Raw genomic sequence first — 72,089 nt, forward strand, 5'->3', positions numbered from 1 at the left:
TATATAGAATGTGGAAGACTGGCTTGAAGGGGGTGGGGAGGGGTTTGAGGGAGACACAATTTCTGCAGCTATGGGGAAGCTATCTTCCATGTTTAGGTAAAACTTTTTAGTGCTATGGCTATTTGGGTAAGGAAGCCCAATAAACTCATTGGTTTGTCCAACTAGACCTGGGTGAAATCTTTACTTTGGTCTGGAGTTGGCGCCCTATTCTGGGTGAGTAGATTTTTGTTCACATTTCCCCAGGAAAAGTTCCCACTACACTGGTGGGCAGTGGGGGTTTCCAACTCTGATACAGTAAGCACTGTGCCCAAACTCACTAACCCCAGCCAAAGAAGCTGCATGGAGATTCCATTGGAGGACACAGATTAGAAATGATCTTGGAGGGGTGGGGGCTGGAGAGATAGCTCAGTGGTTAAGAGCACTGACTGCTCTTCCAGATGGTCCTGAGTTCAATTCCCAGCAACCACATGGTGGCTCACAACCATCTATAATGTGATCTGATCATACTGTATACATAATAAATAAAATCTTATTTTTTTAAAGAAATGATCTTGGCCTTATATAGCAAATTAATAACTCAAGATTAAGTTCTAGAAAAAATTCACTTTAAAAATTAAATATGTTCTTTGACAGTTTCATACATGTATTTAGGGGTTTTCTGTTTTCTCTTCCTCCTCATCTCCACCTATTGTCTCCCTACCCCTGCTGTTCCACTCCCTCCTCCCCACAGGTCTCTTCACATTCATGCCCTTTTGTTTTATGGCCCATTGGTTTTTAACCAGCACTCTCTGTTTGGCATGGGTTTGGAGCTACACTTTGGGTCTGAATGGGCCACTTGCTTTGTACACAGTTAACTGGAGCAATGACTAACTCTCTCCCAGGATCCGTTGGTTATCAATAGCATGTGAAGGAAGGCTAGTGCCGCATTCCTGTGCTGACCCAGTGTAAGCAACCACAGCTGCTATGAGATCCTGGCTGCAAAGGCTGTGCCATGCCCTGCAGCGCTCTGCAGCTCTTCTCCCCATCTCCTGGCGCTTACAATCTTCCTGCTTCCTCTTCTGCAGTGTCCCCTGCCGAGGGCTGAGCACCCAACCGGAATCTATTCTCAGCCTCCTGAGCAGCTGTGAGTCTCCCCGTTCACTGCAAAGACAAGCTTCTCTGATTGAGGCTGTGAGCGGCGTCTATAAGTATAAACATTGATATTTAGATTGCAGGTTCTTGGGTTATTTTTTTTTTAAAACCATGTCAATTTAGCTAAACAACAAAATGAGTTCCCAGCTAGGGCCTATGACCTCCCCAGCCATGGCTTTTTGACTGGGGTTATAGTCCTAGCTCTGTTGTTTTCTTGAGATGCTTGCCTGGAGGGACTTCGTGTGAAATGCTCTGCAAATTATTTGGTGCTTTCCAAAAAGCCCAAAGAATTATCCGATAGTTTATAATTAATCATGAAGCAGTGGCAGTGCCGTGAGCTCAGTTCATTGCTGAGCTGTGAGCCCGGGGCCTCTCAAGCATATCCTGCAAAGGGGACTTCCCCAGTAGCTACTGCTGATTCAAAGAATTCCACTAGACCTAGTGAGAATTTAAAATCTTCATCTGTTATACAAACCCAGCAGAGTTCAATCCTCAAATTTTAACAGTAAGAAGAAAATAGGGAATGTCTCCAGTGGAAGACTGAGCAACAGCCATTTAGACGTGTGGCATGCAAATCCACAGATGAAGGGCACACGTTCTGTTAAGAGTCTAAACCCAGCTTCACAGAATCTAGAATTCAGGTGGCCGTTACGTCAGACCTCTTACTTTCTGCTGCTGCTGCTAGAAATTGAGTTCAGTGCTAGGAAAGTTCTCTACCTCTGAGTAGCACCCAACAAAGAGCTTAAATGTGTGTGTGTGTGTGTGTGTGTGTGTGTGTGTGTGTGTGTGTGTGTGTGTGTGTGTGTGTGTCTGTCTGTCTGTCTGTCTGTCTGTCTGTCTGTCTGTCTACACACAGCAGTCAGAAGACAACTCTAGGTAGAATTATTCTCTCCTGCCACCTTGTGGGAACTGAGAATTTAACTCCTGTTTGTGTGCTGGGTGCTCCCCTCCCCCTCCCTTTATTTATTCGCCAGCCTGTCTGTCTAGCTTGCCTCCAGGATCCTCCGGTGTTGTGGATGTTTGGGTTTGTGATATGTCAACATGTTTTTGTTTGAGCCCCGGGTGTGGGATATGGGGGCTGCTCCAGTTCGCCCACAGCTGGTAACTGCCTCAGGAGAGGGCACGTGATCTTTTGTCAGTTGGAAACTACCTCGCACAGAGGTGTGGTCTTTGCCAGTGGGAATAAATGTCAGACCCAGAGAGAAAGAGAGAGAGGGAGCAGGAAGTAGCTAAGGAAAACTATGGGCCTTCTCACCTTTAACCTGCTTTCTCTCCTACCTGATGTTGGGGTGTCGGAAGGGATTGGTGTGGAAAAGGGAGAAAGATATAAAGAACCCAAAATAAAAATAGATTAAAAAAAATATGCCAACACTCCTGTCTCCATTTCTCTTACACTAGCATTGCAGGTGTTCCCGCTCACCTCCCAGCATGCACTTGGGGGTTGGGAGTTGAACTCCAGTCCTGTGCTTGTATGGCAAGTACTTCATCCTCTGAGTCAACACCCTGTTCCTGGGATTTTATATTTTAAGTGTGAATATCTAATGAGCCCCCCTCCCCATTCCTAGGGGTCCAAATTTTACATGTGACACTTCAGAAGTGTTTTAAAAGGCCTATGCCAGCCTCCCCCCTCCCCCCCCAACAGGATATAGACACAAGTCTTCCTGAGCAGCTCCAATGAGGTTGCCATAGGATGAACCAAACAGCTTCTTCACAGAAGATGCAGAGCAACCCTGAGGGTCTGTGACAAGTTACTGAGCTTGTTAGAAAATGAATTTTTGGAGGGAGCCAGTGTCATCATGTGCACTGAGCAAGCAACTGGATGGCAGCTCACTGGAAAAACTAGGTCACCCTTGCTCTCACTGTTCTCTATAGAACTGCTTGAAAAGCAGGAAAGAGGGAGCTGGAGATATGGCTCAGTGGTTAAGGGAACTAGCTGCTCTTCCAGAGGTCCTGAGTTCAATTCCCAGCAACCACATGGTGGCTCCCAACCATCTATAATGCTATCTGATGCCCTCTTCTGCAGATAAAAACACTTATATACAATAAATAAATTTTAAAAAAGGAAAAACAGGAAAGAGGGACCAGAGAAAGAGAGATCTTAGATGTTATCTTCTGAATGGTTTTAGAGAGAAAACTCTTTCCTTTTTAAAGTATCAATCCACAAGATATTAAATGATCTGTGGCTTTTACGATGGTGCAAAAGTTTACCCATGCAATTAGACAGTAAACACTTTATTTGGAAAGGCATGTTGGCTGACTATGCGCCACTAGGCCAACGCAGGTGTTCTGAGCAGGGTTAAGGTGGAACAGGCCACCTGTGCTGTTCAGCAGGTTAACAGGTTTACAGAAGAAGATGGCTGCATCATGAATTGAAAGCATCTATGAATAAGGCCATAGGAGGGGAGATGAGACGGTAGGAGGTGAGGTAGGAGTAGAGTAACTACTGTCTAGAATAATCTATGATGCATTACAAAATAACTAGAAGTTCAATGGTCATCAGCACAAGAATAATTGATGTCTGAGGAGAGAAAATGCTTGATGAGGTCATTGCACAGTACACACCTGCTTTGAGTAAGTATCCAATAGACCGCGCTATGTGCAATTATGTATTCTACAATGTGGTCCTTTGAGCAAAGCCGCTGCCATTTCCACCAAATCAGTTGTGCCTGCTTGCAAGAGGCTCTGAAGATCTAGTCTGACGATTGTGCCAGGACAGAGAGGGAGGGTCATTGGTGCCTTCCCAGAGATGCCAGCCACTCTTCCTAACCATTTGTATTCATATTTGCCCTCACTGCCCACGGCCTCAGAGACTAGCACCTGAGGAGATGCTAGAGCATACAGGCTGGGGAAGTGAGAGGCTTCTCTTTCTGTGAGGCTCACACGCTATCATCAATGCTGTGTGAAGACTTACCAGTGCCACTGTTTTGGGGTAACCCACACTCCTTTGTTGGTAAGCCCAACAAACCCACTGATTCCCCAGGGTGAGCTTTGGTGGGTTCACACTTTGCTTTGTTGTTGGGACCTTATTAGAAACAGGCAGACATTGCTCATATCTCCCTAGAGCACAGCAGATGTGGAAACCAACAACACCTGAATAAAACATTGTAGGCATTGAACCTTTTCAAACCTACTTTATTTGGGGTTCTTTAATGCCTATACCTCCCTTCCAACCCACTTGTCTCAGATATGAGAAAACAGAGGTTAATGGGAACAGGAGAAGTAGACCTTTTCAGACTCAGTTCCTTGGAGAGATTCCACTGGCATAGTCGGCAGGATTCCAGCAGACCTGTTAAACACCAAACCAGCAATTCAGCAGAGGTGACTGCAACTGCAGCCACCGAAACCCAGACAGAGCAGCAGCCAGAACCTCTAAGTGTTCGCTGGAATAGGTCTCTCTAGGAGCGTCTTAAAGGGGAGCAATGAACAGCCAAACAATAGGAAATGATGCCAAGACCAAAAAGCTCAGCCTCTTGTTGGCAAAGACCATGCCCCTGCAAGAGGTAGTTCCTCTTCTAGTGGACACACATCACCTGTTCTCTCACAAGTCTGTTTCCAGCGGAAAAACACCACATATTCTCACATTAGTCTGTTTCACATCCCACCCTTGGGATTAAAACAAAAACATATTTACATCCACTACAAACCACTCTCGGAGAACAAAGCCACACACCTCTACGTCCAGCACAAGAGTCGAAGGGCAGTCTGAGCCACACGAAAACTTGTCTCAACAACTGTAACCACAACTGAAAACCAAAACCCCAACAAAAAACCTCAACTATTCCCCACCCCTGCCAGAGGAAAAAAAAAAATCTCAAGTCCCCAGTAAAACTACAACCAGCAAAGCGAGTCCAGGACAGCCAAGGCTACACAGAGAAACCCTGTCTTGAAAAACCAAACAACAACAACAACAACAACAAACAAACAAACAAACAAAACAACAAAAAAAACCCCTACAACCAGCTGGAAACTAGGTGAAGTCTATTAAGAGAGCGAAGTGCTGCAGGGCAGCTGCTCCCCACACCCTCTTTGCTGTCCTTCAATAATGCTGTGCGAGGCACTTCTGAGGTTTTCCCAGGACGCCTCAACATGCAACCTGGGGCCACCATGTCACAGACAAGGAAATGAGGACTCCAGAGTTAATGTGTAAGGCCTCACAGCGAGGTGGAAGATGATGGCAGTGACCAGGGCAGGAAGCAGCTTCCCCTATTGGTCACTCTGCTTTTGTTCCTGCAAGGCAAATGCTGAATGCTGTGGTGACTAGAGCCCTAGATTCAAGTTCTGTCTAAGGCGCTTAGCTCCTGGGAGATGGAGTAAAAGCATGCAGAGAACATGTCCTCCTCTCAGCTGCCCTCAGAACCGGAGGGAAAGGATAACCAGCCACAGGGGAATTTGCCAATCCCATTCCTAAACCCGGAGGATTCCAGAGTAATGCACAGCGCCTGTTGCAATAACCTACAAATTCCAGCAGAGGGCACCCCTCCCTAATAAACTAAACTGCTAAAAGCTGTTGGGAAAGCCACAGCATTTATCTTTTTTTTTTTTTTTTCCTCTTGACCTCAGTATTCTTGCCCCTCTATAAAGATAAAGTACCACCATTATGATTAAGGAAAAGTCATAACTTAGAAAGGTAGATTTTTCATGTTTTCTCTCACTTGGGAATCATAGATTTTATATAGATACATAAACACACACACACAACTTCACATATATAAACATTAAAGTAGATAAATCAAATGGCGTAATGATTATATACATATATATATATATATATATATATATTATATATATATATTATATATATATATACATATATATATATATATATGGGAATAGAAATGAGATTGGGGTAAGGAAAGGCCCCAGTGAGAAGCAAGAAAAGGGAAGGTTGTGAATACAGTCAAAGTATATAAAATACATGTGAAAATGTCTTTATGAAATGTATCACCATGAACAATGACCATGTACCAATACAAGATCAGAACAAAACTTATCAACGACGCAGGTTTATAGTGTAAAAGCATCAGGTGCCCAGTAAGAATTCTCCTTCTGAAGTTTCCCTGCCCCAACTTTTACAAGATTCCTGGAAAAACTGGCTTAAGTAAATAGTTCACAGAAGAAGTTGTAGGTGAGGGGCGGAAGGTGACGGGGATCAAGGAGCCCACTCAGGATGACACCGCTGGTGCCCAGAAACCCAGCAACACACTTTCCTCCCACTCTCACCATTGCCAGGCAACTGGGCCAGCTCTCACTTCCCTTCATGGCGAGATCAGTGTCTATAGTGCTGCTCCTTTGGGCTCCACGGTCCTCTGTAGCTGTCCCGTGATCTGTGTGGTGGAAGGACAGGCAGAGAGACACTGCCCCAGCCAGGAGCCCACTATACCGTCCCTATGGAGGGCATGAGTGGCAGAGCCCCTCCATTTCAGGCCTGTCTAACCTGCTGCCCCTCAACACATCCCAGGATGGCTATGGATGGGACCCAACATATTTATAGATGATGACATCATGTCACAAAGTCAAAAGGGTTAGACGCCTCTGGTAGACCAATAGCTCTCACCTTGGAGCTTCTTTGTCACCACCCCCATGAGGGGATGTTTGATAACGTGTGGAGGCATTTTGGTAGTCGTAAAGTTGTAGGGAATTTGGGACAGTCTGGCAGTTTCTCAGACATACAGTTACCACATGGCCAGCAATGTTACTCCTAGGTACCCATTCAAGAGATTAAAAACACGTATCTACACAAAAACTTGTACACAAATGTTCACAGTCGTAACAACCATAAAGCTGGACAAGATGATGCCCATCAGCTGATGAACAGATTAACACATTAAAATAGGTGGGTTCTACACACACAGTGGGATATTGTCTAGTGGCATGAAGAAATTACACATGTTAGAACACTGATGAGCCTTGAGCACATAAAGGAGACAAGTTCCCAAAGGTCACAAAGTATATGAATCCATTGCCATGAGATATCAAGAATAAGGAAGTCCATAGAAACAGAAAAGTAGGTTAGTGGTTGGTAGCTAGGCGCTGGTGTGAGCTGGGAACTTCCAAAGAGTGAGTATTGAGTGGACACACAGTCGTATTTGAGGATGATGAAATGTCTTGGAACTAGATAGAGTGGTACAACATTATGAATGCCACTGAAGGGAACACCTTAAAATGGTAAATTTTATGTTACACAGGTCTTATCTCAAGGGGAAAACACATGCAGCAAACAAAGCCCACTTCGGTGTTCTGTGGCGCATGCCTTTAATCCCAGCACTCAGGGAGGCAGAGGCAGGTGGATTGCTGAGTTCGAGGCCAGCCAGGTCTACAAAGCAAGTACAGGACAGCCAAGGCTATACAGAGAAAGCCTGTCATAGAAAAAAAAAAAAAAAACTACAAAAATCCAAAACCAAAACCCAAAATAGAAAACAACCAGGGACAATGTAGATCTATTAGTCTGTGAGCTTACTCAGGGGAAAACACCCTGCCGTAGACACCATGCCAGAGCTGTACTTCCGTGGCCTTGAACACTTGGCCAGGACAGGGAATGAGGGACTTCTGGAGTCTGACTGAAGCATAAACGATCAGATCCTGTGATTAAGAGCAAAGATGCAAGTTTTTGCCTGGGAGCTGAAATTTTATTGGTTTGAAAGTTTGTCTTCAGAGTGAGGTTTGTGCTTTTCTGCCATCCAAGGCCTAATGGAGACAAATTTTCTTCAGGTGTGTGGTGGGGACTGAGCTATTTAAAATGAATCTTAAGCGGAAGGATGGCCTCTGGAGAAGGGAGGGGCAGGACACTAAAGGCCACTGACACTTCAGTTACATGTACATATGGAGCCATTTATGTACCTAGTCTTTAAAAGAATGTGTACATGTGTGTTTCTGTGTTTGGGAATATGCACACACGTGTGCATATTCCCTTGGAAGCCCAAAGAGGGCATCAGATCTACCAGAGTTAGAGTTACACAAACCTGTGAGCTCCCAGACATGGGAGCTGGGAATGGATCTTAGGTCCTCTGCAAGAGCACAGTGTCTGTGTTCCTTTCTTACTGCCGTGACAAAATACCATGACCAAGGAAACAGGAAAGAAAGCATTTAATTTGGCTTATGGTTTCAGAGGGCTAGAGTCCGTGGTGATGGCACAAAGGCATGACCACAGGGACAGCTGAGTGCTCACACTTGGGTCCATAAGTAGGAAGTGGAATAGAGCGAACTTGAAACGTTGCCAGTCTTTTGCAACCTCAAAGCCCGCCCCCAGGGACACGCCTTCTCCAACAAGGCCACACCTCCTAATCCTTCCCAAACATTCCACCCCTGGGGGACCAAGTGTTCAAACACAGGAGCCTATGTGGGCCATTCTCAGTCAAACCACCACAAGCAGAATGAGCTCTTAACCTCGTTTTAAAGAAGAAAGGCCATGGGAGGTGTCGTGACCCTAGCCCTCAGTTATCTGCGAATGCACATCTAGGAGAGGGATTCTGGGAAGCAAAATACGAAATAGACTTGCCTCTAACAACTGGGCATGTATGACTTTGTTTTAACATTTGGCCTAGAATCTGTCTTGTCTTTTCTTCTTCTCTCATACATTACATTTGGACTGCAGTTTCTCCTCCCGCCCCAGTACACACCTTCCTTCCAGATTTCGTAAGGGCAGAGACCATGCTTAGTATACTTACTACTATGTATGCAGTTTTTGGGTTTTCAGTCTCTCTTGTTGATGGACAGCCTGAAGGGCAGTTGGGGTTAGTGAATACAGACAAAAGGACTGCCACCCAAGTGGTGGGCACAGGGTAAGGAAGATTCACGCGCCAACCCTGAGAATGCGGTGCTCCAGGTGCCGAGGCTGCGCTTCTCAATCCTGAAGTGGGAACCATAGGAGTCAAAAGGGGCTTCAGTGCTGAGTCGAATCACAAAGGAAAACCACAGCTCCACAAGGCCACAAGGGGCTGAGCAGAGAGAGAGAGAGAGAGAGAGAGAGAGAGAGAGAGAGAGAGAGAGAGAGAGAGAGAGAGAGAGAGAGAGAGAGGCAGGCAGCTGGAGAGGCCAGGCTGCTGAGGGTGGTTGCCTTCATAAATGACAGGCTTGGCCTTGCTGGATTTCACCCGAGGGTGGTAGGCTGCAGCGAAAGGTGAGGACATGGTCAAACACTTGCACCTGTGGAACTCCCATGCAACGGCTATGTGAAGGCTGGTTTAAGTGCAAACAGAAGCGGTTTACTGGAATAATCTTTGAGAAGAAAGGAGGAAAGCGTTGTCTTGATCAAAGGTTCGGAACCTTCCCAACGCTGTGATCCTTTAATACAGTTCCTCATGTGGTGACCCCCAACCATTAAGGTTGTTTTCATTGATGCTTCATAACTGTAATTTTGCTAGTTATGAATCATAAAATAGCTGTGTTTTCTGATAGTCTTAGGTGACCCCTGTGAAAGGCTCATTTGACTCCAAAGGGGTTGTGACCTACAGGTTGAAAGCCACTGGGTCTTGATAAACAAAAAATCATAATGGGTAAGAAGAAGAGGGGATCTGAGTGAGTGGGGAAGGAAGTTGTGTTGGGATTTGGTGACTGCCCACTACTGGGAGTGAAGCAAAAGGAGTGCTAGGTAGTGGGTGGCACCACAGGCCACAGTTTTTGAGCATGTATGTACCTGGCACTGTGCTAAGCACTATAGACCCACTGTCACTAGGGCCTTATTGTGACTCCTGAAATAGAGACCACTTTTTATGTTCATGGTATTTGATGAGGAAACTATGACTCAGAGAAGTACCTCCTTCATCAAAGGCACCTGTTAGACCATGGAGGAGCCAAGGCTTGGCCTTGGACAGTTGGACTCAAAGAGCCATGTCCTTGTCTGAAGTTGATGTTCCTCTAGGTTGTCTGTTTTCACTGGTGCTGATACTTCTTCTCCGACATGGGGAAATATTGGGAGGATGATGGCTGAGTGGCAGAGAAAGTGAAGTGCCATTGAGTTTAGGATAAGCTAAGCTGTGGCTGTTCTGTGACATCCAATGGGTGTTTACTGCCCAAGAGAGCATCTGCGAGGGAGACTTAGAAGGCACTAGCTACTCACAGGAGTCGGTTGTGGAGATTTAGCAACCGGGGAAGAGGAGACAAAGTTCAAGTCAGAACCAAGAGACACCGAAGAACCCAGTATGTCCTTTGGACATGGCCATCAGGAAGTCACTGGAAGCTTGGCGTGAGTTGGGTCTTTAATAGGCTAAAGAAAGAATGGGAGGGAGGGAGGAATGGGAGGATACAAGGGATGGGATAACCATTGAGATGTAATATGAATAAATTAATAAAATAAAATCAAAAGAAAGAACCATGACTGATGAGGGGAAATGCAACAACCCACGGGCCTTGGCTGCAGAAGGAGGGATACCACAAGAAAAGATCTGAGTCCAGAGACGTGGCTTTCTTTCCTATTGAGATGGAAGAGCTTTGTCCCTGTTACAAGGGAACAAAGTGAAGTGAGTCGGGCATGAAGGTGCACACCTGCAATTCCAGCATCTGGGAGGCTGGAGGAGGAGCATCCTAATTCAAGGAAGCCTGGGCTGTGTGAGATGATTTTGTCTTTAAGAAATAAAGCAATTAGTGGAAGGAAGGAATTTGACCCTGAGTGGGACAGAAGAATGCTATGGGTCACTGTCCCTGAAGGGGTTGGGGGTGGCGTGGCAGTCGCTCTGATGACACAGTGGACACAAGCTGGATCTTCTGTAGGTCTAGGCAGATGGGGCCACACAAGAGAGATGCAAATGTGAACACAGTGGCGAGGGTGGACAGATGGATTCCTCTCTCTAGTTATTTGGAATGTGATTTGTGAATGAAGTTTTGGAAGAGCCACCGCAAGAGAAGGGAGAGAAAGGAGCCAGTGTATGACGAGAAGGCAGGACAGCGGGCAAGAGGATGGAGGAGTTCAGAGGGGGAGAAAGATGCTGAGGTCTTTTTGAGCCTTGGGGTGCTTTGGGGTTTTCCATTAGCTGTCCAGGGAAACAGCTGGAGGTGGTTTGAGCTTGGGCTCTATATGATCTAATTTACAATTAGTCAGGATCATTGTGGCTGCTATAGAGTGTAAGACTAGAAACAAAAGATAATTTAGGATGCCAGTGTAGCCATCCAGGAAAGATGAAACTGCTTAGGAGTAGGGTCGGTCTAGTAAATAAGGTTTCCCCCTAGTTTACTCAGTAAACTATGAAAGGCATCAGATGTAAAAGGGAGCTTGGATGGACAGATAGGCGCAAGCTCATTTTACCTCTGTGCTCACTGTTACTGCTTTCAAAAGTTAGCATTCAGCAGGAAACGCAATGGTCTGCAGACTGGGAATACATAGTTCTCAACTTCACATCTGATGGGCTGGTCGCTTGCTGCACTGATAGAGAGGGGCCAGATACATTATGCCAGTTTAAGTGGGGACCTGGGCTCATGAGGGTGAACAAAAGTGAAGGAAGTAAGTTACATTTCAGAAAAGGCTTATTTTTTCATTACATTCTATTTTATGTACTGGTTGAGGCTTACAGTGATTGGATAGCATTGTATTTATGAAACATCACACCATGTATTTTTTAAGATCAACACTCATGCCAATGAACTAACCACTTCATCTCTTTGACCTTTTTATTGCAATATATTTTAGTTTGCAGTGTCTTGTCATCTGTGGACTTCCAGCTCTCCCAAGTTCATAGTGTCTGTGTTTATACATATGAGAAAATCCACCCGAGAAAATCAGACATGTAAAAAACATTGTTATAAATATTTGCCTTTTAAACAAAAGATATGCCATATATTTTTATTAAATCATAGAAAACATTTTCATACAAATTTTTCCATTTTGGGGAAACTAGAATGTTAAACATCTCAATAACAACAACAAAAAAGCTTCAAAGATACATCTCTCCTTAAGCAGAGACAACTTTTAAGTAATCTTTTTTTCTTAAGTTGAAATAATTGCTAATGAGTTGTTGGCTTTTTCTATCTTTAAGCCAGGGAAATAACATCTCTTATAATCATCAATTTCCTTTTAAGGATTTTTAAATTAAGTCAACATGAGTCAAACAGACAGTTAACTTGAACTCTGAATACAAAATCCACTTGTCTTAAAGCTGCATAGCCCTGTAGACTATTGTAAATGATCGATTCCAAGAGGCAGTCTCATTTTACAGGGCTGACTACACATCCTTTCTACAGTGGCAAACGTGTACAACAGTGTGGAACAGACCTTGGAATAAGTTAAATATTAAGACACAGAACATGGCTGTAAGGCCCCTACTTTGCTTTTCTACCAAATAAATTTCAAAGTTCATCCTAACCTTACACATTTGCCAACGGGTGACGACCAAGGGGGCCTGGTGATACTGAAAATGTGCAGCAGCTCTCAGAGCCATGCTCGCTAACTAGCCGGGCAGATATATACAGATGCTGTAGATGGGACCATGCTTGCAGCCATTCCACAGCGGCCAACAGCCTCTGCCGCCACTTGCCACCCGCACACAGGCTGTGGCTCTGAAGCATAACCTGTTGCGTTAAGTTCTGATTCTCCAGAGACTCGGAGGGGACACAGACATGTCCGCACTCAAACAGTCACATGATAGAAACACAAGTTAAATACTATCAACATATCTTTAAATTAAACTGAAGACCACTACTCTTAAGTGCATGAAGTATTTTCCCCTCTACCTTCTTAAATGCATGTTACACATCAAGAAGAATTGGCAAGGAGCATATTAGGGGCCAACCTAATCCTTGAGAACTCCCTGGGATTACATACAAGGCTGCGAGGGAGCAATTATCAAGTCCCCATGGAGGGATGGTCTCTGAATGTCATTTCCTTAAGCTCAAGTCTGGATTTTGGATTCGTCCAAAAGTGTGTGTGTGGGGGAGGGGGCAGACGACCCTGTAAACGACATCTTTGAGACTGGTACCATGCCTACGGTGACCTTGTGACAATCCAGGAGATTTCTTTGCTGATAGCTTTAACACTGCAGGCCTCATGCGTGCCCAGTGTCTGATCCCTACTCCCTCTAGTTAATCTGTAGACCTGAAGGTCTCCTAGGGAACATGTAAACAAATCTGGGGGGCGGGGAATGCCTTGCTGCATTTTCCCTGTGTCAGTGGAAAACCTCGTGGGCTAAGAGGAAGGCTACCAGAAGGGCTACCCCAGTGTCAACTCCTCACGGGCTTGTATTATGCCAGTGTTGCTGAGAAGCCTGGGTAGCCCAGTCGCCTTTGCCTGGCTGTTGAGAAATGCTCCTACATGGTCTGACTACCTTACTCTTTGGATTGTTTTATTCCTGAAATAGGGCAAACACTGATCAGAGTCTTTGGCTTGTTACTGGAGGTGGGTCGGCGGCGAGGCCAGGCTCTTGTGCAGGTTGGGGTTCTGACTGTGTCTGTTCCTACTGCGGACAGATGAAAACATTGTGTTGCAGCCCGGCACTTTGCACTTATGCAGCTGGCGGAGGTGCACGGTCTTGTAGTGGGCCCTAAAGGTCCCTTTGTTGCTGTATATCTTTTGGCAGAGATGGCAGGTTATGGGCAAACCCGAGGGCAGAGTGGCAAGGCTCTGGTCGGCCTTCTCCATCAGGACGCAGATGGGGTACTCGTCCTCCCCAGAGACAAGGCCCTGCCCTTCACAGTGCCCATCACTGTCCTCCATGAGGGTAGTGCCCTCCTCGCTCACCCCATCTGAGTCCCAGGAGGAGTGACTGCTGCTCTCTGACTTCATGCTTGAGGTAGTGCTCAAATCCAGGACGGTGCCCTCGCTAGGGGGGCCGGGGTTGTAGCTCTCCAGGCTGGCACCGTGAACTTGAGATATAGGGTAAACCAGACCACCCATGCCACTTGTTCCCTTGAAGATGACAGATGTCTGTGATGCCTGTGGTGTGAAAGCCACGTCCTGATAGGCCTCCTTGGCCACATCCTGCAGAAGGTAAGCCGCACGAAAATGGTCCTCACTGCTTTCCATTGCTTCCTCAGTCAATACTTTCTGGTGGAGGCTGAGGTTCGAGCTGTGTCTGTAAGAGTGAACAGACGATTAGAGATGAGGTGGTTGGGTTGTTTTAGAGCCATTATTCTGAGTAGAGAGACTCAGCAGATACTAGGAAGAACCTGTGGTGTGCTGGGGGTCCCAGTGAGGGTTAGCATCCTGTGAGCTGTGCTACCTGGCCAGCAGCCACTAGACTGGCTGTGTGGCTACCTGTCAGAAGCCAGCATTCCCCAGAAAAGCCAACAGTCTGGGAACTTCAAATCTATAGCACCAGATTAACATGTAACTGCCTTTCTCTCAGCTGTAGAGGATGTCAAGATTACTTCAATTAGGACAGTTTAATGGGGACACTGGAACCAGGGGAGCCTGGGAAGAGCATTAGTCACACGTGACAAGGAACTAAGCAGAACATTCTATTTCAATGAAATGAGGAAAGAGTACCATCTTGAAACCACATCTAATATGACCATCGAACACCTGACACACTGCCGCTGTCAGGCACAGAAATGATAAGAGTTTGGGGTATGTCAAATTAAATACATTATTAAAACTAACACTCCCCGATTCCCTTTGCCCTGCTGCTGTGGTTAGTAAAACATTAAAGATTCCTAGTGTACGTTCACATCATCTTTGTTGGATAGTACTGGTCTAGAGGAGGTTACATGTTTCACTCTGGCTGGGCACTGTGTGTGTGTGTGTATGTGTGCACGCGCACCGCGCGTGTGTCTAGTGCAGGTTGTATTTGCAGCGTCTCATGATGAACCAGACAGGAGTTTTGCAAATGCAGCAGTGTGAACACACTGCCAATCTTGCACCCAGTGATTAACTCCTAACAGGCAGACGATGAGCATCCATTATGACACATGCTGCTCACCCCCATGTTATCACGGATATAACTTGAATAATCGATGTTGCTCCTGCTTAGGGGTCCTCTCTCCCCGCCCCCCCGTAACTTCTGACAAGGGGAAACATCCCTTATACCAAAGGTATAGTCTTAAAAATAACAGAAGAATGACCCCAAATAAGAAAAACGTCTCCCCCAACATAAATCAGGATTATGCCAGAGTCAAGAAAACACGCTCTCTACATAAATTAAGAATTAAATTTTCCCTTCTAAATCTCTCAAGGTATAGATATGAGGGGGAGTTCATCAATTACAAAAAACGTGTATGTTTTGTTATGCAGCTTTTTTTTTTCTTTTACCCCTCTATACACTTTTTGTGGACATAGTGAGAATTCTACTCCGAGATCACCCACTTTGCAAGCAGCTCTTCTCGGCTACAGCTCTGCCCTGTGATTATGTTAATGTTCCGCACTGAAGGGCTGGTCCGTGTCGGCAGAAAACCAGACAGCAGATGGACATATTAATTCCACTACATTCAAGCGTTTAAAAAAAGTCAGACATTTACCAGAACCAGGACCTGATGGTTCTACTACAATGTAAGTCTCTGGGTCTCATGTTGAGCTCCTGGGTATCCAGTGACGACTAAGAGCCAACTCCTCCCTCCTTCTCAGGCCTCAGAGGGTTAGCCATCCCTCAGGTCATCCCCCATGCCCGGGAAATAGTATGAATTAAAGACTGTCTGTGCCTCAGGCCAGGCTTCCTTCTCCAAGGACTCTGAACTGTGTCCCTGTCTCATCTCATCTTCCCGGCTGCTTCTAGCTCCCACACTGGCTCCTCCCTCTCGCTCCAATTTAGTTGAGATCAGCGGCTCTCAAAGCATGGTCTGAACAAGCCTCGTCCCCAATGGCCTCGCAGTAGCTCCCAAAGGTGAGAGCTCAGAACTAACTATTAATTCAGGGGAATCTTCCAGACTGTATATAATGTGTGATACTGCAACAGACTGAATGCAGAAGCAGATGTGAGAACCCAGCTGTTTTGTTTTGTTTTACTTAAACCAGGTATTTGAGATCTGCAAAAACATAAAATAAAGCCATTTATCTCACTATTTTTGTTTTGGGAAAAAAAGACTTTTCCCATTAAAGTGTTATATTCACATATAGTATGTGTATTCTTGTTTTAAAGAGGCATGTCACATTTTTCCAGTTTTACTTCCCAATGAAGCAAACAATGATTGCTACAACCTAAACAGAGAAAAGCACTTGAAGGTCCTTAGCTGAGTCACATAAAAATGTTATGGGACTAAAACATTTAATATTTGCTGGCACTGATGTATCCGTTCATGAGGGGGCCTTGGTTAACGTATCAAGGAGTCTAGTTACGCACCCCCAATGCATCTCAAACGGGAAGTTAGCTGCCTTAACAACAATGTAATGTTGTTAATGTCAACTTTTGCCTTAGTTGACGTGGTGGGCCTGGGCCTTACCCACAAAGTCCTACTTGAAATGGTGTTTTTTTTTTTTTTTTTTTAACTATAGATTTTCAGATAGATGGGATTCTGTTACAGTTGAGACTTCTAAATACATATAGGTCACAACATAAGAAAACACCGACTGTATGAAAACGAAGCATCATATGGAAAGGACTGTCGACCTGTGTTATGATTTAGTAGACCCTGTGGACTACAGCTGCCTCATAAACAGCACAGATAATCTAACTGATACAACTACCTGTTCGTCGTAACAACAGCTTATTCATAAGCAAACCCTCCTCTTGGAGGACGAAGGAGAAGGACTGGTTCACTAATTAGGGTACCCTAGTGGTTTGATTTAAACATCCTAGCAACAGAAACAGGAATTTTAACTAATATCTCCTGTGCTTTCTTCTCTTTATTAAAGACAATGAGAGTGTTCTTATGAGCCCTAGCCAGGAATGTGTGTGGGAGTCTTTACATTTTCCCCCTCTTAACAAAGTAGGCGTGAACAATTTGGACCAAGTTAGTGGTGGTGCCGACCTGCCTCAAGTCAAGCTTGTTTGAACAAATGTAGCTTTCACGTTCTCTGAGCCACGTATCACACTCCATCGGACAGCTGACCCTCTCACTGAACCTCTTAGATCACCTTTGCTGTACTCGCTCTTCCTTCCAGAGGCCGGGAGCAAGGTGGCCTAAATCGTGATTAGTGGCCCAAGTGCACAGAGAGAAGCACAGCACTGCACTCCAGGGTGGTAAGCCCTGCGAGCGCAGACTCTGAGTCTAGCCTGCGTGGTTTATGAAAACCCAGCACCTTTCAAACACGGATCTCAGCCCTTGAAAGGAGCTGCCAATCACCTACAGTGTGTGATGGGTTAACACTGCAAAACGTCTCTAGTCAAGCAGTTCTTCTTTCTGCAAATGTTGCTGGGTCACCAGAAGCTGGAGAAAAGGTTCCATGTGGAGGAGTCTTCGTTTTAGGAAAAGAAAACCAGGCTAGTTTTGAGGAGTCACGTGAAACTTTACAAGGCCGGTTCCTCCATCCTTGCCAGTTAGCCCTTCCACGGGCTACCGACCTGAGAACCAGCTCACCGCTCTTTATCCCACATACCTGGGGTCAGATGTGTTTTCAATTTGGAATCTCTTAGACTTTAGAAAGGTATAATGATACATGTGCTGAAATATATCAGAGTATCTATTAACAAATTAATATTAACACGTTAATTAGTAAGTCGGTAATACTAAAGCCAAGTAAATACTTCAAAAAGGTAATAGTAGAAATCTACCACAAAGAGCATCTTGTCTTTCCAGGTCATGTTTTGTGGCTAAATGATTCTAGATTTCTGGGACTGAAAATTCAAGAATTTCCACAGAAAAACCACTATATTATCGGGGATCTGGCTAGAAGTGCGAGCCCTCAGCTTCTACCCCTGACCTACAACAGCCAATTCTAGGGTCTGGACCCAGAAGGCTATTTTCCTGACCTCTCAGGTGATCTCGATGCATGCTAAGGTTTACGAGCTGCTCCTTAGAAGGGACAGTTGCCGACAGACCCCTTACCTGTCTCTGCTCCTTCGGGATAGGAAAGCAGCACCGCACCCCTCCACTGTGCACGCGTGTGACTCTTTGGCATGTGTGTTCTTATGGTGTGTCTTCATACTGCAAGCGTTTTTAAAGGTCTTCTTGCAGACGTCACACTGAAAGCGATTGTCTTCCGTCTGCCTCACTAGCGCACGCTCGCCCAGCTGTTCCAGCTCTTTAGACTCTTCCAGAAAGGGAAAAGCCATCCCCCTGGTGGACAAAGCACTGAAGAGTCCCCCAGCCAGTAGGCGCTGCTGCAATTCCATGTAGTCAGGAAAAGGGATTTGGGCCGCCAGTCCAGGCGTGAAATGGCGCTCGTGGCTACCATCCTCCACCTCTCTTGGCATCGCTGAGGTCAATGCTACCTTGTGCTCAGCTTCCCTGTGTGTGTGTGTGGTCTGCTCAAGGGTTCTGCTGATAGCGCCATGAGGCTCCATCACAGATTCAAGATGGCAGGGTCTCTCTCCTTGTAGGGGAGGTTTCTCTAAGCTTAGCTGTGTAAGCTGCTCCTCAGGCACCCTGACTGACTGAGGACTGCTGTCCTCTGGCTCCTCTTCACTGACTACCTGCAGGGGCACGTCATCGTCTGAGCTGAGACTGTGTCTCTTCTCCTCAGCTATTTCCACAGCTTCTTTCTCTATTTTGATAGGCATACTAGACTTCCGGGATTTCTTCTTGGGAAGAGCATCAAATGGCGCTTCCGTGGAAACCAGCTGTTCTGGGATTGAAGAGGATAACAGAGGGAGAGAAGGCAGCATGCCAGGTGTGTTTGCCAGCTCAGCGGGAGTGGCTGGACTGCGGTAGAAAGGAAGGACTGGCTGGACGGTCTTTAGGTTGGGGAAAAGCACACCATTCTGCCCAATGCTTGAGAACGCTGGCTGGCCCTTGGCGTCCTCCGCCGAGCCAGTGTAGCCTGGCAGGGGCCCACAGTCCGGAGACATCACCGAGAACGCTGGGCGCTTGTAGGTCTCGGAGCTCGCCAGGTTCAGGCTGTTCCTGAGATCTCTGTCCCGGTTGTTCCTGTTCATCGGCATGTGCAGGCGAGGGTTGGGGTTGGCGCTGTGTCGGTTCCGGCTCCTCAGGGAGCTGAACACCATGTTACACCCTTCGATGGTACACTTGTGCTTGATCTTCAGGTGCACGGCGTTGTAGTGGATCTTGAGAGTGCCTTTGTCATAGAACGTCTTCTCGCATGCGGTGCAGAACACCCGGCCCTTCTTAGCACTCACGCTGTTCCTCTCTGGCTTCACTTTGGCCTCGGGGGACAGCTGCGTCCTTTCGAGCTTAGCGGCAATGCTGTACGAGCCAGAGTCACTTAAGTGCGCACCGTCTTCCTTTTGGGCGACAGCATCTGGGCAGCTCAGACACTGTTCTTTTTCAGCCTGAAATGGTGTGGAGGTTAAGAAGCTGCCATCAGAGAAGGGCCCATGGAGCTCCTGTTTGGGGTCCTGGCTTTGGTCCTGAGCCTGCTCCAGCATGTACTGTTCAGGCAGGGACCCTATCAGAGCGGGAGGCAGCGGGTTGAAGAACTGGAAAGGCAACATGAAAGTCATATTGCTTATAAGGTTCTCGAAAGGGTGCGTGCCGCTGTGGTTCCCTCTGTCCACCTGAGTGGGGAGGCTGGCGCTCCTGTGGCTGCAGCTCTCAATGAAGGCCCTGATGTCGACGTTCGCCGTGGAGGGCGGCATGACAGACTGCTCCTCTTTCTCTTGGATAGCCATGAGCTCGACTATGGACTTGGTCTCTCCGAAACGAAGGAACTGCTGCAAGGTCGCCACCTCCTCCTCACTGGTCATGATGCTCCAGTGATCCAACACCTTCCCTGCGGCATCCTAAACACAAAGCAGAATGTGAGAGAGTGCCCAGTTTATGGCTGCTTTTTCTCTTCCCCCGTGCAGGTGCCATTTCGTGGAGCCTCCACCAGACTGTCACAGGGCACCCTCGTGTGCATGTCAGGAAAGTGCTATTGTGGATCAACGCGGGACTTGCAGGACTTAATCCCTGGTCACCCTAGTCCAGAAACTCTGCGCACATCATAGCCTACACAAATGTAGATGGTGGCCCTACCACTTTTGTCATATATGAGGCACAATGATTTTCCTCACTAAAATAAAAATATGTATCATTCGAATGACAGTAGTCTCTTCATCTAAGGAGTACAAATGGGGTAGTGAAGTCTGGATATAGCTCAAGCGTTCATTTCCTGCAAACTTAATCATCTCTTAAACACCTACCATCTAAACCCAAATGAGCGCGGATTGATCTACTGCCCGTGTTCGTAAAGCAGAGCTGTAATTACGCTGGAGTGTTGGAGATCTTTCAAACTCTAGCAAGGCCTAACTTTTCCCAAAACTACAATAAATATTTTATCACAGAACATGTATTCGATGGCCTACTGAGATTTTTCACAGGGCATGTGAGAGTTTTGAAGATGAGGAGGAATGTAGCATCATAAATATTTCATGCACCTGAGGTTCAAGGTAATTGATTCCATATTTTTAATCCTAACACTAGAAAGCAGGATTATTAGGATCATTAAATATTGAGCTATGTCATAATGCAGGAGCACAGTGCTGCTCTCGGTATGGCCATTTCTAGTCAGCGGAAGGCCCGGCACCAGAGGTGTGCACACGGGATTCCAGGGACAGATGACAGGCTTTAGAGTTAAAGACAAGGGTACTTATTTCTGGGTCTCCTCCACACTGGTGGAGTAACTTCCAGAGAGAGCATAAAGCACTCAGAGCCTTCTGGATTTTCAATTAGAAAACAAGGTACATGGTTGTGGTGCTGCACACCTGTAATCCCAGCACAAAGGAGGCAGAGGAAGGTGGACACGTGTGAGCTTGATGCCAGTCTGCTCTCTCTATAGAGAGAGTTCTAGGCCAGCTGGGGCTATAGTGAGACCCTATCTGAAAGAGAGAAGGTGGGGGTGGAAAGGAAGGGAGGATAGTGTGTCTACATTATCATCACTAGAAATGCATGTCCATTAATAAGTGGGTGCTGTCAGCATTTGTTTTTAATGATACAGTCTACACAAAACTGAAGTTAACATTAGATTCGAAAATACATGCATCTCCCACTTTACTGAAAAAAAAAAATTCACCAAATTTTTCTAGTGTAGTGGCAAGAAACAGTGGTCTGTCATTTCAGGAAACATGGTGTTTTCTCAGACGACACTTTGATGGTCTCTGACTATGAAATGTGAGGCTTTACACCCATGACATGATGCAGGAAAGGAAGTTAAGCTGCACTGAAAACAGACGAGGAATAGAAGGCTGGAACATTGAAGAAAAGAAGAGAATATGTCAGGAAGCTGAGAGAGAATTTTGGCGGTGGTAGCAAGAAGAGGAGACAGTGGGGGAGGAGTCAAGAGCAGGAGGGAGAGGGAGAGGGATGGAGGCAGAGAGGGTGGCTTATCCTGTGAACACAGCACATGTGAGCTGAGCAAATAAACTTAGCAGCGAAGTCGCAGAAGCTTTCCAGCAAACCTGTTTGCTGTGCTGTGCTGACACAAAGGGCCCTTTCTCACCTCGCGTTCTCAGTAAAACCTGACACACAGAGCATCTCGGGTCAGTGGGTACTTCAGGCATGATACATGTCACACGGAGGCAGCACCCAGAATGAAGCAAGTGGGTTTTCTGGGGGAAGTAGCTTAGCCTGGCGTTTCACAGGGACCTTGAGGAAAGTACAGGGCTCCTCCCAGAACACAAATCAGGGCCTAAATCCTTAGGAAATAAAAGTTCAGAGGGAAAGGTGGCCACAGTGACTGGCAGGGCACTGGCTTACCTCAGTTACATGAGCACTCTAGGAGAAGGACGGGGCCAAGCTCACTGTACCTGTAGCACATATCCACGGATGTAATCCTGGAGGGTCCAGTCCAAGGCGTGGAGGATCTGCAGAACCTCATCTTGCTTCAGCACGCTGAAGAGCCGGTCCAGGAGGATTTTCAGGCGAACAGGGATGGCCTGTGTCCCGTAGAGCATGAGGCTGCTAATATCGAACACCACATTGGACTGTACAATCTCCACTTGGCTTGTCGGGTACACAGGGGGAATCCTCAGCTTACTTAGAGCTGAAAATCAAGTGCAAAGGCATTTGGGAACTTTCTAATTTTAGGAGAAACACTGCATAGCAAGCCAGCGGGGGCGCTATTCCTACTTATCTCTTCTGACAAGAATCCATAAAGGACTGCTATGCCCAATAGCTACAGGGCTTCACGTTCTTCACAGAAACTTCTAAATAAAAACTACAGACTTAAGATTTCTCTCTAGCCAGGTGTGGTGGCGCATGCCTTTAATCCCAGCACTCGAGAGGCAGAGGCAGGTGGATCACTGTGAGTTTGAGGCCAGCCTGGTCTACAAAGTGAGTCTAGGACAGCCAAGGCTAACAGAGAAACTTTGTCTCAAAAAAACAAAACAAAACAAAACAACAACAAAAAGATTTTTTTTCCTCTCCCTTTCTTGTGACATGCCTGAGAAGGAAAGTCTTCACAAACTGGGGGAGGGGCAAAGAAACGGGAGACACAAAAGCAGCAAAAACAGAGTCAGGAGAGGAAAGCGGGAGGGAGGGAGGAACGGGAGGATACAAGGGATGGGGTAACCATTGAGTTGTAATCTGAATAAATTAATAAAATTAAAATAAAAAGAATCAGGGTTTGAAGGTGAAGATGGGCTGGGAACTTCAGTGATGCAGGTCAAACGCCTAATCTGCTGCTTAGGGCGGGACTTGCATAGCTAAGCCACCTATGTCCAGTCTGCTGAACACGAGGTCACCAGTCCCTGGGTGGGATGGAGGGCTACTTACACGAAATCATATAAGTTAAGGGAAGCTGGGCACGCCACTCTCCAGCAGTCCTTGCCACACTTCCAGCACTCAGTAGTTACAAGTGGCTCGTGACTGTCAGATTTGGCAAAGGCAAAAGCAGGATGTCCTGTTAGAAATTTCAGCCACGTCATGAATAAGGGGCTTACTCATATCAGGACACACTGCAGCCAAAGACAGAGTAGAGACGAATTATGGCCATGAAACGTGTCTACCACTGTCACAGAACAGCACTTGAAGCAGCAGTTCTGACAGGGTTAGAATAAAGTTAATAAGATATTGTATAAGTTGGTGGGATGTGGTGGCGCACACTTTTAATCCCAGCACTCAGGGAGGCAGAGGCAGGTGAATCGCCGTGAGCTTGAGGCCAGCCTGGTCTACAAAGTGAGTCCAGGATAGGCAAGGCTACACAGAGAAACCCTGTCTTGAAAAACTAAAAATAAATACATGAGTAAATTCTATTGTATAAGTTAAAATGTGATGAGATAACTTAATGTAGCCTGTTACTTGGAACATACTAGAAACTTGCTATTTAGCTTAAGAGTCAGCAGCTGCCACTCTTTGCTATGAAATTAGTCCCTCTATAAATGTAAGTTATTGAGAAAGGCCACTGTGGGACGAGAGGGGAGAAAATAAGTTACCATGAGCCACCCATCCATGCCTGCACTGTTCGCACTGACGGTGATTAATTTTCCCAGGTTTGAAACTTTGGCAACTGCAGTTCAGAGTACAGCCGATAGCCTGCAAGAGAGAACACATGTATGTAGAGAACATCAGTACTATGTGTAGAATATGTCGCATTTATTAAACAAAATGATTCCCCTCATTCATAAGCATTCGCTCAGTAATGGGTGCCTTGTGCCAGGCCAAACGTGCATACTGCACTTAGGAGAGAGGAGGGAGGCCATGAACTCTAACACAGATACTTTGCATGTGATAATAAGTGGAACCTATAAGGATTTCTGAGAAAAGACTGTGGTCTGAAATCTTACTGCTATGAAGAAGAACACAAGACTGTATTTCTACCAAATTTCTAAGCTGAATAGTGCAGCAACTCTGGAAGATGTATAAGGACCAGTTTGGAAAAAGTAAAAGAAGTTTCTGAAGCAAGTGTGATACACACACACACACACACACACACACACGGAATATATATATACATACATGCATATATACACACACACACACATATGTATATGTTCCTTAGACCCTTAGGATATGCTAGAGGCTGAAATATTAACTAGATTTGAGAACACATAATGGCCGATTATGCTATGCGACTGTTAGAGACAGACACAGGTTGGGCAAAGTCTGCACTGATGCCTCAGTTGTATGCTATGGACCACGTCTTGCATGTGTGTATGTATGTAAACGCGTGTATGTATGTAAACGTGTGTATGTGTGCAAACGTGTGTATGTGTGTAAACGCGTGTATGTGTGTAAACGTGTGTGTGTGTGTAAACGTGTGTGTGTAAACGTGTGTGTGTAAATGTGTGTGTAAACGTGTGTGTAAACGTGTGTATGTATGTAAACGTGTGTGTATATGTAAACGTGTGTGTATGTAAACGTGTGTATGTATGTAAACGTGTGTATGTATGTAAACGTGTGTATGTATGTAAACGTGTGATATGCAATGTACAAAAAGTACAGTGGAAACAGAAAATAGAGATGCATGTGTCCAACGAAGTCCTATGTTAAGACTGAGGAGACATATATAAAATGGTGTGTGTGTCCATGTGCACATGTGGTGTTGTGTTGTACATTTGTGTATGCATGCGTGTGCAGGTCTAAATGTGTATGCATGTGTAGACCTAAGAGTGATGCCAGGCCCAGGTGTCTTTCTCAGTTAACCTCCACCTTGTTATTTGAGTCAGGGTCTCCTAGCAAGCCTGAAGTCCACCAACTCATTGGGACTAGATGACCAGTGAGCTCCAGAGATTTCTTCTGTCTCCATCCGCACTCCATCCTGCCCTATTCCTGGGGTTACACCTAAGTGCGGGGCTTTAACATGGGTGCGGTGGCTCTGAACTCAGCTCCTCATGCTTGTGTGGCAAAGACTTTGCCAGCCCAGCTTGTCAGTTTCTCAAAAGATAGAGGCCTAAAGGATGTAATCTGTCACTATAACTAACAAACAAGCCCCTTTAAAGGAGCTCAGCTAGTGAGGTTTCAACTCAGACAGTGTGTGTGTGTGTGTGTATGTGTGTGTATGTGTGTGTATGTATGTGTATGTGTGTGTATGTGTGTGTGTATGTGTGTGTGTGTGTGTATGTGTGTATGTGTGTGTATGTGTGTGTATGTGTGTGTATGTGCGTGTGTGTGTATGTGTGTGTGTATGTGTGTGTGTATGTGTGTATGTGTGTGTATGTGTGTGTATGTGTATATGTGTGTGTATGTGTGTATGTGTGTGTATGTGTGTATGTGTGTGTATGTGCGTGTGTGTGTATGTGTGTGTGTATGTGTATGTGTATATGTGTGTGTATGTGTGTGTATGTGTGTATGTGTGTATGTGTGTGTATGTGTGTGTATGTGTATATGTGTGTGTATGTGTGTATGTGTGTGTATGTGCGTGTGTGTGTATGTGTATGTGTATATGTGTGTGTATGTGTGTGTATGTGTGTATGTGTGTATGTGTGTGTGTGTGTGTGTGTGTGTGTGTGTGTGTGTGTGTGTATTAAACAATAAAGTATGCTTCTGGGTGAAATTTGTGTGGCTCAAGGAGAATGTGGACCTTGAACCTCTAGTCTGCCAGGCAAGGGACTGTGAGACATAGCATGGAGGTCAGGAAAGGGAGAATTTGGCCACAGATCTGGGAAATTCACTTCAAGGAGTGTGTAACCAGTCTCCCTTCAAAAAAAAAAATCAGCTGCTTGTGGTGCTATAAAATGCACAGCTACTTTGGAACAGTCTGTCAGCTTCTTTAAAAGTCAAGCACAGAGTTACTGTATGACCCAGAAATTCCACTCCCAGGTATATAGCCAAGAGAATGAAAAACAAATGTCCATCCCAAAACCATCTCCATGACTGTTCACAGCAGTATCCACAACAGTGAAAGTGGAAACAATCTCAATATCCACCAACAGATGAATAAGCAAGATGCAATCTACCCATACAATGGCGTGTCTGTGTTCTCACAAAGGGACCGAGAATGGATAGATGCTGCAAATGGGTGAAGAAGTCAGGCACAAAAGTCACATGGTCATATGGTTCCATTGATATGAAATGCCAGGAGGAGGCCAATTCATAGAGGCAGAAAGTTGATTAGTGACCATGGGGAATGGAGCAGAGATGAGAAGACACTGTGAAAGGGAAGTTGCAGAGTATTCTTAGGGGTTACATAGAGGAATATCTTGCTTTGCTGTATGTTCATTTATTGAGCTTGTAAATACTGTACTTTTTTTAAAAAAATTAATTAGTTTATTCAGATTATATCTCAATTGTTATCCCTCCACTTGTATCCTCCCATTCCTCCCTCCCTCCTTCTTTAAATATTGCACTTTTTACAAACAACAATCCTGTGTTGTCTATTAGCAGCATTTTTCCAATAGCTCAAAAGTTATGTTTTTTAAGGCAATAAATTACATTTCAATTAAGGTATGTATGCTTTAAGAACATAACTGTTATTTCATGTTTAGAAGATTATAGTATAAATATAACTGTTATATGCACAAAGAAACTAAAAACAATTGTTTGTTTTGCTGTATGTTTGTGGAACTGAGCACCATCTCACTGAGAGGTGCCTGTAGTAGCTGTTTAACTTTTGGAGGAGCTGATGGCTTGGCTCACATTTCCTTGATGATTGATGGCTTAGCATCTTTTCTACGCTTCCTAGCTATTTGTGTATCTTCTCTGGAGACACATCTGTTAGATGCTTTTGACTATTTCTTTTTAAATAAGATTGTCTTTTGGTATTGTGCTGTATGAGTTCTTTTATTTTCCAGACGCAAGTCTGGTGCCAGATAAACTATTTCAAGTATGCTCTCCCATCTTTTCTCATTCTTGCTGGTATCTTCTGACACACAGAAGTTTCAGATTTTGAGCAGGTTTTAAGGTGATAAAGCATCCTAAAAATTACATGGTAATGATGACCGTACAGCTCCGTGCACAGATATACTAAGAGCCAGCAAGCTGTATACTTTAGAAGGATTTATGGTGTATGAAGCACAACACAACAAAATGTTACTTAAAAATGGTGGCCCTGCTTATACACAGATGACGTTTCCCAGGATTTGACTGCCTCCTACTGTTTCTTTGACTAAGATGGACTGAGTAGAGTTGCAAACAGGAGTTTTCAGGTGACTGAAGGGCTGCTCACTGCAGAGGGGTGCCGAAGAGGGCATCACCAGTCTGTTCCAGAGGCTAGCCCCAAATGAGAAACATGAGAAAGAGATTTTTATGGGTTTTTATGTTTTTTCTTTTCTTTTAATGTTTTAAATTTTGGCAAGGTCACACGCTGGGATACAGTGGTTCTCATCCTCCCTCATGCTGCGACTCCTTAATACAGCTCCTCACGTCGTGGTGACCCCAACCATACAATTATGTCCATTGCTACTTCATAACTATGATTTTGCTATTGTTACGCGTCATAATGTAAATATCTGACACACAGGATATTTGATATGCCAGCCCTGTGAAAGGGCCACTCACACCTCAAAGGGGCTGTGACCCACAGATTGAGAACCACCGATTTAATACAAAGCGCCTTAGTGTGGTTACAGCTCCATCCTACTTAATAAAACATTCTAATGATATAAATTAGTTTACTTCTTAAGAGTTTCTGCTTGTATATGTACATGAAAATACATTAAATGGATGGATATACACATCTATACAGCTATCCCTTACTCAGGGTGAGTTGCCTCGAGTGAAAGCTTAGGAATATAGGTAAACAATGATTTGACTTACATTGCATACCATCAAAACAAGGATTTACCAGTGCGCTGTTAGCTAGGCTTGATTTGGGGAACTTAGGCTGTGTTGCCCAGCATCTCACATGTGGCTGCAGCCCAATGAACAGTAGCTTACCAACGAACTAATCATTTGTTTATTGCTAACACAACACTAAGTTATATAAAACAAGTCATTCACAACCTAGATTTAATAAATAGTGCTTAAAAGAAAAATATTTTTGAAGGAAGAACACTTCCTTTACCTATGTTTATTGACACACCATTCACTCTTTTAGAAAAAGTTAAGGCTAGGCGTGGTGACACATGCCTTTAATCCCAGAATTCAGTAGGCAAAGGCAGGCAGGTCTCTGTGAGTTCAAGGCCAGACTACATTAGTGAGTTCAGACTAGCCAAGGTTACACAGGGAGAACTTGTCTTTAAAAAAAAAAAAAAAAGTGGTTATGGAAATCTACACGTGAACTTAACATTTCATTTATTTTGAAAACTAACCCTGTTTTAAGAGAAAGAGATGTCTTTGAGTACACACTTGCTCCAATCCCTAAAGACTGCTCCAAAGACTGATGCAAAGTCCCTGGAAACACCGTGTTTAGTATAATAAAGCCACACAGAACAATTCCAAGCCTGCTTCATGCCTGCGACTGAAGCTTATCTATCCCACCACCCCACTTGTATCTTCTGACTTTGGACAACTGACATTTCTGGTGTATAGATCTCTGTGGCTGTCCTGTATATTTGTCAGTGACAGTGGCCCTGGCCTCTGCCCCACCATATGCCCATTAAACTCCTCTAGGTGTTTCCAAAGGCCCTTAGGACCTATGTCGTCTCAGGTTGAGACCACTGACCCAATCTGGATATTCCAGTACAGCTGCTTCTATGTGAGGACCACAATTTAACAATGGTATCCACAATCCCCATGCATATAAGTGTGATTTATGAGAAACTTTCACATGGCTGCACATGAAGCTATTTGAATAAGGCTTAATAATGCTTGTTACGTGTCTATGAAAATAAATGTAAGAGGAATTATGTATGAACTAGCAGAACCTAATTAGAATATTGGAGAAAACTTTGAATGTAAGACCACTAGATTTTTCTCTCACATCTCAGAATTCCAAAATGTCAAATTATAGCATCTTTAGCTAAGGATAAAAAATTTTAAACTTTCTCAAATAAAATCAAGCTAAAAATTTCTAATTACAAGATGAAAGTCCTCATGTAAATCAAAGTGGAAAACTTGAAATTGACATATTTTCCTTTGGGTCCCTAATACTCACTTCATTCTCCAGAAACAAAGCAGACATTTCCAGTAATCCAAACTCAACAAGACATGATTATCACTTACGAGGCTCTTGTCTTAATTGGATAATATCTACAGTTGTTATTAGGTACTTTGATGAGCTACAAATCAGACTTCAAAATTCTGAATTACTGTCTTATAACCATCATTTGCTCATTCACTCATGTGACACATTTGGTCATTTGTTGTCTTGGGATGGGGGATGGGTGGCCTGGATTTTAGGTAGCTTGGTGGACCTGTTTAATCTCCCAAACACCCCTGTTCTACCTTTAGCTTGCTTTTGCTAGAAGGGCTGAGTACCCATCCCAGGCACAGCCCTGGACAGTAGAGGCCTGTCATGGGATTTGAATTGACCCCAATAATAAGAACCATCCAATGGTAGCGTATTCCTTTAACCCAGCACTTGGGAGGCAGAGGCAGGTAGACAGCTGTGAGTTGAGGCCAGGCTGGTTTACAAAGTGACTCTATGACAGCCAAGGCTACACAGAGAAGCCTTGTCTCGAAAAACCAACCAACCAACCAACCAACCAACCAACCAACCAAACAACAACAACAACAAAAAACCCCCCAAAAACCAAAAACAAAACAAAATAAAAATAACCCCACCACCACCACCACCACAACAAAAACATTCAATGCCATTGTTATCTCTACAATATGTATATATTTTCATATTCTAGTTTTCATAGTTTTAAAGAGGGTAAGTAAGAGAACTTTGGGGTCTCCTTTTTTGTCACATTGACCTTTTGGAAGGTCACATGTCATCCGAGAGAGGCAAGAGTTGCACTTCATCTGGCCGTGCAATTTTGTTGGCTCAAGGCATTAAGTCTGTACTGTCTCATAGTCTAGCTGAATGTGGCTACTAAAACTTAATTAAATAGAATAGCATTTAAATTCAAGTCCTTGGTCACACCAATCATACTTTAGAGCTTGGGAATCTACCTGTGGCTAGTAACAGCAACAACAGCAGCAACGGAGAGTGCAATATAGAGTGTTCCCGTCATTACAGAAAGCAATGGGGCAGTGCTAGCATGTGACACTTTTGGTCATGGGGATTGGGGGGAAGGATGGCCTGGGTTTTAGGAAGACTATTCAGGGAACAGTCTGCCTTAAAATGTCATCATTTGGTACTAACTGCAGTGGCACTTAATCTCACACACTATCTACAAGAACAAGAGGCTAAAGTCCCACACAGGAAAGAAGCTTCGTTCAGCATTTTTTGACTATTGAGGCTAAGGTGTAGGACAAGGCTGCCCAGGCCCGTGTCTTCAAGGAGTTTAAAAGCTCGGAAGAGGTAAACAATGAAAAGATGCAAGTACTGGGCAAGAGCTGAGCAGAGCTCTGCTAACTGTGTATCTGCTGGCCTGCAGGGCACTGAGAAGAGACGTCCCCTTTGTCCAGGGCCCCAGAGGATGTACAAGCCAAGTTCCAGGAGCGTCGAGAGGGTAGAGAGAGCATTTTAGAGAGAGAGCTCAGCATGTGCAAAGACCATAAGATGTAAGAGAGACTGGTGAGTTCAGGGGAGAGAAAGGTGGCCAGTGGGGCTAAACAGAGTGAAGTCAAGATAGAAACTAAGTCCGATGGGAAACGATAGGGCCTCGTGGGGCAGGCCAGGAGTCTGGACTTTGTTCTACCAGTGAGTCTCTTGCTGTCATGAAGAGAACCCTGGCTACACAGCTAAACTTCCCTCTCCCCTCACTGAGTGCCTTCACTAAGTGTAGTAGAATCTAGCATTTTCCCCATCCTATGTCATACTTCTGGCTCAGTCTTCAGCTCGTGTGCTGGCACCTTTGACTATACACTAGGCTGCCAGGCTCTCTGCAATCCTCAGGTCAGGTAGCCATATTAGTGGATACGTAGGTGAGAGTTGGAGAGACCAGTTAGACATAAAGTCTGTCCACACTTCTTGCCACATGTCCACCTAGGTCCTCAGGTCCCCTGTCTCTGGTGGCTTGCCTCTTCATGTTCCTAAAAGCGTCTCCACAGTTAATCATTTCAGAAGACGACGAACAGTTGTAACACCCACAGACTAGCGGCAAGTCTCATGCTTGATAACCCTGCCCCCCTGTATTTCCCGAGAGGAGGGGCAAATGACCGGAAGAATCAGCGAAAGTTTTACTGTGTGCAATGATTATAGATGCCCATCTAGTTTCCTTACATTTCTATTTATCTATTTTTATTGCACACAGGCACACATGCCACAGCACAGACGTGGAGGTCAGAGGACAATCTGTGTGAGTTCCCTCTCTCCTATGAGGGCTGAACTCAGGCCATTAGGCTTAATGGCCAGTACCTTCATGCACTGAGCCATCTTGCTGTCCTATAGTACCAAGTTATACAGGAGACTAAGGCAGGAGGATGACAGGTTCAAGGCTTGCCAGTGCTTCAAAGTGAGTTTGAGGCCAGCCAGGGCAGCTCAGTGAAGGCCTATCTCCAGCTGAAAACTAAACAGAGGGCTGAGGCTCGGTGGCAGAGTGCTTGCTCAATGTGTGGGGGCCTCAGGTTCAACCCCTAGTACTAAAAATAAGGAAAGGAGGAATTGTAATTTCCTTGCTCTCACTGATGGACAGGCAACTATAAGCACTGGCTCATGGTGGGCAGTAGAATTTCCTGGGTAAAGCACTACAGGAAGTCCCTCATACATGGGAAATGGATGAACACTGATTTCCTTTGTCCTTCCTCCATCCTGGAACAAAACCGTGATGGTGAGAACCCAGAGAGAGTTCTGTGACCGTTTAGGCAACCTGGAGGCACATCGAAAGGATGGCTGGGAATAAACAATGGCAGCTGTCATCTTGGTGCCTTTTACCAGTAGCCAAATGCATTTCCCAGTTTGCACACTTACCGATTTTCTCATTGGCTATCCAAAGGGCCACCAAATCAAACCAAAACAAACCCAACCCACCCAGAAAATGGCTCACTAGGAGAGATGGCGGAGACTAAGTTTGGAGTCTGTGGTCCTATGTAAATGGTGGAATCTTAAGGTGCTGCCAGATCTCCAGTGGTAAAAATCATTAAGCTTTCAACCTGAAATCAAAGGACCCCAGGCTGCCAAACCACATCTCACCTACAAGTCACTAGGCTTTGGGACAGAAAGGCTTCAGGCTTTTCCAGCTTGTATTTTTAAACAGTGACTATAGATAACTGCTATTAGTGTGCTCGAGCCCTGGAAATTTTCACTGTACATCAAAAGCTGCCAATCAGAAGAGATTTTAAAGCTGCTAGGATGCCCTGGGCTGTGAGCGGGAGGCTTCATTTCTCTCTGCCTGCGGTGAAATCCTCCTTCTCCTCCTCCTGGGGCTGCACAGCTGGCTCTCCTGGTTCTGAAAACCAAACTATTCAGAGCTGGGAGCTAACACTTTGGTTCTATGATTCTTATTTTTCTGATCAGATTTGGGTTTTGGTTCCTGTTTTCTCCCTCACTTTTCATTGTCTGTCTGTCTGTCTGTCTGTCTGTCTTTCTTTCTTCCTTTCTTTCTATGTTCTCCACCAATGTTCTCATATACGAAACCCCACAGACGCGCAACTAGGATTCTGAAAATACTACTGTCATTTGTCAGCTGGACAGTTAGGAACGGGGAGGAGCCATGGAGGTTATCTTGTGTGAGGTAGCTTACCTGGCTGGCAGCAGTGAGCAGAAGATCACCTGACAAGCACACAGAAGCTCACCTCACCAGCACATTGCACCATCACCTCACACAGCTGCAGCTGGAACCACAGAGAGCCTCCTGGGATGCAAATATGAGCGACTCCCATGGTCAGCTATGGGCAGGGGTACATGGCTTCTCTAGGAAAAGTCACACAGGTAGGGCAGTCAAGACCAGCTGCGATAGGGCTGAAGACATGGCTCAGTGGTTCAGAGTGCTGACTGCTCCTCCAGAGGACCCAGGTTCTATTCCTAGCACCCACATGGCAGCTCACAGCTGTCTCTACCTGCAGCTGACACTCTCACCCAGACATACATGCAGGCAAAACAGCAAGGTACATAAAATAAATTTTTAAAAATGGCAGTGAATATGCTTGCATCATCCACAGGTGAAAGCCCAAGGCTTTGAAATGTACTCAAAACAAATGCAAAAAGTCATTGGCCACCTTTAGAGAATACTGGGAAACCAACAATTTGTTTTGAAAACCAGTAAACAAGAGAAAGAATGAAATGTGTGTTCTTTCCTATATATACAACTTGTGTTTCAGGGAAACCAAGCCATTGATTGGACAGGTTCTCTTAGAATATGAGTCAAATCAATGAAGAACTAATTTCACAGTTCCTAATTAAAAAAAAAAAAAAAAAAAAAAAAAGGACAACAGCATCCCCACAAGGCCCTGAATAGAAAATCCGTCCCACTGCACATTTCGTCCTCTTGCCAAAACATCTAAACCTGTGGCTGACCAACATTCTTCACCAATGCTGAGTTTGGAATATACAGGAGACAGAAGTATATTTAAGTGCCATTGCAAGAAACTCTTTGTCAGAACTAAGCCTAGCACGCGAAAGATGGCTGACTTGGCATTTTCAACAGATAATGGCAAGGTTAAAAAAAAAGACTATGAACCTGGAAATTAAGAGAGACAGACGGTATACACATTTGTATTCTAATTTGAACAAACAAATAGTAATATAAAGTTTATAAGACAGTCTAGGAAGTTTGAACATTGCCTGGAAACTTAATGACATTAAGGAGTTATGATAATTAACTATTATTATTTTTTGGTGTTCAGGCTTGAACCTAAGGCCCTGCACATGCTAAGCATGTGCTCCATCACTAAGCCACACCCCTAAGTTATTTTAAGGTGATTTATGGTATACTGGTTTTATTTCTAAACAAGGGTACTTTTATATTTTACAGCAACATATTAAAATTTTGTAATGAAATTAATTGTATGAAAGCTAGGATTTCCTTTAAGGTAACCTGAGGTTTCTAGTGGTAGAGAATAGGAAATGCAGATGAAGCCAGTTAACTCTTGAAGTCCCAAACACATATTACCTAATTTCATTACACTATTTTTGTTGTTGTTGTTTTGTTTTTCGAGACAGGGTTTCTCTGTGTAGCCCTGGCTGTCCTGGACTCACTTTGTAGACCAGGCTGGCCTTGAACTCACTAAGATCCGCCTGCCTCTGCCTCCCGAGTGTCATTATGTTACTATAATTGTTTATTTAAATTTTTCTATAATAAAAAATGAGAGAGTAAACTACATCAAGACTCCGATTCCCTCCAAATTTCCATTTGTATGAACTAAGAGATGGAGAACCACACTGTGCAGAGAGGCCACATGATTCCTCCTCCGGGAGAAAGCAGACATGTTGTCTATGCACAAGCAACATCCTGGGTTGTTGTGCTGGGTCCAGGAGCCCGGGCCACAAAACACAGGTTTCTGTCTGGCCAGTGAAAGCCAATCTTGAAAAGCAATGTAGGTGGGGTTGAGGTGGGGGCGACCTAATGGACAGTCAGTCTGTCTGTTGGGTTTTATTAGGGTTCTGAACAACGGGAGACACTGTTTTCAGAGGCAGGGTTGAAGATCATGCTTGAAGGAGGGGACCTGGCGGCCCTCGGCCCACAGTGTTCGCGATGTGAAAATAATACCGAAGGAGAGCTGACAGAGTGAGGCACCTCACTGCAAGTTAGGGATTAAGAGAGAAGCCGAGGCACCGAGGACACGGAGATGGTGGGCCTACAGACAGACGACGGGTCAGGGAGCCGGGGCCCCTGCAGGGCACGGATGCTGGGCTCAGTCTACCTGTGAGCAAGAAGCACACAGGACACCTCTGTAATGTGCTCTCGGTGCTTAGTTCAAAGAGGATAATGGGAAAAATACTTGTTCTTTTGATGTTTATAAATCAAAGCCTAAATCCTATGCCAAAACAATTTGACACCTGCACCTTCTTTTCCTTAATATTGTTAGTTTTGAAATCTGAAAATGTGAAAAATAGTAGAAAATATACAAACATCTTAGAAGTCAAACTGAGTATTTCCTTTTAAAAAAAAAAAAAGCTTTAAAATACATGGAAATATAAATGACAAGGGGATTTTTTTTCCCTTATAGTCTACATGTAGAAGAATTCAGACAGCATCTCCACTGACCTTTGATAAGGAAAGCTAAAAAGATATCAGTGACATGTAACACAGAATCAGCTTTGGAAAGTGCGGAATAAAACAAAAACACTTTGAAACTTTAGTTAAGGTAGTTAAGTACTTAACACAGATTTGTTACTAATGATGATGTAAAAGCCAAGTGTGGACATGTCTAGATAAAACCATCTTAGGGATTCAAAGAGAACAAGAAACTGGCTTTTTGACAAGGTAAACTCAATCTCAGTTATTTATGTCATTGTAAACGCCACCTTATGGTTCAGCATAATGCATCATGAGATGCTACAGTTGGAGGTATGAACTGTCATAATTCCAGAAATACTCAGAGAGGGCTATGGAATGGTGACAGTGTTTCTAGAGGCTGGGACAGAGATGAAACATGGTTTTCCATGTTCTAGTCTATGGAAGGACCACATGACCTTCAGGAAGGGACAAACGAATCAGTATAATAAACAGGAAGAAAAGTTAAAAGCCTCAATTAAGAGTTCACCTGAGGTAACCATTTCCCTTCTGCTAGATCTGGTCCAACCTAACCTTCACATTGTATTTCCCTCACCCTCTCTTCCTTTGCATTAGTGGGGAGACATGATGATTCCTGCTAAGCTAAGAGTCCTTTCATGATTGGGTGATTTATAATAAACAGTCCATGTGTGCACAAGGACCGACCGAGACAGCTTTTTTCATCAGTTACTATATGTGTCTGAGGATGCCCCAAACTGGACTCTGGAAAATCAGGGCTGCTTTCTGTCTTTTAGCCTTTGGCTAAAATAAGCATGCCTGTCTATGTGGAGGAGGGGTGTGTGTGCCACACTGCAATCTTGGAAACTCCAGAAAGAGGGAGAAACGACTTCAAAGGATGATGAGATAAGCGAAAAAGTTTTCTGCTAGAAACCAACTAAAAGGGGAGGGGGACCCCAAAACTTCCTAGACGTTTCTCTTGTGCAGCACCTCGTTATCTTTAAAAAGTCTCTCTCTCAAAAAAAAAAAGTTACGAACAGTAAACAAACAAATGAAAGGTCTGTAGTAAAGTGCTCACCATAAGGGAAAGTACAAAAAGAACACACCGACTTCCTAAACCTTGGCCTTACACAGCAAAATCAGAAGGGTCTCGGTTCTGAGAACCTGGGTAGTACCACATTTCTAGTTTCTTTCTAACTAGACTGTTAGAACCAAAAGTAACTACTACGGCACTCTAAGTGACATCTGAAGAGGAGAAAATTCACCCTGGGGTGAAGCACACTCCTTCTGCAAGTAATTTACATTGCAAGCCTTTGGGGCAACTCCTTTTAATGACCACCACCGTCAAACTAACTTCCAAAGCCATATACAGAAGCTCAAAGACATTTCTGGCCCCTCAGCTTGCAGTTTCATTTTACTAACGAAACCCTACTTTCCCTCATTTACACTTACTTATCGGCATCCAGAAGCGACAAGTGTGTGCTCAAGAGACAATTATTTGTTTGACAAAAGACCTAGATGGCTTTTCTCACCACAGGGCCAGGTCTTCTTTCCAAGCTGATGATCTGAGGTCTAAAATGTGCCTATGGGCCTGGGATACAGGCCTAACTTCTTCAAGGGGAATGGTCATAAAAGCCAAACCACCCTCTGCATACTTAAGTTTCTAAAGCAATGACTTTCTGTGGGTTAAGATTTCTCATGCGAACTACAACCCAGACACACAGATCACTGGTACATGTCCTATGAGACATTTGCGGACAGATTATCCAAACTAGTAACCATTTTCTCTCTGGTGGACAGAGCCCCCAGGAAACCCTTACCAGTCAGCATGGGTGGAGACGATAGTACAAATTAAATTATGCAGCTGTCTGAACCCAGTCTGAGGTCTCAAACTATGAGGAGCTCATCTGCTGAGTGCAGATTCCATTGCAGTGTCTGAACACCCAACTACAACAGAGCACGGTCAATAACTGAGCAGAGACAGAACAGTTTCTGTAAAACTGAGGTTTGTGAATTCAATAGATAATAAGCGAAACCATGATTCCCATCATATTTCTAACTGTCGGAAAGTGTGCTAAAAAGAAATTAAAATTCCTCACAGGAAGAAGGGCAACTGTCTCTTACTATTTTAAAGCAAAACTAAAGTCCAGCACAAATTGTAACACTTGTGCAAAATTTCACTTTGATGCATGCAATTTCGATAAAGGCATAATAATATGCAGCAGCAAATTTGGGAAGGGGCAAACGAGAAAGTTGTAGGTTTCACTACTCAGCGAAAGTTATAACACACAAATATCAATTTGTAAACTCAGCCTCTGCTAAATTTGAAAAGGTCTCATAAAATCTAATGGCATATTGAAGACAATAACCAAGGAAGGAAAGGACCCCAACAAAAAAGAAAGAGAGATTTGCCAAAATGTAGTTTTTCAGTTCCCTTACACTGTCACAAAAAAAATCTTGTTGCTTTAATAAGAATCATCTACTTTTTTAAAGTGTTGATACATCTGTTCTGTGTTTCCATGCAGTAACACGTGTACACACATACACACAACACACACACACACACACACACACACACACACACAAGCCCTCTGACAGGGATTCCCAGGACACCAGCGGGGGCCTCTTCCAAGCCCCTTAAGTGTTAACAGCAGAGGCCTGGCTGCGACCAGGCGTCTGGCCCGATTTAAATGCCCTCATCTTCAGAGGTCTGCGGTGAGCCTAGCCATAAAACTAGGGGACATTACCGAAGCCCGGAGTGTCTGATCTTTCCCCTGAAACACACACAACTTCACTCATACAATTAAGACTGCTAGTTGGCATTCCATTTAACTGTCAAACTCAGGCCGGTGGCAGCCCCACAGCCACAAAGAGAAGCCTAAACGAGAAGAACATGTTTCTACACCGCATTTGAGAAAGTTTGGCTCCGAGCTATGCACTGATTGATATCAGATCTCTCTCATTCGCCTCTCCAATCTTGTCACATCTGGCTGACAAATCCCCAGGAGCTTATCCAAAGTCAGGCAGCGGCCGGTAGGGTTAAGGGGGTCCCTGGGGAAGCAGCGCCAGGGGACAGCGGGTGCCCTGAAGCGGATGCTGGGGTACGCTAGGCTGGAACCCTGCTGCCAAGGGGACAGTCGCTGCTCCTGGCAGTCTCCCAGCCGCTAAGCACCCCACCACTGCATTGCCAGGGTCCCTTCCTGTCACCCTTTGGTAGACCATCCCCAAAGAGACTGGACCTTGGCTGTGGCTTCCCCGTCAGCATACGGATGAACTCCTCCAAGTCCCTGTGCCCCAGGAAGCCACGAACACCTCACTGTTTCACTCGCGCGACAAGCCAGCCGGAATGCCGGCAAACCACCTCAGTTTGGTTTATCTACCAGCGTCCTCTTTAGATACGTCTAAGCTGACGATTTGAGGCGCTTTGGTCCTTTGTCTTTTCCCTTAAAAAAAAACAACAAAAACAAAAACAAACAAACAAGTATTTGTCCCGCAGGGAATCGGCGTCCCCTCCACGCCCCTCGGCCTCCTCCGCGACTCTCCTCTCAGAAAGACCAGAGGTCACGGCTTGAAATACCAGACAGATGAACATTCATGTGCCCACAGCGGTTCAGTGGGGGTCCAGAGGTGTAAGGGGAAACAGCGTGCCGCTCACAGGTCACCTCTCTGTGACTTGGGCGCAAGCTGAGGGACCGCAGTTCGGTCTCCCGGGACGCCCACAGCCTGGGCAAGCAGGTGGCCCTCGTCAGGCGGCCCCGCGCCCATCGCCCGCGCCACCGCTCACCTCAGCCATCCTGCGGCCGCTGCAGAGCCGACCTTCCGGGCGCCCGTCCTCTGCCTGGGCCGCTCCGCGTCCGCCCCGGCTCGGCGACCGCTGCATCCACGCTCCAGCCGTCTGGGGGCCCTTGCGCAGGAGAAGTGGGCGGCTCCCCGCTGCGCTTGGTGGCCCCGCCAGCCCTTGCGCCCCTCGTGCGCCCTCGCGTCGCCCCCGCGCCCTGGGGTGGGGGGAGCCGCCCCCTCCGCTCGCCCCGCCCCGCCCCGCGCCCCTGCTCCGGCCGCCGAGGGGCTGCGGGCGACGCTCCGCCAAAGGCAGCACTAAGTTGCCACAGCTGAGGCCAGGCCGCGGCCCCGGCGCACAGCGGAGACCTCGCCGGCCGCGGGCGCGGAGGTGTCTGCCCCCGCCGGGCTTGAAGGCACTTGTTGAGAAAGAGACAGACGTGTCGGTGTTTGCCTCTCCCCGGCGAGGGCGAAACGCTCTCTGAAGTTCCCTGGCTCTGCTCTTTGGGGCTGGTGCTGCCTCCCTCGCCTCCCCCGGAGGCGCCTCGGGTCCCAGTGAGGACCAGGCGGAAGGCTGCACCGCCCCCGCCCCACCGGGAACTTTATTTCCACAGATGTGGGGACTTGTGTCGGGTCGTGGAGGCTTGATTGGGAACTCAAACACCCCGGTCCCTTGTGTGCCTGGTATTAAAGTCCCGGTGTTACCGCTTTCCTGGGACAGGTGACTTTGCTCTCTGAGTCTCGGTTGGAAAGTGGAATTAGACTTTCGCCTCTTACTGGATTCTAATGAGAGAACGAAATGAAGCTTACTGGATAAACCAAACAGGAGCTACTTCGTCCCTATGAGCAGACGGGGAGGGGCCCCGCCAGGAGAACCTACTTTCCGGGGCCTGAGGACAAAGAATCCTTTAGACCTGAAAGCAGGCAGAGATGGTCCACAGCTGGTGTGAGACAGAACTAGGCTTTTCAATAGCTCTTGGGCAGGGCAGACCCAGAACTTGAAGCCTGTTTGGCTTTTTGGGTCTATCCTTTTTAGAGCCTAGACTTGGAGAGGCACATCCTGTATCCTCGCCTCCCAATTTGTTGCACCTGCTTTCCATGCTGGTGGGAGACCTTGAAAAGCGAACACAGCCCTATACACAGTCTGAGATGAAGACAGATGAAAGGGTGCCTGTTGCCTCAGAAGGCACGTGCTGACAACAGGTTTCATGGGGTGGGGGTGGGGGGGCTGGAGAGAACAGGACACCTGAGGGGAAAACCGTGTGGGTATCTGTGCTTCAAGGGCGTCTGGAGACTGGACATCCATCTCGGTATTTTAGCTAGATAGCTGTCCTGGGTCTACATGGTGGTACCCTTCCTTGCAGGCATGATGCTGCCTGGCCTCGCATGATGAGCATTGACCCGTGGGGACAAATTTCATATTGTCACATGGCTAACTTCATTATGAAGCCTTATTTTTATTTATGGCCAAGCTAAACTGGTTGGTTGCCTTCTCTTTCTCTGCTCCTCCCCAAATCACTACAGTCTACCACACCACAACGTTTTAGATCTTTCTTCTTCTTCTTCTCCTCCTCCTCCTCCTTCCTTCCTTCCCTGCTATTGTTTCTAAGAGCTTTCTTCCAAGAGGAGTGTAGCCCAGGTCAGAAGCCCTCCCTGACCCACCAGGCCTCCACATCACATATTTCTGCACCCTTCCTTCTCTTCCTCCTCTCTAAGCACCCGTTTCTGCCTGCCTTATGCCTATTGCAGTCTGAAGCCTAGTATTGTTTCATTGTCTTAATTTCTTGGCGGTTGCACAGCTTAATGGAGTCTGTGCAATGAGTTGCAGTAGCAGACAGGGCCCTTGTTTTGAAGTTGGAGTGACTTGGGCTTGTTCTTAGCAACTGGAAAGTGGTGGAAGAAGCCAGCCAATTTGGTCTCCCTTTCTAATCTATAAAAGCAGATCTGAACCCACATCTAAATTCAGGTTGGCAAGCTAAATAAAACAGTCGCTTCTCTTTTTTTTTTTCTCTTTTTACTACATGTAGAGCTGATTTTTTTTTAATTAATTGAATTAACTAATTTTCTTAGAGCTTTAGGATGTTTATATTTACTTGTTATAAATGTGCCAAAGTGTCTAAAGTCCTAGGAAATGGTCCATTGAAATATTTTCATTAATTTTTTTTCAGTTGATCCTTTGTGTTCAGTGCAAAGGGGGCAAGAGTCGGCTCTTTGGGGACAAGGGACCTGATTGGGTCCCTCTTGTTTCTGAGTGAATCCTTTCCCAGAGTAGATGTCCTATGTATGATTCCCAATTCTAAGAGGGTTGGGCTGACTGGGTCTTGGACAGGGGAAGCAGGGAAGGCAGGAGCTGTAGGAAGAGAGTTGCCTGGAATGAGCGGCTGTCACTCTGCGTGTCATCAGCTGGGAATGCGGGCTCAGGTTTGCCAGATTTTTCTGAGTTTTCAAGAAAAGCTGGGAACATTCTGATATTGAAGAGTTGGCAACCAATTCAAGTTTTTGATAAATATAGTATGAGCCAAACAAAATGTTTGCAAGCTGAACCTGGCCAGTGTACCAGTCACTCCTATCTGCCGTGTGGTGGAGGTCTGGCTTGTAGTGCATAACAGATAAGCAGTGAGCATTGCAGAGCAGGTAATCCTGCTCACAGCTCATAGCCACTTGAGTCCTAACCATGTCTCAAAACCCATACTGAGTTTAGAGTATGGGTTTTGGATTCAGTTTACAAAAGAGCTGGTCAACGTTCCTAATGTTTTCCCTCTGGAAGACCATTTCCAGTGTTCACAAACTCTGTTAAAATGCAAAATTGCTTTTGTTGTTGTTGTTGTTTTAGACAGGATCTCTCTGTGTAGCCTTGGCTGTCCTGGACCCGCTTTGTAGACCAGCCTGGCCTCGAACTCACAGCGCTCCACCTGCCTCCGCCTCCCAAGTGCTGGAATTGAAGGTGTGTGCCACCACACCCGGCCGCAGAATTGCTTCTTAGGGGAGTAATTTTTTGAAGCATTTTTCTCCTGAGGTACAGAGAGGGATGAAAAATGAACTTGAAAAAATTAAAAAAACATTTTTAACCACTTGGATCATTGTATTTAAAAATCTTTTCATACCAGTTAGGAGGGTTGGGCATTTAAGGATGGGAAAATCCATAACAGCGGGGGCAAGAAGGTAAGGAGGCGGCTACTTCTCATCGGAGCCCATCAGCCGCTTGGAGGAGGAGGAGCCAGCCCTGGGGCTTGTTGGCAAGAGGATAGAGTGAGGGCCAAAAGGGTAGGGCAGGTAGAGGCTTTGACCCAGAGCGTGGGCAGAGAGCTGTAGCCCCTGAGGTGGTAGTGGCCTTTCCTGAGTCCTCCGCATTCCTCTGAGGACAGTGTCAGGAAACACCAGGAGGCAAGAGTCACCTCCCGGCCCAGACACAGACACCTGGTGGCTGCAGGTCTGGGCACATCTGAAAGCTCAGCTCGGGTGTTGGAGCCTGACTAAGCAGCACTTGGGCCAACTGGGCCCCCCCACGTGGCTGCCTGCTGCGGGGAGCTTGCCGCAGGTGTTGCAGCCTCCCCCTCTCCAGCTCCAGAGCTGTTTTGCTGCGGAAGAGACAAAGATGAGGCCACTATAAAGGTGGTACCGGTGTTGGGTGTTAGTAACAAAGACCGTTTCCTACCCCTCTACCTCTCACACAGGCTGAAAGCACTAAAGTGCGCTGCAGGTCTTTCAACGCAGACCTGAGTCCAAGCCTCTACAGGAGGTAGAGGGGGGCGGGGAGAGCTCTCAATGGAAGCAGGATAAAGAGAGTAGTAAATTCCTAAGAGAAAACAGACGCAGGCCCAATTGACTTAGTTTGGAAATGTCTGAGGTGTGTGGAGTTGGGTTCTCAATTAGTTGCTCCCCTGTGTCTGCAGCCTTTGTATGTGAACGTGTGTGGGAGTCCGAGGTTGCCACTGAGCATCTTTCTCAGCCGCTCTCCACCATCTTTTTTTTTTTTTTTTTTTTTTTAAATTAGACAAGGTCTCACAGAGCTGGAGGCTATATCTGCTGCCCAGGGAACGTCAGGGGTCTGTCTGTTCCCTCTCAGCCCGCCCCCCCAGCACTGGGGTTATAAATATTTGCTGCCACACAGTTCTCTGTCAGTATTGGGGATCCACGCTCAGGTCTTCCCTGTGTGGTAAGCACTCTGCTGACCCAGCTATCTCTCCAGTCCCTCTGTGCGGGTTAAAGTTACAAGAGCTACAAGAAAGCTGTGTCCCGCCTTCCAAACACTCGCTTCTCTCTCTCATGGAGAAGACCCTGGAAGACACCACCTCCCTGGCTACTTTCTTTGGTGTTACAATTACATCTAAGGGCTCAAGGAATCCCCGTTTCTAGCTGACATGTGGGAGAGCTATCCAGTTGCCGGGAATGTCTTGGGTCGTGTGCAGATGGGCTGATGGATTTGGGGTGAGTTTTATCAGGACAAGGCCAGTACTGCCTTGACATATTTAGGGAAGGGGAAGGCTGGTGATCAGACAACAGGAAAAATTTTAAGTTGTATTATTTAAGACACCCTGAGACATGACATCTTCTGAAAGATTACCGATCTGTTATCCAAGATGAAAGAGAAAATAGTTGAGCTGCCCTAAGTGAGAGTTCCAAGTAAAGCCATCCTGCTTTTAAAAATTGGAGTGATGGAGGTAGGGAAGGCAAGTCACTCAAAGTATAAAAATGTTTCCTTGGGTATCAATGCATAGTATGAGGAGAGAGAATTATGAAAAAAAAAAAAAAAATCCAATGCAATTCCAAGGCCAGGCATGGGCCAGGTGCCTATATTCCTAGCATTCAAGAGGCTGAGGCAGAAGGATAGTGTGAGCTATCCAGTGAATTCCTGGCCAGACTGGGTTACAATAGTGAGACTATCTTAAACAAAGCCAAAATCACTAAGTCATATGTTTTTTTGCTTTTGTTTTTATTTTTTAAGAAGTAAAACCACCCTTCGATGTCTTACTTAGCAAATTTAGCTTGAATAGATGCCTTTTTGCTGGAGGTTATCTCTGACAAGACATAAAAGTCAGTTACCAATGTACAGCAGTCCATACTTGAAAAGGATCAGGGCCTCTTGCCGTGGTGGTCGCCCCACCTTCCATTTTATTCCTCCCAGGTCCTATGGAGACATCATCTTCTCAACTGTTACTCAGTCCTAGTCCTGCAGTTGACTGGCTCAGTAATCTGTATGTCAACCAATCAGCAACAGTGGATTTCTCTCCCAACAGGGATTGGTTCTAGGGTGACCCAATCATTTTAACGCCCAGGACTTTGGTGGGCTTAAGAAGCCAAACTCTTCTTTCCCACAGAAGGGACGCCATGACTCTTGTTGCTCCTGTCATTCACCTTGTAAACAATGAAGATCAGCCTGGCAATCCAGCTGGCCGGTGAAGACCGGACTCAAGAGAGCTGTAGGAAAATCAGGTGAGGCTGATTAAGGCATTCCTGAAGCCTGTGGCCCCTAAAGAAATCAGACCATTAAATAACTCTCATCGTTTAAATGGAGGTGGTTTCTTTTCTATTTTCAATGAAAAGCTGTTCAACCAAAGTGTAGAAAATTATACCCAGTTTTTGCTGCAAGGTTGTTCTGGGCAGATGGAAAAACAGAACCCAGCTTCTCAGGAGCCATCCTTTGCTCAGCCTTTGCACCTTTAAATAGCACTGGCAATAGGAGATTAGGAACCTTTGCCGGGGACCCTCGGTCGGTCCATAAACCTCTCCCAGGTGCACTTTCATTCGGTCTATTATCAATCGTTCTTTTCCTTCAGTTGAAGTAAAAAACAAAAACAAAAACAAAAACAAAAAACCCAAAAAACAACAAATGCATGGAGCAATACTTTAACTGTTAGAAGAGGTGTTTCTTCACTTGATTTTGAGAATGTGATGGGTAAAGACGTCTGATTTTCAATGCCCCTAGCACAGCACAATGCTTTTATGTACACAATAGGTGTTCCGGAATATGGGCTTTTCCTATACCGGAGTATGAGTGAAGAGACTTGAACACACAGTCTTGATTTGTAGTCCCTTACACTTTCATTCTTATCAATGGCATAATGGAAGGACTATCTAGAAATGTAATTGCTAACTGTGCTCGGAAAATCCACTTTGTCAAACTGTGGCTTCTAACACCTTGTCTCCAACAACCGAATCAGTTCTGATACCTCCATTTCCCAGAGGTGTGGCTTTTAATCCTCAAATTACAGCACAAGTTATAACAGGCCAGTTCAGTCTGTCACCAGGAGTTCAGTAATTAACAAAATGCCACAGCACTAATGGTTTATCAAGAGGCTGGTAAGCAAGCAAGAGACATGATACAGGAAACAGATCTGGCTGCTCGCTGAATTCATTTAAGGAGCACCCCGGATTCTCTGTTATGCCTCACTCGGGGCCAGTCAGTGGAAGCCCAAGATTGGCCATAAATCCTGGGTACGAACAAAGCCAGGTTGCTGGAAATACACGCGTTGGGGGTCATTTTCCCAGCTGCAGCTATTTGGCAACAGCCTTTGCTGCAAGTACCTTCTATAAAAGTTAGTGGTTTCCTCGGGAGCCCGAAACAGGGCACATAATAGCCAGTGAGTAACCTGCAAGTAATGCCTGTGGTGACAATTTTGCTTTGTTCCCCAGGAGTGTAAGGAGCCGAGTCAGAACACGATTGTTCTCCGTGAGTGTTGGGAAAGGAAAGCGCAACACACTCCAAGCAAGGAGCTGTTCTTTTTCTCTGAGGGAGCTGCCAAACCTTAAAACACTAAGGGTATCTGTGTAGGTGGGCTTGAGTAGGGAGAAGGCACAAATGTTTTTGAAGATGCCAGGAAAAGAAGAGGAACTTGGTGGTTTGACATAGCCGTAAATCCTGCGGAGGTCTCTTCTTCAGAGCCTCACTGTCCTTAGAGCCTGAGGGAAAGGTCAGGGACACATCAGGCCAGCTCTTCTCCAGAGCAGGCTTTCTGCCTGAACCTCTCCTCTCACTTTCTCTCATCAGGACATCACTAATGGATTGCAGATGTCCCATTTGGTTAGAAGCACGTTTCAGATACATCTGCCCGTCTAGCTTTTATGGAAAAAACACCTGCAAATCTTTATCTTTGGTTAGATTTACCACACATTCGAAGCTTTGAAATTTGGGTCCAGTGGGAAAGAGGAACATGTCACCACCCTCCTTCTTAAGTTGAATTCCATAGCTGACAATAGCTCTTGGGGAAGATGTTTTCATTTTTTGCTTTAAGGATATTAGTCAGTAAGACTCACAGCCTTAGACTCATGTAGTGGAACGTTAATTCATTTCTTTAATCCTAGAGCTTGTGAAAAAAAGTCCACAGTGACTATGGGCAGACTGTGTGTGTGTGTGTGTGTGTGTGTGTGTGTGTGTTGGTGTGTCATCCTGATCTTCTGAGTCCTAAAGAACTGGTAGCACAGTACCAGGCAAGGAAGGAGTGGACAATGAAACACTGGCGATCTGGCTAGGGCATGGTTACAGGACTGGCTTCTTTGTGTGTACATAGGAAAGACAGGTAGTGAGCAAACCCTTCTAGGCCTCCGGGAAGATTCTAACCACTCCCTTTGTTCAACTTTGGGCCATTTCATCCCGTCATCTCAAGAATGACAAATGCCACTTAATATAGTTGTGAGATAATAAAATGCTGAGCTGCCTCTGGGAGTGTTGATAAGGAGATCCCACTTGGGTGTGGCTCTGTAAGAAGGTAGGAGGCCCGAGGCCCTGCCTCACACTGTCTTGTGACTTTCAGTAACACACTTAACCTTTTGGGGCCTCAATAGACTTACCTGGAAAATGAAGAAGATAAGAATGAAAGTCTTTTTTTTTTTTAATTCCACAAATCAGTGTCGTCTACAAACACTGTACAGGCTTACATCAGACCTAGTTCCTGTACTCATGAACAGCACCTCTCAGCAACTCTGCCGTATCACATCAACATGAAAGCTGCCTTAGAACCTCCCACCCTGCCTTGTCTTCATTAATTTCCAATAACTTGTCACTACAATTCTTTGACTTCTTTGCCTTCCCATGTTTGGTCTGTCTGTCTGTCTGTCTATCTATCTATCTATCTATCTATCTATCTATCTATCTATCTATCTTATCTATCTATCTATATTTATCTTTCCCAATCTTTATTCACGTGTCAGTGTATTTTGAACCTGCAGAAGAACTTTTCATTTTCTGTTTCTTCCACCATTCTTTCCCTGGGCTCTTTTGCTCATGCATATAGAATCAGGATCTTGTTTCCATTTCATTTGTCTCAGTATTTGGTACAGGCTGGCCTGGGAATTGGGACCCTTTTGCCTCAGTCCCCTGACTGATGGGATCCCAAAAAGAATTTTTTTAATGCATCTTTCCACACTTCTAGGACCACGGCCCTGCTTTCCTCAGTGATTCAATAAAAACACGCCAGCACTGGCTGATCTTTTTATTTATTTATTTAGCTTGTGTCACGGCAGGAGTGGGGAGGTCAGAGGACAAATTACAGGAGTAGATTTACTTCTTCCACCACTTAGGTCCTGGGGATTGAACTCCAGTCATGGCAGCCTTTACTTGTTGAGCCGGCTCACTAGCCCAGCACACCCATTTTTAGTCTCTCTTCTTTCTTTACTCCCAGAGGAGCCTCCCACTAAGCATACCCTTTGAGTCTCTGTCTGTTAATCGCCTCTCTTTGTTGTATTCCGTCTCCTTTCCGGTTAGCTTCTTTTGGGCTCAACCTATAACAATTTGAAGTTCTGTTTCAAAGTGGAGCATCCCCACCCTTGGAGTGGACTATTATCTTGCCAGGCGCCTCTTCCTCCGTTCTCCCGGTATTAACACCTTTGAGTAGTACCCTCCTCTAGGGACTGTAGACTTGACCACATAGTTGGCTTAAGCTCTGGTTAAAAGGTTGTTAGCAGGTATGATATGAGTTGAGTCCTGGTAAATGGTTGCCTACTAAGTCTCTCTCACTTAGATCACTCCTATTTGGAGCTATCGTTATTATAAGGACTCTCATGCTGTCTTGATGGTGAACACAGCTACCTGGAATTGGCCCTCGAACACGGAGACCTGGTTGGGATAGAGGCTCTGAAAGCATTGTGGAGAGGCCTGAGTCCCAACTAGGTCAACCAGATGACTTGCTACCTAACCGTATACCTAAGAGAGGTCAAAGGAGAGATAGATAAGAAAAACTCAGATATTAGGGTATTGAGAAATAATAATTATTCTTTTAAGCCAGAAGCTTCAGGCCAGCTTGTAGCATGTGAGGGAAAGAACCCTAAGATCAAGCAAGCAAACAAGAACCCCCCCCCCAAAAAAGTCCTTTAACGTTCACCCTCTCTGCTCTTTCTCTTCTTGTTAAGCTTCTTGAAGGAGCCTGTATGTGGTGTGAAAATTCCTCAATTTCTCATCTAAGAGGAGCTCTTCGGAACTGGCGCTCTGCTCTCACCTCATGGATCACCCCTTCCCCAATGCCTGGAACCCCTCAAGCCATGGGTTCTCCTCATTCTTCTCTCACCAAGTAGTTTCTGTTTCCTAATGGCCTCCTCTTCCTTTGCCTGCCCCTTTCCATGTCCTCAGGGTTTATTCTCAGCCAGCTGCTTTTATTTTATTTTATTATTTTTTTATTTCTCACACTTCACACTCGATCTCTCACTGTACATTTCAACCATAACCATCCGCTGCTGCTGATCCCCCCAACTCCAGGCGCTAGATGTTAGTTTAGACAATATGAAAAACAGGCATGGGTCTAAACCTGCAGCCCGGTGAGTGTGCAGAAGTTTTCTGTAAGCACCAGGCCGTTTCCTGTCTCTCATGCCTCTAGTCCTATCCTCTCTCTTCCCGCTGTACCTCACCGGCAGCACGTTGCTTCCACACCCTCCCTTCCGAGCACACTCACCTTTAGATGTCTTTGCTGATAGTCCCATCTCCCTTCCGGTGCTGGGCTGAACATCCCCATCTCCTGCCTGTGCACTGACCACATTTTAATTCTTATAAATATGTCCTTCCCTATTCAATTCTGAGCTTTTCTGAGGGCAAGGACCATGCTTCACTAATTAGTACCTCTTGGAGTTCAAGCCCAGTGCTCAGCGTCTCATCTGCACCTGGTCACAGGTGTTTAACAAGCGTTTGTTGGAGGACTGCCTTACAGACTCTCCTCTCAAGGTTCTATGGAGTTCTACCCTAGTTGAGATTTGTCATGTCTATATTTTGTAAAAGGGAAGGTGGCCTATAATTGCATGCATGTGAATCAAAGACATTTAGAGTCCACTGACATATTTAATTTATAAAATAAATTGGGGAGGGGTAGGGAATGGGCTCAGGGGGGGGGCAGGTAAAGTGTTTGCTGAGTAAGCATGAAACCCCAAGTTCAAATTCCCAGACCATATATAGAAACCAGATGTGGTGACATACATCTGTGATCTCAGCCCTGGTGGGTCCTGGCAATCAGAAAAAGGCAGATCCTGGGGCTTTCTGCCCAACCAGTCTAGTCAAAATGGCCAGCTCCAGGTTCAGTGAGAGATAGTGTGTCAAAAGTAAGGTGTCCGGCGATAGATCAGATTCAACCTCTGGCCTCTACACAGGCATAGGATAGGGAGCACACCCGTACATACATGTGCATACACACACACACACACACACACACACACACACACGCACACACACACACATGGAAAAATTCAATTAGTAGTTTCTCACTTTACCCAGAAATACTTTTTTTTTTTTTTAACACGTAAACTATAGCTCCTCTGAGGTTTAATAGTATTTCTCTGTATTTCAGGAGATTACCTGTTGGTGGGGATACTTTTTAAATAGTTAAACAAAATTTCCTCAAGCTTTTGGTATCTAGCAATTTCAATTATTTGTTAAGTTTTAAAATGATGAATATATGTCTAATTGTTATTTTAATATTTAAGAGCATAATTATGTAGAGTTATATCATTGAAAAATATAGCTATGATTGTATAATTCTTCTTAAGTCTAATTTTGTTTTTTCTTTAAATTAGAGCAGCAACTACAGCTGGGCACAGGGCATGCACCTGTGACTTTAGCTGGGCAGGGGGCATGTGCCTGCAATTCCAGTGCTTTGGAGCCTGAAGAGGAAGGACTGTTTATTTGTTCTTTAAGTAGGACAATACTCTTCATCTTTTCAGTGCCCAATTCCTTCCCTTTAGGGGAAGTATTGAGCGCTACTCAGAGAAATTTAGGTTGAACACTGAGTTAATTCTCTGAGAATCACTTCATGCATTCTGCCCTAAGAATGTCATTGGCCACATTTGCCTGTTTGCTTGTGGGATGTTTCCATGTTTTTCTAAATGATGTCTTACTAGATTATTAATATTTTCTCTGAACCAAATACCATAGAAGGATGGCCAGTATATTAATAACCCTTTCTCTTAAACTTTATGACTTCTCATTTTATTGCACTATGACCAGATTATACCAACATAACCTTTACTTATTTGAGCTTCCTGGGGTCTTATATAAGATGAATTTGTGTTCGTGTTTATGAAGTATATATCACTGTGTGTTAAAGTGATGGTGGAATATGTTCCATTTGTTGGTGCAATATTCTGTTTACTCTGCCACAGCTTAATAACAGTGAGTATAATGACTTCACTGTTTTTTGTTTTTTGTTTTGGTACCATTGTGACTATCACTGGATTTGGGAGTAATTGTTCTGTTATTCTTTACAATGGGACCTGGTTTAGCTCCTGCACTCTCTTGGCCCCCAGGGATTTCATGGCAGCTCTCAAAGTCTTTCTGCTCCCTTTACTTTCAGTTATTTGGAGGTCTGTCACCATATTGTATTGTGTGGGGTTCCCCCCCCCCCAAGACAGGGTTTCTCTATATTGTCTTGGCTGTCCTGGACTCGCTTTGTAGACCAGGCTGGGCTCGAACTCACAGATCTGCTTACCTCTGCCTCCCCAGTGCTGGGTGGAATTAAAGGTGTGTGCCACCACACCTAGCCACCAAATTGTTAAGCAAAGTAGTAATTTTCATAAAATAGCATACTTTTCTTTTCTTGTTCTATAATCAAAACTGATGTCTTTTGTCTCATTTCTGTGGCAAAATATCTATATAATATAATCAGGTGACAGGTATATTAGTTTATGTTTTACATTGCACCAAATATCTGAAACTTGAATGGTTTAAAATAGCAAAAGGTGCCGGGCATGGTGGCACACGCCTTTAAGCCCCGCACTTGGGAGGCAGAGGCAGGCAGATTGCTGTGAGTTCGAGGCCAGCCTGGTCTACAAAAAGAGTCCAGGACAGCCAAGGCTACACAGAGAAACCTTGTCTCAAAAAACCAAAGAAAAAATAAATAAATAAAAGTTCACTGTGATACATTAATTGGTCTGGTTAACTTGGGTGTCAATGTTTCCTATAGTAATGTTTATAAAATTATGCAAAGTTTATTTTTTAAAAACTGCTTTCCATGCTTCAGGATGTGGCTCAGCTGTGTTCTAGGGATCATCGCTAACTCTGCACTGAAGGTGCAGGTCATAGCTACAGTCCTTTTAAAGTTCAGCCATGTAGAGATTTGCTTCTAGCTAAGCTCAATCATGGGACTGCTGGCACCAGTTCCTGCCTGGGTATTGGGAGAGGTGGCAGTTTCTGTCTCAAAAGTTCTGTCCAGTGAGAAGCTCCAACAGGGTGGTGCTTACAGCAAATGGGAGAGACAAAGCAAAGAGCTGTACAGCAAGACCATAATGGCTTTGTAACCTAGTCTCAGAAATGACATCCCATCACCTTCGCTCTATTTCATTTGTTAGAAGAGAGTAAAGATACAGCCCACCCTGCAGGACGAAAGGACAGCGAGCCACCATCTTGGAAGACTTCCTCTCTGTTCTTTCAAAACTGCATTTCCCTTCCGCTCTGGTGTCTATATTCCTTAATCAGACGTAGTAACACTCCTTGCCCGTTACTTTAAAACACAATGTAGCTTGCTTAATTTCAATGGTAATCGCCATTTCTTTTTCAATTATAAGCTAGCTCTGTCCATAACGATATTATTCACTCGACCTACAAAACAATCCTGGGCATGTGAAGGTTTCAGTCTATGGAGATCTTACAATATTGTCTTCATCTGCCAATCGTTCGCAGCTAGCCGACTTCTTCAGTCACCTCCCTGCTTTGGTGGTCTGAAGATGCTTCTCTTCCCTGCCCCCTTCCCCACCCCCTTCATAGTTTCAGAAGATTTGTGGGAAGCATGCCTGCAAGGCGGAGTTTCCGTATGAAGCTCAGGTTGGCCTCAAACTCATAATTTTTCATACTTGCTTCCCCAAGTGCTGGCACTACAAGCAAGCATGTGCCACAAGCCGGGTTTGCAATCCTGACTTTTAATTCAGTTGACAATTTCCCCGTCCTTCAAACTATTATCAACTCATAGGTATTTTACCCCCGTTGGGGTTTAAGAATGCAGCAGGACTTGTGTTATTGGATTTTTAAAAAGTGATCATATGTTGGGTAAAGTCGGTCTGAAATATTAGGAACTTTGGTAATCAGGTCTCAGCTAGTTGTTTCTTTTTTGACCAGACATATTTTATTGACAGGCTACCTGTCAGGCTAATTTTTTTCCTTTCCTGTCTTCTGTCTTCTTTTAGTTCTTTTTAGATATTTTATTGGCTTATGTTAATTTGATATGTCATTCTTGACACTATCATTTATATGGATGAATAGACTTTTAGTAACTTTCATATGCCTTTTAATGGAGACAGGATATAATTTTGTCATATTCCCCTTTTATGCTGACTTTTTTACTGATTGGTGCAATGAATTTTCTTATCACTTGGAAATAAAAACAGGTCTGTCTTCACATTAACTTACTTTGGGAAGAAGGTTTTCCTTTGGGGAAATCTTATGTGATCTTTAGTGATGCAATGTTTCTCTCCCCATCATGTTCTTTCTTCTATGGAGTTTGGCTTTTTTAAACTACAAGTTTTTACTGTGTTTTGTCTAGAAGATCTGAGTGATTGGATTGAAAAAAGAAGAGGAAGAGGAAGAGGAGGGGGAGAAGGAGGAAGAGGAGGGGGAGGAGGAGGAGGAGGAGAAGGAGGAAGAGGAGGAGGAGGAAGAAGAAGAAGAAGAAGAAGAAGAAGAAGAAGAAGAAGAAGAAGAAGAAGAAGAAGAAGAAACCAGAGACATCCCATGATTCGTTTGAACATGGAGAGCTCTCCCTGGGATGAGTGCCAAAGGGTCAATCAAAAGCTGCCAGCAGCTCCCTTAGGAAGTTCCTGGACTGAAAATGAAGGACCGACCAGGAATAGCTGCAGGTTAGCTAATCTGAATCTTACTTGGAATTAAACTGGACTATAAATCAATCAATACATGTGGGTCATGCATCTCTCCTCTGCTGAGCGGCTGGGCAAAGAGAATCCATAGAAGACTAGTTCATTTTTATTAATGTTGGTGAGGTATTTCTTTGTTTTGGCACATGTCTGGGCATTTCTTCTCTATCTTATGCTTCTTCGGGTAAATTCTGGTCCAAATTTACACCCACTGTTTAATCTATGTATGCATTTCCCCTTGCTGGGGCTTTCTGCCTTCCTTCACAGCCCATTTCATTCCCCCTAGGGTCATTTTCCTTTTTGCTGAACTAAATCCCCTTTCAGTGAAGATCTGGGGGTTGCCAAGACTCTTAGACATCATAAATATGAAAAGGTCCTTCTTGTTGTTGTTGTTGTTGTTGTTGTTGTTTTTGCCTGTGCGAAGCTTTTGAACTGTTGCTACCCAGCCTCCCCCACCCTCGACCCCTTAGTGACTTGATGATATTCCCTGAGAAGCTGCCTGGTGCTAATGTTGAGGCGTGGCCTCACCACTCTTCTCTGCTCAGTAGTCTGTCTGTCTCTGTGTGGCTTTATTATTATTTTTTTCTATATTAATTTTCTGAAGTTTCTAAGACTGTATCTGGGAATGCTTTCTTTTCTGTTATCTTGCTCAACATTCGGATACATCCTTTCACTATGAGGGAAAACCTTCATTTTGCAGTTTTTCTGTCCTTTCTCTCTTAGGCTAATTCAGGAACCCGTGTGTTAGAATCTGAGTTTCTGAATTGCTTGCTGTTTCTCTCTCTGTCCTTTTTTTTTTTTTTTTTCTTCTTTCTTTAAGTCTTTTTTTTTTTTTTTTTTTTGGTTGTTGTTGTTCTGTATTTGGTTCTGGATTAATTCTTAGTAGTTTTTTTCCCCCAGTTTGCTACTTTTCATTTTGCATCCAATATCATGGGCTTTTTTTTTTTTTTTTTTTTTTTTTTTTTTTTTTGTCAAGAAATGAAATTTTCATTTTTAAAGCTTATTGTAAAATATTTTTATCTCTTCATTACTTCATTTTGGTCTTCTTTTAGTTTGATAACTTTCTTCTTTTATTTCTTTGAAGACCCTAAAATAGTCATTTTTAACAACATTTCTGGAAAGTTATGTTGTCATTTTATCCAGACTACATTAGTCTACTGACGCTGATTTAGAACACAGAGACCAAACCTAAGATCACCAAATGAAACTGAGCTTACAGCAGGATTCTCCTACTTACTAATGAACTCTGAAAGGAAGAAAAAAAAAAAATCACTGACACCTGGACCTGGTTTTGTTTGTTTGTTTGTTTGTTTGTTTAGTTAACATTTGTAGGCAGGTGGGGGAACTACTACCTTTTATACAATTAAAGGCTGAGACAAGCCGTGTGGTTCCCCCGTGTTTGGCTGCATGTTGCTCAGTAGGCACGGCGGCCATAATCCTCATTTCTCCTGGGACACCCTGCTTAGTTACAAGGAGCTTACTGTGTTTTTATGCAGAACTATATATGAGTGGTGTTCCATTTTACATGTGTCCATCACTGCCACGTGATCACAGAGGGACTCTGGGTGTGAGTTTAACTCAGTTTTGACTCGAAGTCCTGCTTCCAAATGTACACTATGCCCTAGAGATTTAGTATCAGTTTCCTGTCTTCCGTGCCTCCATTTCAATAAGGTATTTTAATTCCCAACAAATTTAAAATCCATTTCTAATACACATTAGATTGGATTCTTTAATTTTGAAGTCTTATTTCATTAGCTATATTTAAACTTAGCACAATCATTTTATACACTGTCCTTCCATCCACTACTTCTATCTAAGATAAATGGGTTATCAATCCGCCTTCGGATGTCTGCAAAGGGTTATGACCCCAGTGTTAAAGAATTTCCAGTAATTTGTAACTACTAAATCTGTTCATCCAGATTTGGTTAAGTCTCTCAGGCAGAGACATTTTTGTTTGTTTGTGGTTCCCCTTCCCCCCCCCCCCCCAACCTCCTCCCCCCCCCCCCCCCCCCGAGACAAGGTTTTCTCTGTGTAGCCGTGGCTGTTCTGGACTCACTTTGTAGACCAGGCTGGCCTCGAACTCACAGAGAGTCCGCCTACCTCTGCCTCTCCAAGTGCTGGGATTACAGGCGTGCCTCCCTACGCCAGGGCTAGGCAGAGACATTTGTTCAGGACTTTGCTGCTGGTCAAGTACAGTACTGGAGCCTGGAGCCTGGGGCCCCTCTGGACCCACGGAGGTCTGGATCTCAGTGAATACTTTTATTCTGATGAGGCCGCAGAATTTCTTTCATGTAACTGTCAGAATGCCGTGGGGCCACAGGTGTCCTTATGGATGATAAAGGGGACGGTGTGAGGAAATGGTCACTAAGATGCTTTCCTCTCCTTCCCCACCGTCACCAAGACACAGTGGCAACTCCTCTTCTTGGCGCCTTTTACACCAAGCTGTATGTGCATGTGTGCCTGTGAAGTGTACATACGCACATGTGACGTGGATCTGTGTCCCCTGACTTAACTACCTTCAGCTACAAGGTAAAATGGTTTCAGAGAACTGCCTTAGATCTCTCTGGTCTGCTCTTGGGGAAGGACTCCTGCCCAGGGCTTAGGAGGAGCAGCAGGGATCTGAAGGGCGTTGAGAAAGAGATGCTCCTGGCTCACAGCAGGAGCCCAATATGCTTCAGTGGACAAGGGAGCAGAGGAGCAGAGTGAGGCATTCTGTTGTTTGTTTGTTTGTTTGTTTGAGACAGGGTTTTATTATGTGGCCAAGTCTGGCCTAAAAACTCACATCCTTCTGCTCACCCACCCAGCTCTATTATCATGTGGCCAAGAGAGTTAATCTTGCCCAATCAGCCTGTGCATATTCTGAGATAGTTCATGCAGGAGAATGCCAGCTACCCTGGGAAATGTGGCTAGAAGAAATTGTACTTTTATGCTTCTATTCCAGTCCCTATTTTGGTGTGTTAAGCTGAGATGATTCAGGCATAGATTGATTAAATTAAATTAATTAATTAATTAAGCAATAGCTACCATAATGCTTGCCGTACATGCAGCATAGAGATGGAGTTGAGTTCCCTAAATTCTGCTTCCTATTGCCTGTGTGTGTACATGCAATTGTTTGTCGGTACATAGAGCTCAAGGGTGGACACTGGTTATATTACTTTATTGCTCTCCCTCACTTCCTTTCCCCGACCCTCCCCACCTCCTTGTTCCTATTTAAGGATATTATAAGGGTATGGGTGATGGTAGTGGTGGTGTCAGCAGCACATACCTCTAATCCCAGCACTTGAGAGAAAGAGGCAAATGGATCTCTGTGAGTTCGAGGCCAGCCTGGCCTACAGAGTGAGTTCTAGGACAGTCAGGGCTACACAGAGAAACGTTGTTTTGACAAACCAAAATAAATAAATAAATAAATAAATAAATAATATATATATTATATATATACACACACATTACATATATGTAAATACTCTGCTTTCTTATGCAGTTCTAGCCTACTCTTTCTATCAGAGTTCTTTGCTTTTTAAAAAGTTTGCTGACATCAACCAGGCCTATGGTACAGGCATGGACTCCAGACTATTTGGAAAGCTTTGGCAGGTGGAGTCCAAGTTCAGGACCTGCTGGGGCTGCAGAATGAGTCCAAACCCAAGCTGGTCAACTAGGTGTGGTCCTGCCTCAAAATAAAAGCAAAAAGAGGACTAGGGATATTTCTCAGTGGCAGAATGCTTGCTTATTAAGTACAGTGCCCTACATTCAAGCCACACCCAGTGTGCAAAAAGAAAAAAGCATTCGGTTATCAATCATCAGATGGACATATACAACAGGTGTATACAATGGAGTATTATTCAGCGTTTAAAAGGAAGGAAATTTTGCCATGTGTTAAACATGTGTCCACCTTGAGAATGTTATACTAGGGCAAACAAAACAAAACAACCCCCCCCCCCAAAACAACTACTTACAAAAAGACAAACACTCTGTGAGTCCCTGTAGTAACTGAAGTCACAAGGTAGAGTACAGGATGGTGACAGGGAAGTGGTGTAATGGATCTAAATGAAGGTTTCCTGGAGATGGGTTGCACGGCAGTGTGACTACACTGACAAGCACTGGACTGGACACTTAACAGTGGTCAAGGTAGTAAACATTTAAAACATTTTACCAGAACTAAAAAAGGTCCCAGGCAACACAAGAGCATATTATGGCAAAGCCAGTGGGGTTGCTGTGGGAACACAACAGGGAGAGCTCTGCCTGATTCAGGCTCAATCAGAACAATCTACCCCCAGGACATGTCTTGTAAGGCAAGACCTAAGGGCTGAATGGATCAACCAGAAGCCAGACAGCGAGGGGAGGCGCGTGGGCTGTGAGTAACTTACCCAGCGCTGCCCAGCCCTTATCAGATCCTGTGTGCCTTACTACAGTCAAGCAGTTTCCGTCCACACGCTGATGCCAGGCGGATTTTTTTTTTCCCTCACAACACCACCTGGATCATGTCACCCTCCCACCTTCCTGGCTAATCCCTCCGGAGCCCTTTTCACCTGGCCCCACCCAGTCTCTCCAGAATAGATCTTCTCTTACTCCCCCGTGTGAACTCTTGCACCGGTTCTATCCCTCTGTCGTTGCTCCTCAAACATTGCTTAGTAGTCCCTGCCTCGATGCCTTTGTTTGTGTAATGTCTCCTTTCCAGAACACTCTCTCCCTTCTCCCAGGTCCTGGCCCTGTCCTGCTTGGTTCCTTCAGGTCTCACCTTCCACTCCTCCAGGACCATTTCCCCCCCTCCCCCCATGTCTTATCCCTTCACTTCCCCCTTCCCCTTCTCCACACTTACACACGCTACTTGAGAACCAGTTTTACTCGTGTCTGGGTCCCTGGTGCTTAGTGGCAGATCCAAGGGGGCCAATAGCACTTAACACATACCAGGCGTCCACTAGTAATTATTTCCCCGTGGTCAGCAGCTTATACCCAGCCAGTGGGAGCTGGCCAACTCTGAGGCTGGTGCTCGCTAGGGAAGTCGCCTGTTTACCCTCAGCGCTGCCCTCGTCCACCCCCAGTAACCCTTCTATCTACTTCTGACATTCTTGAGCTGAACGTCTCCCAGCCAGGCCCTCCAGATGCTTAACAGGCTTATCTGCCTAACAGCGAGCACGCTTCCCAGGCCAGTGACTCCATCTACAGAGATTCAGAGGCTAGAAAAGGCAAAACGGCACATTTTTTCCTCCTAAAGTTCAAAGCTCTGCGGCCCATCAAGGAGACTCCTCGGGGTGGCAAGGGAACCAGGTGAACGCCTTGCGCTGATTAGAAGCAATGCAAGTGGTTTAACTCAGGAGAGCAGCTGCTTCCGTGGCCCGGGGAGAACCATTCCACTGGTGAGCTTGGTGTCCTGGGCTGCAGAGGAGTGGGGGCGGGCGAAGGAGGCGGTGCGGCGGGGGTGGGGGGGGGGGGGGATGGGGGTGGGGAAACCCACCTGGATGCCATCAGTCTTGCCAGAGTAAACAGAGCTGACAGGAGTGCTTGCCGGCAGCCTGGTACAGGTTAGGGGGGTGGGTCACCAAAGCTGCCCGGTGACCTGCTTGCCTTAAGGTACAGCTGCTCTGGAGTCTGTCACAGAGGACAGAGCTGAAAGCTCGTTCCTCCCAGAATGAACCCGTTTCCTGGCATTCCACACAGTTGGGAGTGCATCGGCTTTAAAAATGTTCCCAGTGTAAATCTGAGCTGGGTACATTTAAAGCAAAACAAACAAGAAAAGATCCCAGTGGTCCACCTCAAAGTAGAATCTAGACCATTGATGTCACTAGCCATAAAAATAAATTTTCAAAATGATCCCCCATTTTCTTAACTCTTGGAGGGTTTAGAAGGAATAGTCTGTTTTATAAGAAGAGCCCCACCACCCAATTATCTAGAATTTCCCCAACACAATGGCAGGTTCTAACTTAAGCAAAATTTTCTTACTAAAATCTTATGATAGTATATGGAAAAATTCCTTAATAATATGGGAGGTAGAAATCTATTTCCCCCATAAGAACATGGGCTACAAAGATGGCCCAGCCCTTAACACCACAGGCTACTCTTCCAGAGGGCCAGAGTTCAGTTCCCAGCAGTTCTATTAGGTGGCTCAACCGGCTTTAATTCCAGCTACAGCTGCCTTCTGGTCTCTGTGGGTACCCACATTTACGTACACACACACACACACATACACACACACACACACACACACACACACACACACACGTAAAGATCAAAATCCCCAAATACTCAATTCTTCTTTAAAAAAGACAAATGCAAAGGTGATAGTTGTGTCACAATTCATATACTTCCTAAGAGTCTTCTCCCAAGTGGAAAAAAAAAAACTCCCAATGAGAGTTTGGATAACTAAGGTTTTTGAACTGCAAACTCTAGTGAGACTCCCATTTCTTTCTTTTCTCCAGCAAGCACCAAGGGCCCAGATTGTGCACTGAATGTCTCAGGAATATACAAAGATCACCAAACACTGACAGTCATGGCCAGAGTTCTCCACCCCGACCCCCAGCCACAAAATGACATCTTACAAGGTAGAAGACAATCACTCATCTCCTAAACCTGTCTGTGATCTCCAAGATGTCCCACTGATTTGTTATGTGACCTTGGGCAAGTCACTTCACCAGCCCCTGTCTTGTTTCTTCACCTATAAAACAAAGATGGTAAAACACTGGTGCCTCCCGGGTATTCCTGGCACTAATGAAGCCTCATAAAGCGCTTTGAGATCCTCGGGATGAAAGTCTCCTCAGATAGTAAAGCCCGATTATTATGCTACAAACATGACATTCCCAGGAAAACCTCAGCCAGACTCTTACCCCACCTCTTGGGGAAGATTTAAGAGTGTGGAGAATTGTCGTAGGTTTTAAAAGATGGAGACCTCCATTATGGCTACAAAATACGCTGCGGCAAACTAGTATATTAAGGGCTATTATCATGAATAATTAAGGCCAAGTTCTCCTCACAGATGAATGAGCCATGGTGATGCAGTGGGTTTTCAGTGTGCCACCCCACCCCCACCCCACCCCATGCACGCAATGAGCTGCTGTCACAAAATTCATTTCTCTCAGTGGATCTTCCACTTTTGCATAGATTAGCAGGTTCGCTTCACATAATAGCTTGGCAAAAAGTACACTTCTAAGGGCCACTTATATATCTGCTGTAAGAAATAAGCCCAATTAGAGGCCTCTTCCTTCTCAGTACAGAAGACATGGTTCATTAATGATAATGAGGGTCTGAGCTACACCAGGCCTTAGGTTTGTAATTAATCTTGTACAGGCCTTCCCGCTTGAAAATATTGAAGAATATCAAAGTCATGAACAGTGCTCCAGGCTAAAGCTCAGCACATGGAAAAAGAAGGGCAGGCTCCTGCACAGACATTTTGGCTGATCCTGGACAATGCTACTTCTGATGATGTGCTCAGCTTGGAAGGTGTAACCATAATTAGATCAAATGAAAGCCTTCAGCTACTCACCAGGATTGACTACTAAAAATCCAAACTTTCTATATGCAGCAGCATTTAAGAAGATGTCCAGGATAAGAGACCACGTACAGAGTTTTGAAGACATGGCTAAGGCTTGCCGGAGTCCTAGGCTCCAGCTTCCGTGAAAACCTCATCTCAAAAAACAAGGTAGGGAAGGGTTGAAGAGATAGCCAACATTGACCTCTGGCCCCCACAAGCAGCATACACACATGTTCACATATATGAACACACACACACACACACACACACCCTACAAAGACATGGTCAAGGGGAGCTAAAGATACCTGTGTGTCTGTATTAATGGCTTAGGTAAGGCATATATCCAAACAACTTAAAACAAATATCCAAAGTATTAGTGACACATTCTTTTTCTGCGATTTCTACTTTTCCTATAATTATCTTTCTATAATAATGTTGCACTTGGAACCAGTTAGTGTAAAATAATTAGCAATGGCCATGTGACTGGTGTGTGTGTGTGTGTGTGTGTGTGTGTGTGTGTGTTGGAGGATTGCTTTCTTCTAGAGATAAGGGCCATACTCAGATTTCTGGGACGTTCTACAAGAGTTGAAAAGGTAACTGAGAAGCCACGGTAGCGAGCACTGTCTTTGTAGCTATAAAACTAACCTGCAACTAATGTGAGGGTCCAAGTATGAAAAAAAAAAAGCCATTCATAACCATCAGGTTTGTAGATAGCAGGATAAACTAAATTTTCAGGGAAACTGCAGTACTTTTTGTATGCAACACCAAGTTTTCCAAATGTCTACTGTGCAGTGGTCGCACCTACACCTTTACTTAGGGATGCCCATCCTCAAGCACCCTTCTCTGCCTGGAGCGCTCCTGCTCACCTTTATCCTTACACGTCTAACCACCTCTGCTCTGTGCAGCCTCCCTCAGTGGTACAAATGTTCGAGAAGGTGCACCCTCAATGCACTGACAACATTGTGGCAGGAGTAGTGGTGGTAGCAGTGTGTGTGTGTGTGTGTGTGTGTGTGTGTGTGTGTGTGTGTTCATCCTACCATCCTGTATCATGTCTTATCACAAATATTTCTGGGTCTATTTATTTCCCCTTCAGGACTTGAGCTGTGGACGAGAGTAAGTCCATCTAACTCAAATTGGTTGTAAGATGCCTAATACAGACCCCGTTGACTGAGAACCTAAGTATTCCCCACCCAATGTGGCAAAGCACTGACCAATCAGAGCAAGTGCTTTATTGGCCATCCACAGGGCTGTGCTGGAATACAGGACCCCACAGGCTGCTTCTTAACAGGTGCAAGGTCTTACTGGAATCAATTTATTGGGTGGCTGAATGACTGAGTACACCCTGGGGCTTTTATGATCACAGGACCAGTGTCACTTTTTTTTTTTTTTTTGGTCTTTAAAACAGGGAGGGAGGTAGCACCCTCTTCTGTGCTGTTGCTATCAATCGGTGAAGAATATAATGGCATGCCCACGGTCATCCAGGTTGATTGGCTATGCTGATAACCAGAATGACCTCACCCCTCAGCAGAGAAGTGGTTACTAACCTATCAGGGGTGGCTCAGGGAGGTTTGGTCTGCAGTCCATCACAGAATATTGACTGGCCTGGTCCTGGTGAGGCAGATGGTCCCTCCCTTCTTCAGGAGGCCTGGCAGCAGGTAAAGAGGGATTAATTTAGAGATAGGCAGTGGCTGTCTCCCTCCCCCCCCCCCCCCCCCGACCTCCTCCACCTCCCCCTACCCCCCCCCAGCACTGCAATCTTTAGCTACTTTGCTTTCTCAGAGGTGTTGCCCCTTACATCTTGCTGGGTAGTGGAATCATGCTGGGCGTATAAAAAATTCCCCTTGCTGGGCATCCTAAGGCAGATTGGAATCTGTGGGCTTGGCCTCAGGTGTGGGTATTTTCTGAAGCCTCTTTGAATGACTCCAATGAGCAGTCAAGTTTGAGGACAGAACCGAAAGCCAGTGTGGCTCCGCAGCTCTGTGGGTGAGCCGGTGATAGACAACAGGGAACAGTGAGGATTGTGGTAAACCGGAAAGCATGTGTCCTGCTTAAGGCTCTCCAGCTTTTAGAAAAATGAATTCACTGTTCAGGCCAGATGAAACACAGCTGGCAGCTGGGGTTTTAGCCCACAGGCCATTGCTTTGCAAATCCTGCCTGCGATGATGTTGCCTGTGAGGCCAGGGAAGGTTCTCAGAATAGGTCAAAACCTGAGCTCAGGAAATGCTGCTGAGGGCGAGGGCTGCAAGCTTCCCAAGGATTTCCCCTTCATTCCATTCTCATTTTCCCCAAGCGACGGCTCCCTAGACACTATTGCTGATTGGCTCTTATTTATTTTATTTTACAGGCTTTTACATTTTAGATGCCTTGAAAAATGTATCTTAAAATGCCACTGTAGTACATGCCTTCAAAGGTTGCATTTCAACTTGGCAGAGGTCTCTGCCCACCGTGATTTCTGCTGCCATGGCGCCCAGCGAAGCTATCAAACAAGCCCTGCTGTGTGAAGAGAGGCAGCAGAGCAGTCCAGTGGTAAATTCTTTTTGTTGTTGTTGTTGTTTGTTTTGTTTTGTTTTGTTTTTTTGAGACAGGGTCTCTCTGTGTTAGCCCTGGCAGTCCTGGATTTGCTTTGTAGACCAGGTTGGCCTCGAACTCACAGCAATCCACCTGCCTCTGCCTCCCGAGTGCTGGGAATTAAAGGCGTGTGCCACCACGCCCAGCTCAGTGGTACATTCTTGAAGCAAATCCCCCAGGTGCTCCTGGGAATGGGCTTCCCTTTTCCAGACCACCCTTGCCCCCCATGGGGTCACTTTCCTGGCTGAGAAGTTGGCATTACTGAAGGACAGGCTGATAGCTTTCCTTGGCTCTCCTCCTGCCTACCTGCCACTTGTCCCAAGCACAGGCCCCACCCAGTTCCTTTACTGTTCTTAGGGTTCAGAAGTTGTTGACTAAACTGGGTGTGGCCTGGACAAGGCTGAACGAGTCCTGTCACATTTTCCTCCCAGCTCATCTCTGCCCGTTATTAGTAAGTTGTTCCCTCATTGTACCTAAGCCTCGGCAAAGTCCTTATCACAGGGCCAGCAGTTGTCATCAGCTTCTGTCCCTGGTGACGGTGACCACTCCCACAGTCACCACAGAGGTGAGTCAATGCCCACGCCCCATCTATCATACCTGAATTTCTTGGCAGAAATGTCCCCACTCCGTGTTGAATTTCTACTTCTTCTTCTTCTTCTTCTTCTTTTTTTTTTTTTTTTTTTTTTTTTTGGCTTTTCAGTTTACCTAATAGGTTAATAACAGTGAAAAAACAACTTGTCCTAAGGACAGCTGCACAATAAACAATTACACCTGGAACAAATGAACGAACGAATGATGTCTCACCCTGGACCACAGGCTGATAACAGATGGGGCTTCACAGGGAAAGAGGAAGGCATGCTGTGGCCCCACTTGTGGTCTAAAGGAGCTTTTATTGTCTTCTTTTTCTTTCTTTTTTGAGTGTCTGTTCTCAGTGTCAGATGTCAGAACCAGGGGTAGAGATGAGCAAAGAAGTTGTTGCCCTCAGGGAGCTCTCTCTGAAAAGTGGGGTGATCCAAGAAGCTCACCCGCCAGTGCCCTGACAAAGAGGTGTGTGCCCACAGATGGCTGTGGGAGCATAAGAAGGAAGTGACTAACCCTGCCTCAGGCCACTGGGAAAATCTCACAGAAGCTGAGACGTGGGGCTGGGCTTCAGAGACACTCCCTTTCCCAGCAGGAGCCTGACTCCAAGTTTGGGGACAACTTCTTTCCCAGGTCTGTCCTCCCCTCACACAAGGGGGGAGTCACAGATGCTCAAGACCATGCCTTCCCTCCCCCACCTTCCCTTAAAACATGGCTGTCTTCACACGTCACAGCGGGGACAGGATCCCAGAGGGAGGTCAGACTCAGAATAAAATGGTAGAACACAGACACATCAGGAATGAGAGTGGGTCGGCGCCCAGGCCTGAGATGTCCCCCAAGTTGGAGTAGGCCTTATCACTGTCATTGCTTGGGGCTGTTTGTGTTAGTGATAGAAAGAAGTGTGCACACTTTTAGTTCTTTCACTGTTCTGGAATTCTCTGTGGACAATGCACCCTCTTATTTCCTGTACCCTAGGTGGACTCCTCCCTTGTTCCTCGCCCTATTTGTCACTGGATGCATTAACTTTCTGTAAGTTCAGACAAACCTGCATGTTGAAGGCTGGCTTGGTAAGTTCTGGTGTGCAGTGTGTACAGCCCGTGGCAACCGGTGGTAGACGCTGGGGCCTCGATCTGCGTATCTTGACTCCCCGGGGGAAACAGTACCACAAAGGTTCATTATACCAAAAGCCAACGGTTGCCCAATCCTGTCCTGCCCTCCAGATGTAAGTCAGGGCAGAGAACTGGGGGGAATACAAAGGAGGTCAGGAGCCTCTGGGACCCAGGATCAGGAACAGGCCAACTGAGATGACCTTGCTCCATGACTGTGCAACTCTTCAGCGAGAGTAATCCTGGCCCTGGGGGAAGCCAAGCAGTTTTCTCTAGTGACCAAGGCATAGCATTTAAACCTAGAACTGGAGAGTTGATTCTAAAGATTGTGTCAAGCCAGGGGATCCAACACACTCTTCTGGCCTCCAAAGGGCAGAAGCATGGCACACATACATGCATATAGGCAGTTATATACAAAATAAAAATAATCTTTGCAAAAAGGTCGCGTGTTTGATATTGCTGCCTGCTACTATTGCTACTTTGTTCATTAGTCTGGGGTGTCTACGTTCTATATAAAATATTTAAGGAAACAAAATTTTTTCTCTAAGTATCTTCTTGGAGCTGATATGCTTTCAGGGAGTGGGGCAATTTCGTTGGCAGAATCATGTATTATTGCAGTAGGGCAACAACACTAAGAATATTTCTGAAGCTGGGAGAATTGGCACATGCCTTTAATCCCAGCACTCTGGAGGCAGAGGCTAGCCTGGGACACACAGAGAAGCCCTGTCTCAAAAAAGAAACATATAAAAAAGAAGAAGAAGAAGAAGAAGAAGAAGAAGAAGAAGAAGAGGAAGAAGAGGAAGAAGAAGAAGAAGAAGAAGAAAAAAAAAAAGAAGATTTCTGAAAGCTATAGTGGTGGCACACCTGTAATTCCTGCACTCGGGAGGCAAGGACATCTCTGTGTGTTCAAGGGCAGCCTAGTCTATAGAGCAAGTTCTAGGACAGCCAGGGCCACACAGAACAACCCTGTCTCAAAATACAAACAACCAGACAAACATTTCTGAAGGAATACAGCAGAGACTGGGGCTCCCACAGCCAACAATGCTTCATTTTGTGGTTTATAGCATTGTCCTTGTTTTCCATTTTTCTGTACACAAAAAGTGTTGTCTAAGAAAGAAAGGTGTCTGCCCCAGTTTTATGCTATATTCCCCTTTAAAGCGAAAGGTAAGTATTTCTGTATTACAAAAGCATTATGCAGTGCTTGAGGAAAACGTTTAGAAGCTTGCCAGCTTCTAGATATATCTTGCACTCCATATATTACATATTGTTGGGGTCACATTTTATTTTCTTTCCTAGGTGTGTGTATGTGTGTGTGTGTTTGTGTGTGTGTGTGTGAGTGAAAGAGAGGGGGGGGGCAGAGACAGAGATAGGGAGAGAGACAGAGACAGAGAGACGGGAGAGAGGGAGAGAGAGAGAGAGAGAACACACATGTCATGACTGATGGATGGATGGAGGCTTGAGGACAACCTTTGGGGTATCAGACAAGGTCTCTCTGTACTACCATGTAAGCCAGACTAGCTGGCTCCTGAGCTTCCAAAGAGTCTTTTGTCCCTGCCCCCAGCTCCCTTAGTTGCAGTGGGATTACATATTGTGCAACTGCATTTGACTTTCGAGTGGGTCCTGGAGACCCAGATTCAGGCCATCAGGCTTGTACAACAGCAAGCCTTCTTACCCACCGAGCCATCTTCCCAGTCCTCAGTTCTTCTAACTTGTAGTTTTCACTTGAGTGTATCCTGAGCCCCCTAAGGCAATAAGTCTGTAACATCATGTTTAGCGACTAGATAGTATTTCACTTGCTAAACAGTTTTCTTTCTCTCTTTAATTATGAATTTTTGTTTGTTTTATTAATAATTTATTTATTTTTATTTTATGTGCATTGGCGTTTTGCCTGCATGTATGTCTGTGTGAGGCTGTCAAATCACTTGAAACTGGAATCACAGACAGTTGTGAGCTGCCATGTAAGTGTTGGGAATTGAACCTGCTTAAGAGCAGCCAGTGCCCTTAACTTCTCCTCTCCTCCCCTCTCCTCTCCTCTCCTCCCCTCCCTTCCCCTCTCCTCCCCTCCCCTCCTCTCCTCTCCTCCCCCCTCTCCTCTCCTCCCCTCCCCCTCCCTCTCCCTCCCCTCCCCTCTCCTCTACTCCCTCCCTCATCTCCCTCCCTGCCTATCTATCCTCCCCTCCCCTCTCCTCTCCTCCCCTCCGCTCTCCTCCCCTCCCCTCTCCTCTCCTCCCCTGTCGTCTCCTCCCCTCTCCTCTCCTGTTCTTTCCTCCCCTCCCCTCTCCTCTCCTCCCCTCCCTTCCCCTCTCCTCTTCTCTCCTCTCCTCTCCTCCCCTCCCCTCCCTTCCCCTCTCCTCTCCTCTCCCCTCCCCTCCCCTCCTCTCTTCCTCTCCCTTCCCCCAACTCCCCACCTCCCTATTCCTCCTCCTCCTCCTCCTCCTTTTTCTCTTGGTTTTTCCAGACATGGTTTCTCTGTGTAGCCCTGGCTATCCTGGAACTCGAGATCCACCTGCCTCTGCAGGTGTGAGTGTAGATGATGCACCACTGCCTGGCTTTATAAACAGATTTTTTTTTTAAGCATGCAATTCCTTTCCAATTTGCAAAATCTGTACAAGAGTTGTCAGCTGTCCATGTGGAAGGTGATTGTTGGAAGCATCCATTCCTAACTATCTCCTTAGGCAAAGACTATGTTTGCATCAAAGGTTTGGTATGCATATTACCTGACTGTCCCCCTGGACCTGTGGATCATTGAAATTGTCACCTAGGGGGCTGGAGAGATGGCTCAGCGGTTAAGAACACTGTCTACTCTTCCAGAGGTCCTGAATTCAAATCCCACAACCATATCATGGCTCACGACCATCTATAATGAGATCTGGTGCCCTCTTCTGGCATGCAGGCACACATGCAGGCAAAGCCCTATATACATAATAATAATAATACTAAGTAAATAAATCTTTTTAAAAAGTTCATCAGTCTTAAATATATAACTTTTAAATGAAAAAGAAAAAATATTAAAAAAATAAAAAAAAGAAATTGTCACCTAGGAAAGATGTGGAAAAAATGTGTTTGCTGTGTGCTGGGGAGATGGCTCAGCAGGCAAGAGTGTTTGCCACACAAGCATGAGGATCTGAGTTCAAACCTTCAACTCCCATGGAAAATGCCAGGTGTGATCGTGTGCCTTAAAGCCAGGTGTGATCATGTGCCTTAAAGCCAGGTGTGATCGTTTGCCTTAAGCCCAGTGCTGAGGCTGGGGCCAAGACAGGAGGATGGCTGGAGTTTGCTGGCCACCAGTCTATCTCCAGGCTCAGTGAGAGACCCTGACTCAAAGGAAAAGACAGAGAAATGATAGTGTAGGACGCCCAATGTCCTTCTCTGTATGCATCAATATTTTGTTTCTTTAATTGTTTCCTTGTATGGAAGAATATCCTGCATTCTGTCTGTCCACTCATCAGTTATTACAATGCTGTAATACATTTTCTAGTGGGACAAATAGAATTTGAGAGGTTCTTAAAATGTAGTCCATGGACCGTCAGCATCATTGAGGGCCACATATCATAGATGCGCATGTTCTCAGGCCTCAGCCCAGACCTGCTGAATTACTACTACTCCTGGGAGGATCTGGCATGTGCAGCGTATGGCTCCTACTACCGACCCTGATCCACAGCTGTTGAACTAGTGGAGTACTTACAGACGCATTGTTTGATTGTTCTAGATTTGGAAGCTACAGTAGCTTAAGCCTAGTATATTGAAATGTAAATAGAATATGCTAATTTTATAAATTGTTAAAATCTTAGATAGGTGTAGTCCCAGCACTCAGGAGGCTGAGGCAGGAGGATTCAGGGTTTGGGACCAGCCTGGACTATACAGTGAGTTCCAGGACAGCTTAGGCCATGAAACACTGTCAAAACAAACAACCAAAAGAACAAAAATAAAGCAAAAGCACCAGTCATCTTTTACCCACCTCTTTTCCACCCATATTAGAGTCAACGATTGAGGTATTTAAAAATATCCTCTGTCTTTTCACACTCTTAATTACAACTTCAGTACAGAGTTTTAGAGTCCAGATTGTTTTTATTGTTTTCAGTGTTAGGGCTTAAAGCTATGGCCACTTGCCTTCAGTGTTAGGCAAGTGTCCTACTCCTGAGTTGTATCTGTCAACTCTTTTTATTTTGTTTTTTGTTTTTTGTTTTTGGTGTTTTTTTTTTTTTTTTTTTTTTTTTTTTTTTTTTTTTTTTTTTTTGAGACAGGGTTTTTCTATGTAGCCTTGGCAGTCCTGGACTCACTTTGTAGACCAGGCTGGCCTTGAACTCACAGTGATCCACCTGCCTCTGCCTCCCGAGTGCTGGGATTATAGGCATGCGCCACCACGCCCGGCCTGTCACTCTTTTAAATAAAACAAAACTATTATTATTGGTGTGTGTGTGTGTGTGTGTGTGTGTGTGTGTGTGTGTGTGCAGGTGTATATGCCACAGCATGCATGCTAGAGGTTGGAGGACATTCTATGGAGTTGAGTGTTTCCTTCTACCTTTACTGTGATAAGATACCTTAAAAAAGAAAATTGAGGGAAAATGGGCTTATTTTGGCTTATAGTTCCTAAGGATATATAGCCCACCACATCAGGGGAGGAGGGATGGTGGTGGGGCCATGATGCCAGCCTGCCATTGCATCCGCAGTCCTGAGTCAGACAGAAAACAGGAAAGTCTACCCTGACCCGACCCTTCCACCCTACCTTGCTCTTAGCGGCAAACATTCTTCAGCAAGGCTCTTTTTCCTAAAGGTTCAAGAACCTTCCTAAACACTGCCAGCAGCTAGGGACCAAGCTGGTGGGGGACATCTCACATTTGAACCACAACATATGGTTTCCAGGGGTTGAACTCAAGTCAGCAGGCATACATTTTGGATACTTTTACTGTCAGAGCCACTTCTCTGGCCCACCTCTTAGCTCTTGTTATTGTTAGTTTTAAAGAGGTAGACTCTCCAAGAAAAGCACATTCACATTTATATTATATTTTATTTTACTTAGAATTGTCTCTATTTTAGCTGATTTTAAAGCCCAGTATTCCTTTTCTTGGCTCTTTTTTTTTTTTTTTTTTTTTTTTTTTTTTAAGTTCAGAATTACTACAAAGCATAAAACTACAATTCCCAGGCTGCACTGCTACAGGTTCTTTTGTGTCCACTGCTTCACCTGTGTAGATGGCATCTTAGGGTGTACAGCATGTGCCATCATGTCAGCCACTTGCTGCCAGGGTGGTCTTTCCCTGTATTGGTGTAGAGATGGTGCTCCTGGGTGTGTGGGAGGAGGGAGAGCAAGGTGCTTGTTTTCCTGGTGACGACAGGGAAGGTGCAAATATCTTCCTTCCTTTTTTTGTTGGTCTCATTTTGTTCCATGGGTTGAAAATTAAAGTTAAGCAATTTTTTTCCCTCTAACTGTCTTAAGTCTAGCATCTGTCCTTTCAAGATTCTGTATTTTTAAAACAACTTGTTTTCAGCATGAAATGAATTTTTAGAAGGCTTTCCTCATGAGAGGATGTTGAGAGGCCTCGTCCCCTCTGCAGTGGGTCCTTTGTCCCGGGTTCAGGAGGCACAGCCTTGCTTTCATTATATACTCTGGCTTAAAGATCATACTTGGACTGAGAGAGACAGAGACAGTAGGAACTGAAGATGCCTTTGAACTCTCAGAATGCTATTGGTGAGAAGCAAGTGCTATAGCTACGTGGCTGTTTCATGGACAAAAGAGAAAAACCTGAAGGCGGAGCCAAGAGGTGTGAAAATCCTTTCTGAGCGGAAATAGGACTGAATCCTAGTCAAGGAGCTTCTGACTGGGCCCAAATTTGATTTCCGAACTGCTGGAGTCTAGCAACTTGTTAAGGACTGGACTCTAAGCCCTGGCTATTAACCCCTGGCTGTGACTGGAGCCATTGCAGTTGACAGTTTAGGTGTCTCAGGTGTTTGGATGAGAGGAGCTGTACCCAAATAGCTTCACTTAGGCCAAGGAGGCACAGGCACTGCAGCATCCAGCCTTGATTTAGATGAGAGGAGTTTGAGCTTCAGGTTGATACTCCACATTTGATGGTTTGAAAAATCCTTAGTAAGGGGGAAAGGGAGAAATAATTTTCAGTCAGAGGGTAAACATCCATGGTTTTGAAAATACATCCACAGATTATTTGTTATGGTCATCAGGAGATGAGCTTTGGTTCCCTCCTACTTGAGTGTTTCCTAGACTGAGTGACTCATTCTTTTCTTTTCTTTTCTTTTGTATGTATATGAGTGCTCGATGCACATGCAATTGCATCAGAGGGTATAGATGGCTGTGAGCCACCATGTGGGTGCTGGGAACCGAACTCAGGGCCTCTGGAAGAACAGACAGTGCTCTTAACCACTGAGCTATCTCTCCAGCCCTGAGTGACTCATTTCTAATGAATGGAATATGGCAGTAAAGGATGACATGAAACATCTGAGACTAAGTCAGTAAAGATATCATAACTTCTCCCCCCATGTTCCTTTCACCCTTTCCGGCGGAGGGGATGGCTGCCATGTTGTCAAACAACCCTATGAGGGAGTACATGTAGGGTCAACTGGTCTATTGTCCATGGAAATGAATTAAATGGACCCTCTCGTTGTGGGGTATTCATCAGAAAAGACTGCTTGGACATTGGTTTAAGCCAATAGAAAGTCTTTTATTAGCTGGCCAGTGACTCCTCTGGGCATTTGGGATCCCAGTGTAGCACCGAGCCCTTCTTTGGTGAGTGTTTAAGCACAAAAATCATGCTCTGGGCTTCCATACTTCACTGAACAAGAACAGTTAGCCAGAAGTGGAACTACAGAAGCCAAGAGGCAAAGTTAGTACATTTTGAGACTTTCCCAGAACTATATGGACTTGGATAGGTTAGGCTTTTGTTTTTGTTTTGGCAGGTGGTGTTGTGTATGTGCTGTGTTTTACAGCCTGACTGACACTTCCATCATAGAGTCAGTTTTGCTAAGGTCTCGGGGCCTGTTACACCTCTGAAGCCTTCAGAAGATGATGGCAGATCCGGCTGATGTATTTGTTGAAGCTTTGTGGAGAGTCTGAGTTAGAACTACTCAGTTTAGTTGCTCCAGGTTCCTGACCAACAAAGGCAATTACATAATTAATGCCTGGCGTTTCAGCTGCCGTGCACTGTATACAGCACTAGGTCAATTAATACATGCGGACACTGTCATTCCTACACTCCCCTTCTGAGATTCCAGACACGGATCAGGAAAGTTCCTGAGCAAGGTCTTTTC

General features: G+C 45.2%; 1 protein-coding gene across 1 annotated transcript; it reads right to left on the reverse strand.

The window, feature by feature from the left end:
- Positions 1-13,259: 13,259 nt before the first annotated feature.
- On the reverse strand, positions 13,260-39,031 carry Bnc1 (basonuclin 1). Its single transcript, XM_051148842.1, has 5 exons — positions 38,848-39,031; positions 23,454-23,553; positions 21,828-22,063; positions 17,971-19,823; positions 13,260-14,126 (listed from the first exon to the last, which is right to left on the reverse strand). The coding sequence occupies exons 1-5, from the start codon at positions 38,941-38,943 to the stop codon at positions 13,442-13,444; spliced, it is 2,970 nt and encodes a 989-aa protein (XP_051004799.1). The 5' UTR covers positions 38,944-39,031; the 3' UTR covers positions 13,260-13,441.
- Positions 39,032-72,089: the final 33,058 nt, after the last annotated feature.

Source organism: Acomys russatus, chromosome 7, assembly GCF_903995435.1.
Source record: "Acomys russatus chromosome 7, mAcoRus1.1, whole genome shotgun sequence".
NCBI lineage: Eukaryota > Metazoa > Chordata > Mammalia > Rodentia > Muridae > Acomys > Acomys russatus.

Excerpts from the sequence above, each read along its gene's own strand:
- Bnc1 (XM_051148842.1), bottom strand. The coding sequence starts at position 38,943 with ATGCAGCGGTCGCCGAGCCGGGGCGGACGCGGAGCGGCCCAGGCAGAG. Across the intron at positions 22,064-23,453 it reads GCATGGATGGGTGGCTCATG|CTCTAAGTAAGCTGAGGATT; the intron begins GTAACTTATTTT and ends CTTGATTTTCAG. Across the intron at positions 14,127-17,970 it reads TCCCGAAGGAGCAGAGACAG|ACACAGCTCGAACCTCAGCC; the intron begins GTAAGGGGTCTG and ends TCACTCTTACAG.